This window comes from Sciurus carolinensis, chromosome 18 (assembly GCF_902686445.1).
Source record: "Sciurus carolinensis chromosome 18, mSciCar1.2, whole genome shotgun sequence".
Taxonomy (NCBI): domain Eukaryota; kingdom Metazoa; phylum Chordata; class Mammalia; order Rodentia; family Sciuridae; genus Sciurus; species Sciurus carolinensis.
In genome coordinates this window covers 32,790,612-32,859,124 of record NC_062230.1, presented here as the reverse complement: position 1 = coordinate 32,859,124, position 68,513 = coordinate 32,790,612, and the positions used below count along the sequence as shown (strand labels likewise).

General features: G+C 59.1%; 2 protein-coding genes and 1 long non-coding RNA gene across 6 annotated transcripts in view; 1 reads left to right on the top strand and 2 right to left on the bottom strand.

Moving 5' to 3' along the window:
- Positions 1–130, top strand: part of Rmi2 (RecQ mediated genome instability 2) — a 5,625-nt gene extending 5,495 nt beyond the window's left edge. The window contains exon 2 of the mRNA XM_047533773.1: positions 1–130. This exon is cut by the window's left edge and continues 994 nt beyond it. The gene's annotated coding sequence lies outside the window, so the exon portion shown is untranslated.
- A 23,037-nt stretch (positions 131–23,167) lies between these two features.
- Positions 23,168–28,765, bottom strand: LOC124970481 (uncharacterized). The gene is made up of 3 exons (XR_007106131.1): positions 27,198–28,765; positions 26,492–27,034; positions 23,168–23,680 (listed from the first exon to the last, which is right to left on the bottom strand). It is a non-coding gene; the product is annotated as an uncharacterized LOC124970481 (long non-coding RNA).
- Positions 28,766–28,869: 104 nt separating this feature from the next.
- On the bottom strand, positions 28,870–35,668 carry LOC124970420 (uncharacterized). 4 transcript variants are annotated; one of them, XR_007106117.1, is made up of 7 exons: positions 35,409–35,668; positions 34,971–35,060; positions 32,963–33,866; positions 32,048–32,188; positions 29,524–31,741; positions 29,257–29,399; positions 28,870–29,117 (listed from the first exon to the last, which is right to left on the bottom strand). XR_007106117.1 is itself a non-coding variant. In XM_047533758.1 (5 exons), the coding sequence occupies exons 1-4, from the start codon at positions 32,775–32,777 to the stop codon at positions 29,791–29,793; spliced, it is 837 nt and encodes a 278-aa protein (XP_047389714.1). In that variant the 5' UTR covers positions 32,778–33,592; the 3' UTR covers positions 28,870–29,117; positions 29,257–29,790. The 4 variants fall into 4 exon arrangements, 1 of the variants encoding a protein (XP_047389714.1); XR_007106116.1 differs by having other exon boundaries at positions 29,257–31,741; positions 34,971–35,091; XR_007106115.1 differs by having other exon boundaries at positions 29,257–31,741.
- Between the last annotated feature and the right edge of the window lie 32,845 nt (positions 35,669–68,513).

Sequence of the window (68,513 nt, the reverse complement as noted above, 5' to 3'; positions counted from 1 at the left end):
TGCTCAGGGCCCATGCTGGCTTCATCTTTAGAGTGTAAATATCGAGGGAGTCACATTGTGTTCCAATATCACTGTAGGATTTCGTCTGGATTATTGATTTTCTACCACTAATAAATTTTTATGTGCTATATATATATATTTAAAAAATTGTTTTTAGTCATCAATGGACCTTTATTTAATTTATTTATATGTGGTGCTGAGGCTCCAACCCAGTGCCTCACACATACTAGGCAAGTGTTCTTCCACTACACTACAACCCCAACCCTGATTTTTAAATAACTATTTTCTAAAGCAGTTTTTGGGGTGGCAGAACAATTGAGTGGAGAGTACAGAATTTGTGTGCCCCCATCTCACCCCTCTGGGTTTTGCTGTGATCAGCGCCTGTCATTAGTCTGGTAAGTTGCTCTGACTGCTGAGTCTCTGGTTGCATTGAGTTCCCCCGGTACATCTTTGGGCTTCACCAGATGTCTCATGACATGAGGCCGCCCATACAGATGGCTCCACTGCCCTGAGCTCTGGGCCCCTGTGTCACTTCCCTCTCCAGCTGCCCACAACACTCATCTCTTCGTGTCTGTATAGCTTCGCCTTTTCCAGACTGTCAGCTGGTAGGATTTACAGCCCGTGGTCTTTACAGGCTTCTTTCACTTAATGTGCAGTTGTTTCCTCCAGGTCTCTTGCAGCGTGACAGCTCATTCCCTGTTGTCACAGAGTGAGGAGGCCGCACCATCTGCGGGTACCTGTGTGAGTGTCCGGTCTGGCTGGTGGAGGGACGTTGCGTTGGATTCCATCCTGGACAGCCATGAACAGAGCTGCCGCGCATTTTATGTGGACTCGTTCTCTGCTCGTGGAGGTAGATGCCCAGGAGTGTGATCCTGGGTCGAACGGAGTTTGTGGTTAGCCACTCTCCAGTGGTGGTGTGGTTCTGCATTCCCACCAGCAACCAGCAAGAGTTCCTCTTGCTTCACATCCTCAGCAGCATCTGTTAGTGTTTTGGATTTGCTATGTTTTTAAACTATATAACGTTTTCTTTTTTAGATGGATACAATACCTTTATTTTATTTGTTTATTTTTTGTATGGTGCTGAGGATCAAACCCAGTGCCTCACACCACTGAGCCACAACCCCAGCCCCACATTTTCTTTTAAAGATGGGTAGGTTGTGTGTTGTTTCTATTACTGATCTGGGTTTGTTCACTGCTTGAAGCTTCTTTTCAGCTGGTTTATGTTCACAATGCGGCCTTTTTCAGGCAATATTGCTATACTTTAATGGGAGCTTTGCCCCCCTGTAGATCTAAATTTGAGCCCTTCATCTGTTGCTAAACTTGCTGTGGGTATCAGCAAGTTGCCTACCTTCTCATTCAGTTTCCTCCATAAAACACAAATCATTGCCAGCTTGAGGCACTGTTGTAAGGAATAAAGATGTGTGTAAATTTACATAGTACCCAGTATATAGTGGGCACCAAATTATTGTTGCCAGAAGCAATAAGTGCTTGCTTACATCTATTAGTTACCTTTAAGTGTGTGTATGCATTTTTGAAAAGAAGCTTTTAGATTTACAGAAAAATTGCAAAGACCACACAGAGTTTCCGTATTTCCTGCATCTAGCTTTGCTCTCATTAACATTCTAAGAAGTATGGCACATTTGTTACTATTAATGAACCAATGTTGACATGCTGTTAATCTTAAGCCTATTGTTTATTCAGATTTCTTTATTTTTTTCCTAACATCTTTTTAATTTTATTTGTGGTACTGGGGATTGAACCCAAGGGCACTTAACCACTCAGCCACACCCCAGTCCTCACTCTCTGTATATATATTTACATATGTATTTGAGGTACAGGGTCTCACTGAATTGCTAGGGCCTCACTAAGTTTCTGAAACTGTCTTCAGGCTCATGGTCCTCCTGCCTCTGCCTCTCGAGTCACTGAGATGACAGACGTGCTGCACTGTGCCCGGCCCTAACCTCTTTTTCTGTTCCAGAGTCCCATCCAGGACACCACATTTCATTTGGGCTTCATGACTCCTAGGGCTTGCCCTGCTGAGAATTGGGACATTCGCTTTGGATTACATTGAAATTTTATTGTTATTATGTGCAGTGCTGTTATTTTGTCCAGGGCCTCACACTTACTAGGCAGGTAAGGGCTCTACCATGATACTAGACCCCCGCAGCCAGAAATAAATAAATTTATGTGTGTATTTGTTATTTGGTACTGAGGATTGAACCCAGGGCACTGCACCACTGAACCACAACCCCAGTTCTTTTTATTTCTTACTTTGACACAGGATCTCACTAAGTTACTGAGACTTCAAACTTGCGATCCTCCTGCCTCGGCCTCCCAACTTGCTGGGATGGCAGGGGACTCAGCGCCACTGTACTGGGCCAGAGGTGCTATTGATGCAGATCACGGATCTGTTCCAGGATCTTAGGTTAAAACTTGGGCACAGAACTCTTTGTTTTACCCGGTAGTGGCCCTGAACTGGGCGTGCGGTGCGTGCTAGGACCCTCCCCTGCAGCCTGCCCACTGTGGTTCCTCCTTATCTGAAACCTGCTCTTGTGCTGCAAAAGTGACCACGCTGCCGAGAACCCCCGGAACCATATCCTGCCCAGCTGACCCACCCGACTTCTGGTGAAAACACCCGATTAGAACATGCTGTCTGGCTTGGCACCGTTGCCTGGGCATAGCATCTGAGGGTGCTGGGTGGGGAAAGGTGGGTACCGTCTTTTCCAACTGTCCCCCACACGGGCAGTGGCCAGGCCTGGAGCTGGGCCTCTGGGCGCGCCAGGCGAGCTGCGTGGTTTCTCTGAACACGACGAACTGCCCGGCCAGCGTTTCCTCCTTGGTATCACCAGATGAAAATGCATCCGGAGGCTTCAGTTTTTGGTGCCAAATCAAAGTCGGCTCATGAGCCCGCAGTGCGCGGGGCCAGCACAGCTTCCCTTTTGAAATTAGCTCTTTTCTAAGAACTGAAAATAAGCCACCACGGCTGTGACTTCACTTTTCTTGGAACTGCTTTACATTACAAAACGATATGAAACCCTCATTTAGCTGGTTTTGGATTCCCTGAGTTCCCTAATTCTTTCTGTTGCATGTTCTTGTAAAGCTGAAGACTTACTGCAAAACTCTCCTGCATCGGGTGAAGCAGGAGGGGAGGGAACGGCCACGTGAAATAACCGAGCCTCTGTCTCCTGGTGGATTTGTATCTGATCCAGTGATCAGGAGAAAAGGAACCGAGAAGAGTCTGTGTGCCGAGTCAGCCTCAGATTCCAAGGGTCACAGCCAGGAGGCCTGTCGGGCCACCCATGGGTGGTATTGCTAAAGCTCAGGTTGCAGGGAGGAGGGGGTGTGTTTCTGCTGATGTGCGTTTGGCAGCTACCCTGGAGCCCAGAAAGAAGGGCTTCGCCAAGGGCTCCAGCCTGCCTGGGCCAAGGAAGGCAGCGAGCGGTCCAGCCCTGGTCCTGCCCTCTCCTGTCTGGCCTCGGGCCTGGAGGTCAGGCTGTGAAGTGCAGATCAGTCTTCCTGCACAGGATGGCTGCTGATAGGTTCTTGGGGACTGGATGAGACACCCCTTCTGAGTAGGGATCTCTATAGCTTGGGACACACTTGTGCTAAAGTCATAGGTTCCTGTCTGGGCTCTCTGTTGGAGGGGCCTCCAGTGACATTGCTGTGTTTTATTCCTCCCTGCCCAGCATGGGTCCTTGCATAACATTCCTGGGCAGTCAGTAAGTAAGACTGGCCAGTTTTTAGGTTGGAAGACGAAATTTTCTAATGAAAAGAACCCCTTCATAGGCCTTTTGAATCAAGCACCCCGTGCGGTTTATGAGGGGCCGGCAGGGGCCAGCTAGAATGTTCAGAATGGCTTTGAAGCACCAAGAGGGAAGACAGCTGAGCCCCAGAGAGGATCTGTGTGTTTGGGCAGAATCGGAAATGAGAGCCCTCTGAGAAACCGGTTCTGGGGGCTGATTGTCTTGAACTGGGCTCTAGCACCCCCTGCTGGTGGGCCCCAGCACCCGCCCCCTCTGGCCGGCCTGAGCCCTTGGAAATGGGACTGCAGCCACTGATAAGAATAAAAGGCCACAGGACAAAGCCGAGGATCAAAAGGGAGCCGTGAGAAGTTCCGCAGCTGTGCACCCTGGGAGTTTCACCCACTGTGGGAAAACCAGGATGGGGTGACTGGTACCAGATTGGGTAACAAGGTGGGTGTCAATGGGCCTCACACTGGGCCCCATCTGTTTTTTGACTAGTGGCCTCCAGTGAGTTACTTCACCTCTCTGAGCTTTATTTCTGGTGTCTAGAGTAGGGATGATGGGGTATGAGAGGTTGAGTCACTTGTCCCCAAAGCTGTTAACCAGAGTCCAGGCAGTCTGAACAGGTGCCAGAAAACACGTTCACTCTGTTGGCCTTTGGGTCACCAAGCACTTCCTGAGCACCTGCCGGGTCCTAGGCTGGGGACACACCCAGTGAACAGATGAATGGCTGCATTCTGCGCTGTTCAGATCTTCTCTGGCCTCCCATCTGGAGGGAGGGCAGGCCCATCTTCCCCAGCTAGAGGCCCTTTATTTAGTCACATCTGCAAAGTCCTGTTTGCTGCTATAGTAACTCACAGGTTCTGGGCTGCAGGGCATTCTGCCTACCTTGCTTGCCCTCTGGTCACCAAGCCCCTTGCCCTGTGGCAACATCAGCTCCGAGTCCAAAACTGTCCCCCAGGCCTCCTTGTCTGCATCAGGCATGGGGACCGCTGAGGACCACCCATCCTGAGCTTGGCCCTGTCCACCTGAGGACCCACAGAACTCACAGAACGGGCTGTCTGCTCCCAGGACGCCTGGGCAGCAGCCCTGAGGCCTGGTTTTGTTTCTCATCAAGGGACAGAGACACGGGCAGGGAGGAAAGAAGGAACAGTGAGGCCCTGCGCATGGAGATCCAGGCTCCCGAGCTTCCCTCCCTCTGGCCACATGGGAAGAGGGAGGGGTGTCCCCGAGGGGTCTGTCGGCACCTGAGCCCTCGCGCTGCAGAGGAGGAAAAGGGGGGACCAGCGCTCCCCGTGAAGCCACTGGTGCTGTGTAGTGCATCAGGCCCGCCGCCGGCCTTCCCGAGCACACCTGGCCCCGCTGCAGGCAGAGTCCTCAGGGCCTGGTGCAGGCCGGCCCAGGCTCATCAAGGCAGCTGGGCTCTACCCGCATCCTTCCTTAGAACCATGTGGGCGCGCCTCGAGCAAAGCCAAGCAGCGAGAAGGCTCTCCAGGTGATTCTTGTGATCAGAAGCATCACACTGCAGATCTGCTGCCCCTGGGCCGGAGCGTCAGAGCTGCCCGCGGCACTGGTTCAGTGGTGATGGCGTCCTCCTCTGTGGGGACCCTGGGGTCCTAAGGACTGGGAGCCAGGAGGTCACTCACCCCCAGGCCTCAGGGGTGAAGGAGCTGTGGAGAACAGAAAGGCCCCACGTTTGGGACACCGTCTGCAGAGCGTGCTGCGACCAGCTTGCTGTTTAAAAAGTGAGTCCGTTTAAAGAAAAATATTAAATGACTAGTCCCAGAGGGGCAGGAATGGGTGGACCTTGGCTTCTACTTGCCGTCCTGGGACAGCTGTGCCAGCATGGTGGCTCCTGGCCTTGCGGGCTGTGGAGTGCCTGAGGTGGGGCTGGTTGACTGGCGGGGTGGCCAGAGTTGGTGAGCGGGCCTGCAGGGTGACTTCCACCCGGCAGCGGCCGTGCAGAGTGGCTCCCTTCCAGCGTAAAGGGGATAGAGAGAGTGACCTTATGGTGGGAGACCTGACAACCTGCCTCGTCAGGTGCCAAGAGAGCATGGACAGATGACCGGGTAGGAGGCTGAGGCCAGAGGCCGGGACTTGGACTCTTCCCATTGCAAGCTGGCCCTCTTACGCACTCACCCGGCCCCTGCCAAGAGGAGAGATAGTGCTCCCCAGGGACCTCAGGAGCCCGAGGTGGCCGCGTTAGGCCTCCTGTCGAGGCCTGTGAGGACTCTGCGTCCTCAGTAGGTGTGACGGCAGCACTGGCTCTTGAGACCAGTGGTCAGGGACCATGGTGATGCATGACAAAAGCCGCCCCCACGCTGCCCACGCCATGTCCGCCACACGCGCTTTTCACCGCAGCTTGGCAGCCTTCAGAGTCTTGCAGTTGCAGGACCAACGTCCCATTGCCCAGCTGGTTGGAAACGGGGGCTCCTCTCATCTCCCTCCATCTTCTCGTGCTGGGAACGAGTGGAATCCTCAAGCTCCTGATCTGTCTTCTGTCTGCCTCTGGGCCCAGATTTAAAGCATTCCCGTGGTGGGGGGGGGTGAGCTGGGACTTGATCTGCAAAGTCCCTGCACGGCAGTGCCTGGTGTTTGGTTGAATACAGGGGTGGGATCTCATGGGTGGAGGGGTGTCTCAGGAACCTGCCAGTTGGGGCAGTGTGCGGGTTAGAGCAGACTTTAGAGCCAGACAACAGTTTCACATCTCCACACAGAACTGGGGACCCGTGCCTCTGAGCCTGTTTTCCCATCTGCAAAGTGGGAATAAAACCCATCCTGTGTGAGCACACAGGCTGTGACATTTATTCCTGCCCTTAGTCCCCAGCTCCTGAGCTGCCCTGCCTCATCTCTGTAGGCTTGAGAATGGCGTTTCCTTGCTTCTCCACATCCCACCTTCCTGGCTGGTGGTATGGCCCTTTAAGGAGAGTGAGCCGCGGGCTCCGGGATCTTGGTCTCCTCAGTTTGGCAGGGTGGCCCAGACTTGGCATGGGAAAGAAGTGCCAGTGGGAAAGGCCTTTTTAAAAATGTGCAGGCAGTGAAGTGCACATCCAGTTCAAGCGTCCACGCCGCACGCTGGCGCGATTGGAAGGAGCCTGGGTCGGAGGGTTCGGAGGCCCCTCCCCGCCTTGTGGCCCACAGGAGATGAGACAATGGCTTTAACAGCCCAGGAGGCATTTTGCCATGAGCATCCTGTTTATTCCATGGTTATGGCCCTTTAGTACCAAATTTGCTTGAAAAACCTTGTGAAATTATTTATGGAGAAAGAAAGAATGAGGAATTCTGGGTAATGGGGAAGCAACTGGCCAGTTTTGCAGACATTCCAACATGGGTGGTTTGTAACTAATTGGAAAAACATGTCTCTTCTCAGTTGACTTAATCCTTTCTGCTGCAGCTCGGGCCTAAGTGTTCCCAGAAGGCTTAAGGGCCTAATCAACTCCCAGGGTGGTCACCATGGTGACAAGGGGGCAGAGAGCGCATGCCTGCCTCGGGGGTCTTTCGGGTGTCACCAGCCTTCCTGGCTTGGGCGCCAGGCTGGGTGTCGGTGGTGGTGGAGCATGGGGAGTTGTCCCAGCTTGAAATTTAGCCAGAAGGTTCTGGAAGCAGCTTGGGGCCCAGACAGGAAGAGGAATCTGCTGGGAGTGGAGGGCTCCTGGCCCCGGTGCTCGAAGCCGGCTCTGCCCTTCCAGTCCTTTCCAGAGGCAGAAGTGGTGGTCCCTGTCTTCTCGTTTCTTCAGGGCTCTGCGAGAGAGTGATCCCAGGGCCAGACGACCTGGCCAGCTCTGCCTGCGTCCTTGAGAGAGCGCTCTGGCCCGCGGGAAACGGCCCGTGGGCCCTGGTGCCTCCCACCGGGCCCTGCAGAAGCGGAGGGCCTAGCCCCAGGCGCCACCTTGCGTGCCACGTGTCTCCAGCTCTCTGGGCTGTAGCGCCTCCTTAGGAAGGTGGGAGAGCCACCCCAGGTCCCCAGGCTGAGGGGAGGTGCGTGTCTGGAACCCCTCCCCCACCCCGGGGCCGAGGTGACCCTGCTCTTCGAGTTCTATGGGTTGTGGTTTCCTCTCACTCTCTCCACTTCCTTCCTGAAACCCCGAAAGAGGCTTCACAGGAAAGGAAGGGCCTTTCAGATCCCTGAGTGGTGCTGGGAATGGCCAGGCCCTTAGCCAGGCTGCTTGGCACCCAGGGGGACGGGGTTGTGGGTTTGAGCCACCAGGGCCACTGAGGCACAGTTGGCCTACTGCTTGGTGCCACCAGCCGTCCTGAAATGCCACCCTTGTTCACTCCCGGGAGGTCTAAGGGTGACGAGGAGCTGCCAGGCCTTGGCCTACCCAGCACAGGCGGCCTTCTGGTGACCTGGCCACCCTAGAAGGACAGACCTATAAGGAATCTAGCACACAGCGTGTAAGCAGGGCTCCCACCTTGGCCCTGGCCTCTGTCTCCGCCACTAATTATGTGGTCGCAGGAAATGGGCCTGCTCCAGAGGAGATGGCCGCCAATCATCAAAGCAGTTGAGAGACACAGGCCACTGCGAGGTCCACTGGGAGGCAGTGGCCTTCGCTCACATGTCATTCCAGAGCCGTGGACGAGGCTCCCTGTTTAGGTGGCCGTCCAACCCTTTGTCGTATGGAAACCCTGAATTGTTCCAGCCACCTGAGGACCTGTGTGAGGAGGCTCTGAAGCCGGGTGGCTACTTAATGTACAGGGCCCAGCACAAAGCGAAACTGTCGTCCAAACATTCAGGTTCAGGGGTCGGCAGCTAAGTCGTGCGAGCTACGCAGGTGTGGGGTCCTTGCAGGCACAGGCCTGAGAGTGCAAGGTGGGCAGCCACCTGCAGCGGGCTGGCGAACTTGGCCACACTGCCCTTTGGGTGAGTTTACGCGTAGCTTTGCTATGACCTTGACCTGGGCGAGGCTCAGGGGGTGAGAGGCAAGCTCTAACCTAGGTGGCAGGGTGGCTGCCTGTGACACGCAGTGACAAAGTCAGATGCTCCAGGAAGCAGCTTCTGTCTGGAAGAGGAGACCCGCGAGCTTGGACACCCAACTTGATCCTCTGTCACGGGTTCTAAGCGAAGCCCAGGAGACCCAGTGCCTAACGCTGTCACTGCCCGAGCCAACATCCAGCTCCGTTTAAGAAAATCGGGTATTCCTGTGGCTTGGGAGTAGGTGTCTTTGTTACTTCAGTCGAAGTCCCACCAAGTCGTGAACTTCAAAGGCAGACCTGTCACCTTTGCCACCAGGGCTTGGAAGGAGAAACCCGAAACAGGGCCGAGGGATTTGCCTTGTGCTCATTGCCATTGAACTTCAGCCTGTGCATTCCTGCAAACACTCTGCCCAGGGCAAACCTCGTGAGGACCTTGACATTCTAAGTAAGGTCTCCAGAAGGAGCCGTGTCCACGGGAGAAGGACACGCCCAGAGCTGGGAGCAGTTTTTACCTGGAGAGAATGGATTAGGGGGTGCTAGGGAAAGCCTGCTGGGCCAAGTTTGGCTTATACAAATTATTGGTGAAAAAGAAAGATAGGTGCCAGTTTATTCTTATCCCAGATGTTGCTGGGTAGGGGGGCCATGGGGCACAGGAGGCTCCGGCTCAGGGACTCCTCTCCCCTCCCCACCCTCTTTTATGGTGCTGGGGATTGAACCAGGCATGCTTTACCACTGAGCTACGTTCCCCAGTCCTTCTTAATTTTTTTTTATTTTTAAATTTTGAAACAGGATCTCACTAAGTTGCTGAGGCTGACCTCCAACTTGGAATCCTCCTGCCTCAGCCTCCTGAGTGGCTAGGATTACGGGTGTGCACCCCTGTGTCTGGCTTCCTCCCTCTCTTTACTGGGGAACCCTTTTCTAATTTGCCAGCCATCAAATTCAAGAACAAGTAGAAGCTCTAAACATGTTGGAAGGAGCCAATAAAAGCCTCTCTGAATGGGAGGGTTGTGGATGGGAGGAGGAAGTCGACAGAAACTGAAAGACAAGACTTTGGGGGGAAGGCAGGCTTATTTAATGACATCCAAAATATTGTTTGTGATGTCTTCCTTCTCTGTGAGTTTTTTTAAAGATCGAGGTATGATTCACACGCCGTACGATGCAGCACTTGAAGGTGTGAAATTCACCGGCTTCCAAGGCTTCATGGGTTGTACAGATATCACCACTGACCCCAGAACACTTTGATCACTTCTCAGCCCTCGTCCCCCCCTAACTCTGCCTCTCTGAATCTGGCTTTTGGTTTACCTTTCAGCTATGTGCGTTTACTTTAGTGATTCTTCCAGGGATTACAACAGACACCCTGATTTGTCACAGAAGACGCGCTGTGCGTGTGCTGGGACTCTGGCAGTAAGTACTGACGTGGCCAGCTCCAGGAAGCCGCTCACACAGGACGCAGCTGTGCACATGGTGGGATCCGTGGTTGCGCACACGTACGTGCACACGGTGTGACGTGGCCAGAGCCATCCCCAGCGTGGCGCCTGACTCTCGTCCTCCGCTTTACTGATCTCCCTTTGACCTTCACGAGACCCCCTCCACACACGCCCCCACACCTTTCTCCTCCTCTTTTCTCTCTAACCTCCACCTTCTGAGCTCAGCTTGCTTTGCTGGCCGTAATGCTCTCAAGTCCCTCCACTTTGCTGCACGTGACATGATTCCATTCTTCATGGCTGAGGCGAACCCCACCGTGCACACACCCAGTCATCCGCTGAAAGCCCGGCCTGGGTCTGTAGTTTGGCTGTTGTGAATTGTGCTGCTGTGAACAGGGGAGTGCGTGTCACGGTAGCATGATGGCTTCCGTTCTGCCGGATAAATACGGAGCAGTGGAAGAGCTGGGTCATGGGTGCGTCCTGGTCTAGCCTCCGTACGGATTTCCATGGTGGTCCCACCAACAGGGTAAAGGTGTCCCATTTCCCCACATCTGCTCCGGCATTCTCGATGACCAACAAAGAGCACGTATTATCATAGTCCCACTTACCTGAAAGGCGCAGAACAAGCAGCCCCCGGAGATGGAGCAGGTGACTGCCCAGCCTGGCTGGAGAGGAAGGAGGGATTGGGAGAGGTGCTGACCAGGGGGCTTGAGGCCCCTTCTGAAGGGACGGGACTGTTCTAGAATCTACAGTGGTAATGGGGCACCGTTCTGTGAATATACTAAGAACCATTGTTTTTACACTTTAAACAGGTGTATTGTTTGGTATAGGAATTATGTAAAAAAAAAAAAAAAAAAAAAAAAAGAAAAGTCAACTGTTGACAGACACTGCTGTGCTCAGCAGAGGCAAGGGGCTCACCCGGTGAGTTCTCCTTCCCGCCTTCCCACGGGCTGTTGATGCTGTAGATTCTGTGTGCTGCAAACCCTACCACGATCTTCCCCTGCTGGGGATGAACCTACAGCCTCGTGTATGCGAGGCGGGCTCTACCACTGAGCCACATCCCCAGCCCTTTTGTTTATTTTTTATTTTGAGATGGGGTCTTGCTAAGTTGCTGAGACTGGTGTGTGTGTGTGTGTGTGTTGCCGGGGATTGAAACCAGGGCCTTCTGCGTGCGAGGCCGGTGCTCTATATCCCCAGGCCTGAGGCTGGTCTTGAACTTGCAATCCTCCTGCCTCTGCCTCCTCAGTTGCTGGGGTTACAGGCCTGCGTCACCATGCCTGGCTGGCCTTGGTGGCTGCTTTCATTGGATGCAAGGTTGACAGCCCCCCTCCTCATCCTTCCACTGTCTGCTGACCTCCACTGCGTCTGATGATAACTCAGCTGTCCTTATTATTGTCCTTCCCGTGTGTGTGATTTTTTGTTTGTTTTTATCCTCTGGCTGTTCTTAAGATTTTCTTTGTCTTGGATTTTCCTTAGTGTGATTATGGTGTGCCGGGGTGTGGTGTTCTCTCTATTAATCCTGTTTTGGGTTTGCTGAGCTTCTTGAACCTGTGGGTTGCTATTTCTGTGCGTTTTGGTAAGCTGCTGTTGTCTTTGAAGAGGTCTTCTGCCCATCTCTCCTCGGGGCTCTAATCGTGTCTCTATTTGTCTCTATTAGGCAATCGGATCCCGTCTTCCAGGTCCAGAGACTCTGTTCATTTGCTCATCTGTTCTTTCTTTCTCTTTTCCCGCTCCTTTTCGAGTCTTGTTTCTTCCCATGCTTCACTTTGGATAATGTCTTCAGAGTGGCGGGTTGATTCTCAGGCTGTGTTCTGTCTGGTGTTCAGTCTGTCCAGCAGGTTCTTCATTTCAGGTATCTGTAGTTTTCAATTCCAAACATTCGATTTGATTCTCTTTTAGTTTTCCATTTTCAACTTTCCATCTCCTCGCCCCCTTGTCCCTTTTTACCTCTAAATTCTTTGGCGTGTTTGAACCTCCTTGTCTGCTAACCCCAACATCTGGGCCATCTGCAGACCTGCTTTCGGTAGCCGTGCTTTCCTGGCTCACAGGCCAGCGGTGTCGGGTCCCATGACTGAACGTGGTTGACGAAGGGTCTTGGAGCTTCTGGGCTGCATTCTCTTCCTCTGAAGGATGTTGAGTTCATTCTTTTTTTTAAAGATATTTTTTAGTCGTAGATGGACACAGTATCTTTACTCGTATGCGGTGCTGAGGGTCGAACCCTGTGCCTGCACGTGCTGGGCAAGCGCTCTACCGCTGAGCCCCAGCCCCAGCCCGAGGTCTCCTGTTGAGTTACCAACTGATCACCTGAAACATAGCCAGGTCTGCTTTCCAGCCTTGTCAGGATGGCGTACTTCAGGTGGATGGACTGAGCGGGCGAGTCCCCTCGGTTGGGTGCACGGCACGGTCACTGCTCCTCGGCTCTGGTCCTCCGCTGCAGGCTTGGCCTTTCCGTGGCACAGCTGAATGCCAGGGGTCTTCGCCAGGGTCTGTCTTCCTAGGCGGCTGGACCTGTGGTCTTGTGTAACATTCCTGTCCAGTCCCATCGCCCCTCCCCGCAGCTGTGGCCCTGGGCGTCACGGAGTCCCACACTTGCGGGCACCTCTGAGGATTGTCGGGGACCTGAGGACGACCTCTGCAGGTTCTGGGGTTCCTTCTCCCCTGGCGCCCTTCCCTGAGAACTCCAGGGACTTGGGCCCCTGTCTGTCTCCTCCACCCAGCCTGCCCTTCTCTGCCTGGGCTTTGCTTCCCCGAGTGTTGAGAAGATGCTCCTGAGCAGGGAGCCCTGGGGACGTGGACCTCACAGGCCCGTCCCCTCTCGAGGCTGGCAGCAGGCACTGTGTTCCATACTTCATCTCGTCTGAGAGGTGTTCGGACAAGAGGAGGAGTGACCTCCACGGCCACGGAGACCTTCAAACGGTTCTATTAGGTCATGTGTGTTCTACTTATATGTAAATATCTTAAGTTTTATTTATATTTATACATTATTTAAAAATAACTTTCTAGAGTTTGAGTCATGCCTGAAAGAACTTTCCTTCCAAGAGATGGTTAGAGAGTTCCTTTGGGTTTTCTTCTAGTACTTTCCAGTTTTGTGGATGATGTTTAAATCCTCGAATCATCCCAATTTTATTTTCTTGTGCTGGGCCTTGACAAGCGCTCCACCACTGAGCTACATCCCCGGTCCTTTGCATGTTGCTTTGAGACTGGGTCTCGCTGGGTTGCCTGAGCTGTCCTTGAACTCGGGGCCTCCCACCTCAGCCTCCGGAGCAGCTGGGATGGCAGGCCTGCGCCACTGCACCTGAGGATCTCTTCTGTGGACTTTATAACCACGTGCTGCTCATACACAGGTGGCCTATTTGTCTGGGTGTCTCACTTTGTACCCACCCTCTCAGTGAAATCTCACGGTCTCATTTTTCAGTTGCTTCTCTTAAATTTGCTGGAGTGAATATAATCATTTCACCTTCTCCTTTCTTTTCCTCCCCCTTGTCTACTTGCATCAGCCTCCAACCTAACAGTCACGACAGACGGCATTTTTGTTCCGGGGTTTAATGGAAACTTCCATTGCTTTCATCTACTACAAATGATGCTGAGTTTCTGGTCTGATAGGTGTGCCTATCTGTAACTTCATCCTGTTAAGGAAGTTTCCCTAATTTGATAAAAGTTTTTGTAATAAATAGTAAATTTTGTCAAATGCCTTTTCAGCCTCCGATGATCACGATTTCTCTCTTTTTTTTTTTGTATGGCAAAGTCTTTACTTTTAAATGATTATCAGTACACCAAACAATAACATGTAACAAGTTCTTGAATCCTATCATCTAGTAATTTTGATTAAAATAAACTAACAGCAGCCCAAACAAGTACGTTACTATTCATTGTTCTAACCCTTAGTCAGAATGAATGATTTTAAGGCTGGCTACAGCTTCAGACAAGTTACAAATAACTATTTACTACTTTTTCATAGATAAAGCCCCTGACCTTCAAGAAAGTATAAGGGAAAAAAAAATATTTAATCCCTTTCTTTCTTCAAAGAATTTTTTTTTCTACTAGATCTAAGGAAGAAAAAGTCAGTATTAATACATCACTGCTTGATCTAGAAAGCATAGGAAAACAGATAACACATACTCATTAAATTTCTAAGAAGAATGAGGTAAAAAGATGAAACCTTTGGATAAGGACTAAGGCCGAACAAAGAAGCTAGATTTGCTACTCTCCAAAAGGGACCTACTAAATAACAGAGAAATAATTTAACGCCTTTTGTAAAAACAGAATTCAAGCTCTGCTAAGCTTCGTGTTCCGCAAGGTACTTCATGTTCTGAAGCGCCAATCAGAAAATAGGGCTTCTTTCTTCTCTTATCCATTTATGCGGTAGTTTTCATGGATTTCTGGTCGGATGTCGCAGACAAAGGCCAAGAGATTATCCAAGACTTCATCCCTGTTCTGCCGGAAGTAGGTCTGCAGGATGGTCATCTGATCACGATTTCTCTACGTAAAAGAAATGGCCTGTGGTTTCCTACTGTCGCCGCTTGCCCTGGCTTTCTCCTTCCCCAGGCCCAGAGCAGGTGAAGGCGCCCTGGCCTGGGTCCTGCCGACCCTGCCCCTCCTGCCCCGAGTCGCCGGCGGGTGGAGTCTTCCCAACGGTTTCTCTCCGCGGCTGCGGCGTGGTGTTTTCCCTTTGGTAGTTGTTGGTATGATTCTTCCCCGAGAAGATGGTCGTTTCCTCCGAGTTTGAGTTTGTTGGCTTAGACAGTCTGGACGGCACCCTTTTTGTCTCTTAGCTTAAAACCTTCCCACTAAAATCGGCCAACCTTTGGTTTAACTTCAGGCCACCATTTCGCTGTTTGTCGATTGGTTTGTGCGAACTCCAGTGCTTGGGAAACGCTCAGACACACCGCCCCCAGCCCCTGAGGCAGAGGGAGGCCGGGGCAGCGGCCTTCCCAGCTGGTCAGTGTGACCCTCCTCGCCTTCCCTGCCTCTGAAAGCTGAAGGTGACGGGGCAGAGCGCGTTGGTGGGCCAGGCCAGCTTCCTTCCCTGTGGGTGACGGTCAGTGTGAGCCCGAGGCCCTTGCTTGCTTCCACAACGGCAAGGACCAGGCCAGCGTGGCCTCTCCCAGGAAAGCGCTGCAGCGTTCTCCTTGAGGACAGACCTCCAGGCTGCCAGGGCCGGGGCGCCCTGCCGCCCTCCTCCCGCTCCCCCACTTGCCTGTCTCCAGCTCACTCACCTCCAGGGGGCCATCCCAGTGAACAGGCCCCAGGCGCCTCCTAACCACCTCAGAAAACTTCCTTTCAGCCCCCTCCCCCTCCCCCTCCCTCCTTGTCTTCCCCCCTCCCCCCATTGTTAAGAATTGTGCACACCTGTAATCCCAGTGAGGCTGGAGGCTGAGGAGGATCGAAAATTCAAGACCAACCTCAGCAACTTAGCGAGGCCCTAAGCAACCTAGCAAGACCCTGTCTCAAAATTTAAAAATTATTAAAAAAAGGGCTGGGGATGTGGCTCAATGGTAAATTGCCTCTGGGTTCAATGCTCAGTACCAAAAAAAATAAATGAATAAAAAAGAATTGTAAAATGTGCATAATGTAAATCTTGCCATCCTGGCCATCTTTAAGTATGCAGCTCCGTCTCCCAAGCCCGTTCACAAATGTCCATCACCTCCCCAGCTAAAACTCTGAACCCATCCAGTAACTTCTTTCTGGCGACCGCCATTCCACTTTCTGTCTCGGAATCTGACTGGTTGGGATGCCTCCCTCAGTAGCTCGCCCTTCTGTCGCTGGCTAACTTTGCTTAACATAATGCTCTTAAAGTTCATCCCTGTTGTAGCCGGCCACACAATTTCTTTCCTTTTTATGGCTGAATAATACTCCATTGCATGGAAATGCGGTATTCCGTTTATCCGTTCACCTGTCCATCACTCAGGTAACTTTTAAAATCTCTGGGACAAAGAACATAACACAAAGGGACTTTTAAAAGAAAAATAATCACGGTGTAATTACCCTTCACCCGTGAGCTGTTCCTCTGTACTCCCTGTCAGGTTTTGTCTGTGTGCAGTCATTCTTTTCTCATTTCGGTCCTGGGGATTTGACCCAGGGGTGCTTCACCACTGAGCTACATTCCCAGCCGGCCACAGTTCTGGAGAGCCACAGGGATGGCAGGTGTGTGCGTGGCGCCCGGCCGCCGCGATTCTTCCTGCGGGCTTCCCTGCAGTCTTGTTTTCTGCTTAATCTTTTTGTGTGGAAACATTGCCTCGTGCTGGACAGTTGACAAGTGAGTTCAAGACGGTGCATCAAATGAATACACCATAGCTTAGAAAAATCATTTCCCAGTTGGCTTTTTGTAATCTCTCATCATTTTGAATAATGAAATTATTTTGAAATTTTTTGGAATCGTTCATCTTTCCCTCCCATCCTCCCTTGCCTTAGATAAAGTCCCAGGAGTGGACTGGTTAATTAGGTCAAGGGAAGGAATGGTCTTCAGACTCAAAACACACCTCTGAGGCTGTTCTAACTTTTACGGAATTCGGTGGCACCAGTTCTACCAGTTCTAGGTGCTATTCAAATACTGATCTTGCATCGTGATAAGGTCATAATCACTTCTACTCACATTTGATCATCAGTAGGTTTCCACCTAAATGCTGCTCCCTTAGCTGTATCTCATTTCTTTTGAGTTGCCTGCTTATGTCCTTTACCAAATTATCTCATGGAAACTCAGACTTTTAAAAATTTGTATCTGTTCTTTATATGCTATAGACGTGGATATTTGTTTATTCTTTGAGGTGGGGGTCTCAACTCCTAGGCTCACGCATCTTCCTGCCCCACCCTCCCAAGTAGCTGGGCTCAAACCACCAGGCCCAGCTTTATCAATCTTTTGATGAAATCATTCCCCATTTTTCTTTAAATTAAAAAACGTTCCATGCACACACACCCATGTGCACGTACCACAATATGCGGGGTTGGTGTCGTGAAATCCGCCTTGACAACGGAGGTCTGTTTTCTGCTCGGTGTCCCCGTGATGCCCCGCCCACTGCTGTACTCCGGGGAAGCACTTGATTGACGGGGAGTGGCAGGCTTCCACGGTTTCCTTTCTTGGCGGGAAATCACTGATCCATTAGCGTGTGTAGACGCCAACAGCTCCGGTGGTTGCAAACGAGGCACCTCAAGCCAAAGCCAGGAGGGGTGAGGACTGCAGTCCAGTGATTTGCTTACCACTGTGAAGTGTCCCCCTTCTTCATCCTCCTGCACAGGGTTCCCTGCCACAAAGCCACACGCGGTGCTCGGGAAGGTCAGGGGTGCATTTCTGATGGAAGGTGACGTGGCTTGTGAGGCTTCTAACTGCACACGATGGCCTGGGACGGGGCTGAAGTTAACTAGACTCTCCTTAAAGTCGTCAGCAGGATCCGTGGCACAAGATCGCTGGAGAAGCACGTGGATGACTGAGCTTGGGTAGCCCTTGGGGGCAGACAGGCCTGGATCAGTGCCATTCTGGCCATTTGCCAGTGATTTGGGGCGGGTCTCCCGACTACTCAGCCTTTGCCTCTTTCCTCAGACGGGGAACGTGGGAAGGACTGAGGAAGATCAGGCGTCTTTCAGGGCCCTCAACGTTCCGGGCTCAGGGTCTTTGGTGGGAATTGGACGGGAATTGCCAGAGCAGCCCACCCGCCCCCTTCCCTCCAGGGTGTGACGGTGCAGGACCTGCTTCCTCCTCTCCATTCATCTGGAGTTGAGCTGCTGCCTCGCACCAGGGACTTACAGGGGGAAGACCAGGGGCACCGAGTCTGGCATCTGCCCTTCCGTCGCCCCACTCCTCCTGGTGGACACGTGGCCCTGTGCTCTGGAATCTGGACCCCAGCAGCGCTGGGCGAAAGCTCAGTGTAGGGCTGGGGTGTGGTCACTGATGGCGTGGGGAGCTAGCCCAGTATGTCCAAGGCCCTGGCTTCCCTCCTCAGCACCAGGATGGAGAGGGCTCACGGGCGCCCCTGCTGGTGGGAGATCCCACAACCACCCAGGCCCCCCGCCCTCCCGAGTGGGAGATCGGCCCCAGCAATCCAACAGACGCACTCTTGGATTCTGCCAGCTTTATTTTTCAGTTGAAAACTCAAGAAAAAAAGACGTAAAAGAAAGTAAAAAACTTTGAATGCTGTACCCTGGTGTTCTGGGTTCCCAGGTGCCCTGTACCACCTGTCCTTTGAAAGTGGGGTGCTCCCCAGTGTTCCCCGAAGCATTCTCTTAGTGTTACCTACCCCAAAGAGGGATGCTCCCGTTCAGGCTGCTGGTTGGGAAGCTGAGACCACCCGCTCCCCTCGGGGATCCTCGTGTCTGAGACCCTGGGTGGGCAGGGGACGCCCGCACCCAGCAGCTCAGAGACCCTGCTTGGCCTCCACCCTCGGCGGGCTGTGCAGCGGGGCACCGGAGGGGGCCTTCCAGGCTGCTTCCCGGGAAGGTACAGAGTTGCCCGGGCTGGTCAGGGAGCTGGTGGTCCCCAGAGCATCCTGAAAGCTCTTTCCCGCATCTGGGGCAGGCGTGGCTCTTGGGGTCTCTGGGCGTCCTGTGCTGTTGGTTCTATCCCAGCGAGAACCTCGAGCTCGCGGAGGAGCTGGGGCTGGGCTGGAGGAGGAAGCGGCCTGAACTCTCTGACTGTCTGGGGTGGTCTCAGGCTGGATTCCAAACTGCGAGGAGAAGAGAGGGAAGGCGGAGGGGAGCGCACCCCTTCCCTGGGATGGTGTTGGGGTGTGGCCAGCCCCCGTCCGTCCCCTCTGCCCGTTGGGTGAGTGCAGCGGGCAGGGGTCCATGGTGCCCTGCCCTGTGGGACGTTGTGCAGGCAGCAGGCGCTAGGCTGGCCACTGAGGCCTGCAGCACGGAACGTCTGTTCACGCGGTGTCCGGCCCTGCCAGGGGCAGCAGGGCCCCGGGAGGACAAGACACAGTCCCCACCTGAAGAGGACAGCTGAGCCGGAGGGCACACCCAGGCCACAGCAAGGGATCCACAGGGCAGACTCCGAAGCAGAGATAGGGTCTTGGGCCGCGAGAGCAGCACAGATGTTTCCAGAACATCCAGCAACCTCCAAATGGCTTCTCCCCGCTTTCAGAAAGAGCCAATCCTGCCCCTTGGGGCTCAGGTGCCCGCTGAAGCGGCCCAGGGGTCACTGATCCCCAGGGGCCCTCTCTAGACAGCCGCGGTCATTCTCTCCTTCCTCTCTGGCCTTGCTGGTTGGACATGCAGGGAGCAGGACACGGGGCATCTGTGTCTTGTTCCTGACCTTAAAGGGGCAGCGGTTCGAGGCCCGCAGCAGACACCCTGGCTGACCAGCACAAGGACCTGCCGCCCCACCCCTCATTTGTAAAGAATGGTTCAAAGACAAACCTGGAGCTCTGGAGGCTGTTGTGGTCACCTCCCTGCCATCTCCGTCACTGCGTCTTTATCACCTGGAGGCCTCCCGAGCTCCCTACCAGACACACGGCCTGTCTGCCGACGAGCTGGTTCTTGCACTTGGAATTCTGCCTCCCCCAGAGGCTGACTTTTACAAGGGCAGCGCTGCCGCGTCACCGTGCCCATGGAGCAGGCATTGGTAAATACTTTACATTAAAGATGTGCCTGCCGTACTGGGGATGGAGCCAGGAGCATCTGCCCCTGAGTTACATCCCCAGTCCTTTTTATTTTGCTAAAATGCCCAGGCTGGCCTCAAACTTGCGATCCTCCTGCCTCAGCCTCCAGAGCTGCTGGGATTACAGGCATGCGCCACCACGCCCGGCTTTGACTGATCTTTGTGTGTTGACTCTTTTTTTTTTTTTTTTGTCTCCTGCAACTTTGAAAATTCATTTATTCTAACAGATATTTGGTGGAGTCCTAGGGTTTTCTACATGTAAGATGTTGTCATCTGCATGTAGAGATAAATTTACTTCTTTCTTTTCAATTAAATGCCTTCTTGTTTTCTTGATTGACTTCCAGTATTAAGTTAAAGGGAAATGGCAGGAACAAGCCGCTTCTTCCTGAACCTGGGGAAAACCACCTTTCACCTTGAGGGCTTTGCCGATGCAACCTCCAGTATGTTGAGGTAGTCTCCTCCTGGTGTGGTTTTGATCAGGAAAGGGTGCTGAATTTCATGAAGGGCCTTGTCTACAGTCCAGCTGGTCCCGGGAGGATAAATCCACCCCACCCCATCACGGGCGGGATCCTGTTGTGCCCTTGAATTCCTTGCTAGTCTTTAGTGGAGGACTTCTCTGTCTCGCTGTCAATTATATTGGTCTGTAGTTGTCTTATGTCTGTCTGGCTTTGGTGTCCGGGCAATTCAAGGGCTCATAGGATGAGTTTGGAGATCTTCTTAGCTCTTCAATTTGGGGGGAAGAGTTTGAAGAGGGTTGGAGCCAATTCTTGAAACGTGTGTGAAATTCACCAGTGAAGACATCGGACCCTGGGTTTTTCCTCTTGCTGGGTTTTTGAGGCCCAAATCAATCTCCTTGGTGTCGTGCGTCTGTTTAGATTTTCTGTTTCTTTGTAATTCAGTCTTAGTAAATTGGGTCTTTCTAGGAATTTATCTACTTACCCGGCTTGTTAGTGTACAATTAAATTAATGTTCCTTTTTTTCATTTCTGATCTTAGTTGAGTCCTTTTCTTCTTTTAGCCAATCTATCTGAGGGTTGATTTTGTTGGACTTTTTCTGCTCTCATGTTATTTCCTTCTGCTAGCTTTGTTGGTTTTTCTCCTAATAAGGTATAAAGCTAGGTTTTGGGTTTGAGGTCTTGTGTTTTATTTTTGGTACTGGAAATGAACCCAGGGGTGCTTAACCACAAAGCCACATCCCCAGCCCTTTTTATTTTTTATTGAGACAGGGTCTCAGTAAGTTGCTGAGGCTGGCCTTGAACTTGCCATCCTCCTGCCTCAGCCTCCCGAGCCGCTGGGATTATAGCTGTGCACCACCACGCTGGCCGAGGTCTTATTTTTAATGTGAGTATTTACAACTGCAAATTTCCTTGAGATCACTGCTTTTGCTGCATCTCATGGGTTTGGGTACATTGTGTTTGGTTTTCATTTGTTTCGAGGTATTTCCTAATTTCCCTTGTGATTTTCTGATTGACCTAATGGTTGTTTTGGAGTGTGCTGCTGAATTTCCACATATTTGTGGATTTTCCATTTTCCCTTCTATTGTGATCTCAGTCATTTAGCACGCACCAAGTCTTGCCTCATGGCCGACCACGAAACCTTTCCTGGAGAAAGTTCCATGTGCTCTTCCTGCTGCTGCTGGGTGGGGTGTCCTTCTGCTGACACTGGTCCCCGGTGTTGTTCAAGCCCCCACTTCCTGCCTGACCTGGTGGTCTGTCCTCTTCTGAAAGGTACTGGAGTCCCTTGCCATTGCTGGGGAGCCTGTCCACGTTTGCTTCATTTGCTGAGGAGCACGCGTGCCCAGTAACAGGGTCAGGTCACCGAGATGTGACGGTGATCATTCTGTGATGTTCTTTGTCTCTTAGTTTTTTGTTTGTTGGTACCAAGGACTGAATCCAGGATGCTCTGCCACTGAGCCACATCCTCAGCCCTTTTATTCCTGGAGACAGGGTCTCACCAAGTGGCTTCTGGCCTAAGTTGCTGAGGCTGGCTTTGAACTTGCCTTGGCCTCCCGTGTGGCCGGGATTACAGGCGTGCATCACCATGTCAGGCGTCAGTTTTTGACCTAAGTCCGCCTCATCTGCTGTCCTGGGGTCACTATTTGTGTGGAATAAGTTCCTTCTAGGCAGCATCTGTTTGGATCCTTGGTCTTTATTTTTATTTATTTATTTTTGGATTGAACACAGGAGATTTTAACCACTGACCCACATTCCCAGCCCTTGTTTTTTTTTTAATTTTATTTTTTTTATTTTGAGATAGGGTCTGACTGAGTCGCTCAGGGCCTCACTAAATTGCTGAGGCTGGCTTTGTGATCCTCCTGCCTCAGCCTCTCAAGTGGCTGGGATTACAGGCGGGCACCACTGCCCCCGGCCTGGGTTTTTATTTCTTGATCCTTTCTGATCAGCCTTTTGAGTGAGGAATTGAACACATACTTCCAGGGCGGGGCTTGCTCTGGCCACTCTCTTGAGGCTGGCGGGGCTCAGCTTCCTGCACCTGCTGCAGCTCTCCAGTAGGCGGCGCTGTTTCCAGACAACGCAGTTGCCCCAGGCGTCTCCTGCCACCTCTCCAGGGCTGAGACCCTGCCTGGTGTGTGGCTCTGCCCAGACCCTCCCACAGCCCTCAACTCCCCAGATACCCGCAGCAGCGCCCGCCGCCTCCAGAAACGCCCTGATGTGGTGGGACAGAACCAGCCCTCTCTGCAGCCCCCAGAGGAGCAGCGCCTCCCTTTCCCTCCCGGCCCCAGGCAGGCGCTGGGAGTGATGCAGGGGCCAGCACGGGCCTGACGGATCAGGCTCCGCTCCTGCTGCGCACGCTGCTGTGCCCCCTCTCTAGGGTGACCGCAAAGCTCCTCTGCGGTGCTTGGATGTTCTTTCTGTGGTGCTGTGAGAGCCCAGAGCACCCTCGCCCTCCGTCCTGCTGAGGGGCTCTGTCTTCCTTTGCGTTGCGACCAAGATGTTGTCAGTGTGCCCTTTTCTGTGTCTGGCCCAGGATCCTTAGCTGTCCCACCAGAGAGGTGTCCAGTTGCCCTGCAGGAATGGCCAACCAGTGCGCTGGTGCTGAGTCCCGCCCTTGGATTCCAGAGGGTAATCCCAGTGACACCTGTGTGCACTGTCTATGTGGAGCATCTGTGGCCAGGGAGTTGGCTCTAAGTTTCCTCTCTTGCACTGCCCTTGGGGGTTTTGGTAGAATAATACTAACTTGATTAAACTGAGTTAGGAAGGTTTGCTATTCTGGAACAGTTGTGGTAAGTTATTACAAAATGCCTATAAAAGTATCTGGGCCTGGTGTTTTAATTTTTTTTTTTTTTTGTACCAGGGATTGAACTCGGGGTACTTCACCACTGAGCCACATCCCCAGTCCCTTTTATTTTGAGACAGTCTTGTTAAGTTGCTTAGGGACTCACTAAATTGCTGAGGCTGGCTTTGAACTTTTTGATCCTCCTACCTCAGCCTCCTGAGCCACTGGGATTACAGGACAGCAACGCCCACCTTAATTCTTAAACTTTTTATTTGGAAATAGAGATTCACAAGAATTTGCTCAGCTAATTCAGAGGTCATGTGCATCTTTCATCCAGTCCATAACTATAGTACATTATCAAAATGGTCCTGGACATTTGTTACGTTTAGATGAATGTAAGGGTCACTCTGGGGACAGTTCTTCCTTGACTGCAGGGTCCTCCCTCCTCACCGTCCCCGACCTCTGCAACAAACATCATTTTGAGGGTTTTATATAATTGGATGGCATGTGACCTTTGGAGATCGGCTGGTTTCCCTCCATACACTGCCCTGCGGTCCCTGCAAGCCACTGCTTGTGTGAATACTTTGCAGTTTTTATTGCCAAGTACTAATCCCAGGCAGGGGCGCCCCGGGGGCTGTCGAGACCAGGCTCGGGCGACTACAGCTCATGCTGCTGTGCACGATCACGTGCAGGGTTGGGGCGAACACACGCTTCAGCTTCTGGGGAGTCACGTTCATGAGTCGTGTTCGTCAGCTCTCTGTCACTGGGACCAAATACCTGAGAAGAACACCGTGGGAGGAAGGCTGACTTTGGTTCACGGCCATGGTCGCCTGATCCAAGGCAGCAACGTCAGAGCAGAGAGCTTGTCAGCCCAAGGCAGCCACAGAGCCAACCGAGGCGTCAGGGACAGATACGCCATCAGATCGAGGCCATCCACAGACGCAACCACCAGTGAGGGCAGAGCCCTGGCGAGCCTTGGAGACCCCCAAGAGCCCCAGCTCTGGACACGGCTGTCCTGGGGACTGAGCCTTCAAGACATGAGCCTCCGAGGGGCCTTCCTGATCCAGACCATAACTGTAGCGTATTTCTGCATCAAGAATAGTACATTCAGAAACTGCTACACTAGCTGGGCACGGTGGGGTACACTAGTACTCCGAGGTGCTCTGAGGAGGCTGAGGCAGGAGGATCGCAAGTTTGAGGCCAGCTTTGGCAACTTGGCGAGACTTTGTCTTTGGGAAGTAGCTCAGTGGTAGAAGTGGTGGAGCACCCCTGGGGTCAATCCCCAACATCGGGAAAATTTAGTGTTTTTTTTTTGTTGTTGTTGTTGTTGTTGTTGTTGTTTTTTGTGGTGCTGGGGATTGAACCCAGGGCCTTGTGCACGCAAGGCAGGCACTCTACCAACTGAGCTATATCCCCAGCCCAGGAAAATTTTTTAAAATTTCAAAACTGCCGAACTCTTTCCCAGAGTGACTGAAACACTTTACACCCCCGGCAACGTCCTCCTGGCCAGCCTCCGGGGCTGTGACCGTCTGCGAACACCACGGTTCTAATAGGTGCGCAGCGCTCGGTCGCTTCCCCGAGGCAGACGAGCGCTGTTCAGGCACGCACTCTCCAGCCGTGGACAGTCTCCAGGGAGGCTCCGCACGGGTTTTGCCGGTTTTCTGGGAGCTGAGTCCCTGGCTGCTGCGTGCGCAGAGCCTCCCCCTCACGTGGTCCTTCCCGGAGCACAAGTTTCTCAGACGAAGTCCAACTCACTTTTTTTCTTTTATGAATCATGCCTTTGGTGACATGTCCAGTAACCCTTCACCAAGCTGGCCCTATTGGGTTTTTTTCAACTACAATTTTGCAACTTTTTTGGTGATTTTTTTTTTTTCCTTGTGGTGCTGGGAATCAAACCCAGGGCCTGCACCGGGAGGCGAGGGCTTCCCCCAGTCCAAACATACCCGGTGCTGAGGAGCTGCAGGTTCCTTGGGCTTACTGTTCTCAACCAGCTTGGACAAGTTCAGTTCCCTAGGAAATAACTGAATCTGTTCTAAAAAGTACCAGCTAAACCCTAAGGAGCCTCCGCGTCCTGCGCTGGGTCTGGGGTGTCCGTCTTTGCTCCCCTCCTCATTTCTTTCCTGTTCCAGCCTTTTCTCTTGTCTGGATTTCCTCCTGCTTTCTTTGGATTACACCCGGGATGGGCCGGCTTTTCCCGTAGAAGTCAGGCGGGCGCGGGGCCAGACCTGCCCACAGCGCCAGGGATGTTTTCAGAGCCACCAGCACCGGGTCTCAGCTTCAGTCCTAAACTGGGCATAAACTCTCAGGCCTTCAGGGCTTACCAACGCTGTGTGGGATCTCTTGTCCACTCGCTCTGCCTGGAAAGCTCTCTCCCATCCCCGGTTTACTCTCAGGGCCTGGGTCTTTCTGCAGTTCTTCTGTTCCGATGGATCTCGGGGCACCCTGACCGTGAGGGCTCCTGTCTGGGTACCTTGTGCCATCATCTGGCACCCGTGCGACACCTTGGGTCCTCTCCCATCCTCCTCACTCTGTCCTGTTTTCCAGTTCCTTCCTTTTCTCCTCTGTCGCTGAAAAACTTGCATTTGGCATTATGCTCATTTTCCATTTGGGGGGTGGTTTACCGGGGACTGAGCCCAGGGGTGCTGGGGGTGGCTTACCGGGGACTGAGCCCAGGGGTGCTCTACCACGGAGCTGAATCCCAGCCCTTTTCACTTTTAAAAATTGTGAGACAGGGTCTCACTAAGTTGCTGAGGTTAGCCTTGAACTTTTAATCCTCCTGCCTCGGCCTCTTGAATTGCTAGGAATCCAGGGGTGCGCCAGCTCAATTTCCCCTCGTTTGTCTTCAATAACCTCAGGCGGCTCCTAGTTCTCGCATCTGGAGGTCTTGGGCTGCTCTCTAGTGCGCGCGCTGGCTTCCGAGCCCACTTCCTGGGCTCAGCTGTGGGAATCGTGCACCACGTGGGCTGGCGGAGCCCAGGGCTCAGGGCAGTGCAGACGGTGGGCACAGATGCCAGGAGAGCAGGCTCTGCCACAGGCCTGCAGGAGGCGCCTCCATAGCGCTCCAGACCCTGGGCTGGGTGGGGAGGAGAGTCTTTGGACTCGGTCTCGTGTGCGCTTTGCACATGACTTCGATTTGGACTCCTGGCAGGTCCTGTGACCTGTGCTCACCATCCCGGGCAGGAGCAAGGACAAGGCACCCGTTTTCCCTGGGGGTGGAAGGCGGCCAGCTCGCCACTCTGTGGAGGAGGGTCCAGGGGCACCGAGGCCCGGGCACACAGGTGGACGGAGGCGGCTGCCAGGTTGCAGGCAGTTTGGAGCTCGGTGGGGTCCCAGGTGTCCTGGACACACGGGCTGAAGAATGGCGCAGGGTCCACCTGCAGTCAGCACCCCCGGTCGCCGTCCTTGCCCGCTGCACCCTGGGAGGCGCTCAGCGGAGGGCTCAGGCTGGTCGGGCAAGGGCCTCTCTCCCGTGTGGCCTCCCGCTCACCCCAGGCTGGAGCGGGGGTCCTGGTAGAAGGCCGGGCAGACAGGCCTCTGTCCAGGGCGTGTCCGCTGCGTCCCCTCCGCATCCCCTTAGCTGCCACCCACCTAGTGGGACAGACGTGTGACTGAGGCCCCTGCTGCACCAACTGCTCTTGAGGCAACTCCTCAGGGTCGTCGGCTTCGCAGGAGAGGCCACCGTCCCAGTGTGGAGCAGTGGTCACCCGTGAGAACCTGCCAGAGGGGCCACGTGGGCGCAGGACGGGCCAGTGCCCGCACCTGCAGGGCAGGGCAGCTCCTCGCCTGCCTCGTTGTCACGGTGCCCAGAAGGCCAGCAGGCACACCTGGGGGCAGGAGGGAGGCCAGGCCGACAGGGAGGCTGCTCCCAGGGGACTGTGGGAGGGGTCCAGGGCCTGACTGTCCTTCCTGGCCTCCCAGGACTCCAGAGAGAAGTCCGGGGACGGCCCAGTGCACAGGGTCAGCCCATAGCGCTCTGCAGGCGTCCTCGGCCGCCCCCAGATAAAGTCGCCCCGGGAGGGTAGCCTCGCGCAGGGGCAGCCTGGCCGGGGGTCAGAAAGTCCTGCGTCCAGATCCCGCCCCTGCGGCTAGCGGCCGTGGCAGCGGGACAAGTCATTAACTTTGCCGGGCCATCTGTAAACAGGACGAGGACCAAGGATCGGAACGTGCAGGACCGTCCGCTTTACGCTGGGAGGAGCTGGGCCCCCGCTGCTCCTCGCTGCCACCCCCGGGGGGAGAGGGCCTCCCAGCCACGTGGGCTGTGTGCCCCCAGGAGCCTGGGCCTGGGAGGTGTCACCTGGGCTGGCTGCAGTCAGGCCTGGAGGGCCAGCGTCCAGCTGCAGAGGCCAGCTTGCACAGCACGGAGACCGAGCCGCCGTCCTCGCTGGTCAGGTCGATCCTGGGCGTGGCCCTCTGCATCCTGGCGGGGGCAGGTGGAGGCCGGGACAGCTGTGCCTGGCCCCAGAGGAGTCGTGCAGGGGCCAGAGGCGACTGAGCACGAGGCCCAGGCAACGTGCCGCGTGGACGTGGGGCTGGGGAGTCTCCGCCCGGGGAGCACTGGCCTTCAGGCTGGGGCGGAGGAGGGTCGGGGGGCTGAGCTCCAGCTCAGCGTCAGCCAGAGCGTGCTGCGAGCAAAGGTCTCGGCCAGCGGGAGGCCCCACACCTGCCCGTCAAAAGTCACCACGGGCTGGGCGGAGGTGGACATGGTCTGGAGGGCAGGCGGAGCAGGCCGGCTCTGTTCCGGTGGCAACGTGCTGCCTGGTCAACACACCCCGGGGGGAGGAGGGACGGCTCCCTGCCAGGCCTGCTTCAGCAGCAGGTCCTGTTACCCACAAGGGCAGCCACGGCGAGCAAAGAAAAGCTCCGGCGAGCAGGCTCCATGGTCACACAGGGCGCCGGACACAACTCCCCCGGGCTCCCAGACCCACATCCAGTCCCTGGAGAGCCCTTAGCCAAGGCCTCCTGACCAGCAAGTCTGGACTCAATTAGTGGCCTCCAGCTGCGACCAGAACTCGGCTTCCTGCTTCTGCAACAGGGGCCTGGGGGCGGGCTGGCCTGCAGCCCTTGGCCACTCTGCCTGCCCCACTGCCAGGCCCTGGACACGGATCGGGATCTGTATCCCCACATGACCTCGGGAAGGCCAGTGACCACTGGGCCAGCACTGCGATGACTCCGGGGAGGTCAGCTGTAGGTGGCCAGCGCGTCAGCCTGGGACAGCACCCGGAGAGGTCGCAGCAGCTGGCCCCCAGGTAGCGGGTCACCCAGGCCCCGTCCAGGGGCTCCTCCCCATCAGGCAGGAGTGGCATCGTCACCACCCTGAGCAGATCCTGGAGGGAACACGGCGGAGCCGAGGCCCCTGCCCTGCACTGCAGGATGGGGAGGGGTCAGCAGGGAGGGCGGCCCCTCGGGAGCGTCTCCAGGGAAACCCTACGGTGGGGGCAAGGTGGGGAGAAGGAGCCACCTGTCCTGGAGGGCAGCGGGCACGTCCACCCCGAGCCGGGTCAAGGGCACTGGGGCACGGTCGACCGCGGGGCTGCAGGCCTCCCCTGCCTCAGCCTCTCACCCCTGGACAGTGCCGCACCACGGGGACAGGACCCGCTGCCACAGAGCAGGGCGCCACTCGGCACCGCGTACCTAGGCGGGGGCATGGCCCCCGTCTTCCAGGGCTGGTCCAGGGGAGCCGAGTTAGGCAGCGCGGCCTGGACCATAAGGGGGACCTGCAGGCTGCTGTCCCTGAGGGAAGAGGGCGGCCCCTCCCACTGGGCTGAGGCTGCTCCTTCAGTGCCCCCACCAGCTGGCCCGACGTCCTGACCTCCTGTGTGGCAGCCCAGAGGGTGACCCCGAAGCGTCCACCTCTAAATCCCCAGGGCCCTGCAGGAGGAGTAGGATCTCGACAGGGGAGCCACCTCGGCTTCAGCCCGGGAGCCCTCCAGGAGAGCAAGACCACGCTGGCTCCAGCAGCGCCAGCCGGCCATGGTGCCCGGGTCTCCATAGTGGCCCCTCCATCACTCCGGCCGTCAGGGTCAAAGTCCTCCGCGTCCTCCCTGCCTCCTCTGCCACCCGCGTCTGGTCTGTCCAAGTCCCGCCGCCTGACCCTCGCCACGTCTGGAACCGGACCTCCCCACTGCCTCTGCTCCAGGGAGCCCCCTGGTGTCCCGCCTGGACAGTCACCCAGGCCGTCTCGTGTCCCAGCGCAGGGGCCAAAGGATCTTTAAAACTAGAAGGTAGATCATGTCCTGCCTCAGCCCCAAGCCCTCAGGCTCCATCCCAGGACGAGCTCAAGATCTGAGCCCCACCAATCCCAGCCTCCCCCACGGGCTCCCTTCCCACCCAGGGTCTCTGCCCTGACCGCTCACCAAGCTCCTGCCTTGAGCCCTTCAAGGCCGTGCGCAGCGCCCCCGCCTGCTGCACTGCTCGCCGCTGTAGCATTCGTACCCGAGGCGTTCAGGGTCGGTGAACTGGGGGTCGCATCCAGCCGCGGCCTGTTCTGCATGGCTAACTGCTTATTAAAAACAAAGGAGAAGGGGTGAAGCCAGCCCGGGGGGATAGCACCTTCCGTCTGGCCCTCGGTAACCGGGAGCCTGTCAGGAGGGAGCCCCTTCAGCCTCACTGCTGTATCTCACCGTCTCCACCAAGCCGGCCAGTGGCGCACGAGTGTAATGCCCGTGACCGAGGAGGCTCAGGCAGGAGGCTCCCAAGTCCCAGGCCAGCCTCAGTAAGACCCGTTCACAAAATAAGTAATAAAAAAGGGCAGGGATGGAACTGGGTGGCAGAGCAGCTGGCGCGAGGCTGGGCCTTCGCTCTCCAGTACCAGAGCTGCCTGCGCAGAGCGCGGCTCAAGTACCTGGGGGAAGGTGGGCCTCGGTTTTCTCACCTGTAAAACGGGGGTTTCAAACGTCTCCATGGCAGGGCTGCTCTGAGGAGTAAGGGGGTGCTGTGGAGGCCCTGGCGCAGGGCCTGCCATGGAGCAGACGTGGGGAAGTCGGCCTAACCTGCACCCTGGCCAAGCAGCTGTACGGGCGCAGCAGGGGTCTGCAGAGCCGCCTCAGCACCCAGGAGACGGTGGCTTCAGCCCAGTGCAGAGTCTGGTGAGCACTGCAGGGGGCGGGGAGAGCCGTCAGGGTCTCCTCACCCAGGTGCCCTGCACAGCCCCCAGGGCTGCCCGGTAGGCCTTGGCCCCCAGCTGCCTGGCAGCCTGGGCAACCAGCTCTGCAGAGGCCGCATGGCCGCCTCAGCCTGCTCCAGCCACACCTTGTCCAGGGGCCGCAGTGTCACCTCCAAGTAGGTGTCCTTCAGCGAGACCAGAGGCCCTGCAGGAAGCAGCCAGTGCCCACCGTGAGGCCTGGGGCGCCTGCCTGCAGGCAGCTGCCCACCCACAGCATGCCCAGCCTCCAGGAGGCAGGCCGGGCCTCTGGAGTAAGGTGGGGAGGAGGCAAGGGACCCTGCGGACAGCTTGACCCTGTGGGTGCTGGGGACCCAGGAGTGGAAGGTCCCCTACCCCTCCCGGGGGCTCACTGTGCCTCTGTTGGTTCGGTCGGCGTGGGCTGAGCTCGGCACCTGCCTCCCTCCAGAGGTGGGCCTTGTGCTCAGGTGACCAGCCCCTGCTGGAGAACGCCGGAGCCAGGTCCCCACAGGGCTTCCCTGGGGACCCCATTTCACAGCTGCCCTGAGTCCATGTGGGGAGAACTGAGCGTCTGGGCAGTGCCCGTGGGGGCGGCCTCGGGAGCCAGAGCAGGACCGGCCTGTCCCCTTGCTGACCCTGCTCTGCCTCTCATCAGCCCCAGTGCAGGCTATGACTGTGCCCGTCACTGCCCTGCGGGTGGCTGAGGCCCAGCACAGCCGAGAGGGGAACAGGGTGAGACATCACTTAAGAACCGGTCCAGCCCTGGGGCCCCTGAACCTCGGGGGCCCTCACTGGCGGGCCTGGCGCAGGGACTTTGACAGAAGCACACAGCCACGCCGCCGTCCATCCGGGGACAGAAAGAGGCCCTGGAATCCTGCGGCATAAGCCAGGCGAAGGAGGGAGGAAACCTTGGCAGCGAGCCCCAAAGAAATAAGGCAGCGGGATAAGGGTTGCCAGCCTGGCGGCCTGCAGGACAGAGGCAGTGACGCAAGGGGTCAAAGGCCACAGGTCCACAAGGCTCGGGTCTAAGCAAAGCTGGGCTGCAGGCACCAAGGAAGGAGGCCCCTTTCTGACGGAGATAGTGCGCCTGCGGCAGGAGGGCCCGGCTGGGGCAGGTCTGGGCTCTCCCGCGCTCACCGTCCAGGTCACTCCACAGCCCCTCCAGGTAGGGTGGCAGGTGGCGGGTCAGTGCCTGGCTCTGTCCCCATAGGGTGGCCACTGCCTGGCCACTCACGTGCACGGCCCCCAGCCCTGCCTGGGACAAGTGCCGGAGGAGGCCAACTGTGCTGTCCAGGGTGCCCGCCAGCCACACTGAGGCAGGGAGACCCTCCTGCCTGGGTGGGAAGCCTGAGGGCCCCCACAGCTCTCCACGGGGTCTCCTATCCTCCAGCTGCTGGAACCTCCCCTGGTCATCCAAGGCTCAGCTTGCCTCCAGCTGGGACCGATGGGGGCCATCCTGGACTGCAGGGAGAGGGGCGCTTGGGGCTCCCGGGAGGCCCCTCGGAGTGAGGGAGGGCAGGGTCTTGGGCCAGCAGCAGGGGCCTGCGGGCGACTGCACTCCAGCCTCTGCCTGGGAGAGCGCCACGAGCCCCCGTCCCTCGGCCTGGGCCCTCGCACCTCCACCAAGGCCCCCGGGGCTGCTCGCCGTCCTGCAGCAGGGACTGGGCCCCTGCTCCCGCCTGTGCGCACGCCCACAGCACCACGCTCGGCTCCACTCCCTGGCCAGGAAGGGACCCGCGTTGTACCAGGGCGCGCCCGCCGCCTCTGCAGCCTCCCAGAACCCCAGGCAGAGCCGTGGGCCTAGGAGCGGGGTCCCTGGAGCTGCTGCCTAATCGGCCTCCTGGCCCACCCAAAGCCCCACTCCACACCCAGCTCTGGACCCTCCCGCGGCACCTGGCCTGGCGCAACTGGCAGCGCAGCGCCACCCCCAGCTGGGGTTCCATCAAGTCTTCACAGGGTGCCCTCCGCACCCGCCCTGTCCTCATTCAGACCAACTGGTGGGGACCCGGCCCCCCTTCACCTACCTGGAGACAGCGGGGGGCCTGGGACAAGGAAGCCCCACTTTCTCCCTCGGGGCCAGGCTCCCTCCAGCCAGGCCAGGCTTTGAGAAGCCCCGTGGAGACCCGGCCCTGGAGGCCGAGCCGCTGAGCCCTGAGGCCTTGGAGCTGCGAGGGGAGGGCGGAGGCCTGAGTGGGGCCTGAGCACCCCACAAGCACCTACTAAGTGCAGCACTGACAACCCTGAAAAGGAAGCACCACAGTTCCCATCGGACAGAGGGGAAGACCGAGGCCCAGGGAAAGTCACAAGGCCGACGTCACCCAGCCAGGGGGACAGAGTGGCGGGTGGCAGCACTGACGGACACGCCTGCTCTGCATCTGTGCTATGGGGGCGAAGGGCTGCCCAGAACCCCTTGATCTCCTCGCACAGAAAACGGAGGCTCAGAGAGGACCCTGCCCCCGATTCCGTCGGCCAGGTGGGGTCTGTCAGGCCTCCGCCAGAGGCTGGCCTGTGATTCCACTGATGGCCACCAGATGGCGGGGCCGCCAAAGCTGGATCTGCTGGGGTCATCAGGCTGAGGGGCAGGTCATCACCAGGGCCCAGGGCCAGGCCAGCTGGCAGCGAGAACACGACAGCAGCCCACCCTGGCCCAGGCTGTGCTCCCCTGAGAACAGGAGGGCCTGGGGGGAAGCAGAGGGCCTGGCCCTCAGGGGGCAGCGGAGGTGGCTCAGCCCGCGGCCTGGGCCTGGCTGCCATCCCGCCCACCAGGACGGCTGCAGCAGCCCCCGGAGCCCCGCTGCCCCTCCTGGCTTTGGCAGCAGGACTGCCGCCTGAGAATGCAGATCGGACCTTTCCCTCTGCGCTTAAGGGAAGCCAGGTGCCCGGGCTGCAGCCCACTGCCCGGCCCGTCCTGGGGTGGCCCCTCCCCAGGCCAGACTCACCCTGGGCAGGTGGAGGGCGTGGCGCGGCCAGAGCGTGGTCAGTCTCTACTGCCCCCGGAAGCTCTGGCACGGGGCTGTGGGGACCTGCTCCAGCGTGGCCTCCACTTGGGCCTCGTCTGGCCGAGGTGCCCGATGCCCCTGGACTGAGGGGCACACGAGAGGACGTCCATGTTGGCTGCAGAGGGGAGAACCCCTCGGGCAGAGCAGGAGCCGGACGTCCCAGCGTCAGGGTCTGGCCAGCTGCAGCCTGCTGAGCATGTCCTGAGTGCCAGGTGGGCGCCTGGGGGGCTGTGGAACAGCCGACCCCCTTCCCCCACGGCCTGGTTCCTGCCCCACGCTCTGCGAACAGCACTTGTCTCCCTCGGGAGGAGAACTGGCCCCTGATGCCTCTGGGAACCGAGCTCCCAACCTGCAGGGGCTCGGCTCCCAGCACCCCCACCGCGCATGTGGCTTTACCTCCCAGAGTCCCCACTACAGCCTCCTCCAGGGAAGACACTGTTGCACCCACTTTACAGATGAGCAAACCAAGGCTGCAGCAGAGATGAGGGCAGGGACCCCACAGCACAGCCAGCACTGGAGCCCAGGGCCAGTGGCCCGAGCTGGGCGCTTGCTGCAGTGGACGGGCCCCTGGGGATCACGGGCCGGCCCCACCTCCTACGTCAGGGTCTGCTGCACCCGGCGCTGGTCCCAGGACAGATGGAGCCATTCCCTGCACACAGCTGGCGCCTGGGTTAGGGCCCCACAGGCCTGGAGGGAGCCCAGGCCCCAGGTTTGCTGGAGCTGCAGAGAGAACGGAGCAAGGGGGGGGCGGGAGAGGGGCCCCAGCGAGGCGGCAGGTAGCGTCCCAGGACCCGTCCACCCAGGAGGGCCGCGGGGTCACCGGCTGGTTCCAGGTGAGCTGCACCTGCATGGAGGGTGAGAGGGGAGGAGGCTGAAGCCCCCCAGGAGCCAGTGCAGGGGACACACCCCCTACAGGGGCTGGGACTCCAGGGGCGTCTGGGGAAACCTCCTCCTGACGCCAGACTCAGCGTGTCCCCCAACAGAACGCAGTGAGGTCCCCGCTGGAGCCCCGGGACCCTGCATGGCCCCTGCCGCAGTCACATGGCCTCTCCCCGTCACCCGACCCCACCTGTCCGACTGCACTCGCTGCCCCTCCCCCCACAGGGCTGCTGGTCCCGCAGCACCTTCGGCCCCTGGGTCCCGGGCTGGCGAGCCACACCCCCCGAGGCCCCCAGGTGGCCCCTCTGAAGAGCACCCTCCCCACCCGCTCCCTAGATCCTGCCTCTCAAGCGTCCTCTTCACGGTGCACGGGGCAAGTTCTGACTTTTTTACTCTTTCATGGGCTAGAATTTTGCCTGCTTCGACTTGCTGACTAGTCTCTGTTCCACAGATGAGAAAATGGAGGCTCAGAGAGGCAACGTAACATGCCCAAGGACACCTGGCTAAGCAATGTGTGTGAAGGGTGCGGGGAGAGGCTTGCGACCTGTCTGCCTCCCTCGTCAAAAGTGAGTGCACGCCAGGCACAGTGGGCTCACACCTGTAATCCTAGCCACTCAGGAGGCTGAGGGAGAAGGATCTCAAATCTGAGGCCAGCCTCAGCAAGACCCTGTCTCAAAATAAAATAAAAGGGCTGGATGATGTGGCTCAGTGGCTAACTACCCCTAAGTTCAATTCCTGGTACCAAAAAATAATAAATGAAAAATAAACTCAGACCTGGGAATGCAGCTCAGGGGCAGGGCCCCCGGGCTCACTCTCAGCACTGCAGAAAAACAAAACCCTGAGCTCTGCTGCTGTGGAGCCCATGCCTGTGACTCTAGCCTGCCTGGCATACAGTAGGTGCTGCATAAAGCGCTGATGAAGGACAGTCCCTCAAAGTCCCCAGTCTCGGTAAGCTGGGATTCTGGAGAGTCCTGGTCACTGACGAGCAGGGTCTCCCTCCCCTGCCCGAGGGCCCCAAACTAAGGGTTCAGCTGCACGGTCGCCCCAGGTGCCCGATATTCCTGCTCACCTGCCCACTCTCAGCAAGGCCACTGGCCTCAGCTTGCCGCCAGGAACGGTTGAAGGGGTGGTCCAGGGCCAGGCAGGTGACCAGTTGGCCCTGCTCCAGTCAGAGAGGAGGAGACCCCCACCTGGGGAGGATGGCTGAGGCTGCACCCCAGCCCCCCCACCTCCCTGAAGGCCCAGGATGGGGGAGCCGGTGGCTCTGAGCAGGGCCCATTAACAGAAGAGGAGACTGAGGCTCAGAGGAGCAGCAGAGCAAGCACAGGAGGAGACGGGGCTGCGGGGTCAGGACAGGCCCTGTGGCCACATCAAGAGGTGGGGGCGAGGCCTGGCCTGACCGGAGCTCCTGCCCCGCATGCCTTTCCCGCAGGCCCTGGGGACCTGGCACAGCGGGGTCGCCGAGGTCCGCTCGGGCTGCAGGCCTCCTTCCAGCCCAGCCGCCTACCTGGTCCCAGTGGCTCCAGCCACTGGCCAGGTGATCCCGGTGGCTGCCTCCAGAGGGCTGTGAGGACAGTCGGGGCCACAGAGCTGGGCAGGGAGGGCGACCGCTGGTGGGCGAGCTCCCCTGGGGAGGGGCGCGGTGGGCGCGTGAGCCTGGGACGCGGGCAGCACAGTGGAGGTGGCGCAGAACGCAGAGGCCGCTCCGTGCTCCTCCTGTCCCAGGGAGCTGGGTCTCCGGTCCTCCCAGGGAGATTCAGTAGCAAAATACTGGGGGGCAACAAGGTGGGGGTGGAAGGAGAACATTCTAGATCAGGAGTCAGCCTTCAGGTCGGTTGGGCTGGCGAGCTGGCTCTGTAAGTCATGTGACCTGACGGACCTGCTGCTTCTGCCCGACCCCCACACGTGACGGTGGCCTGGCCGCCTGCAGAGCCCCACGCAAGCCTCCGTGCCGGGCTGGAGGCTGGAGAGACAGTGAGACCCGTGCTGCGCCCGCGTTCCAACCCCGGGCGGAACGTCGAGCAAACATTCCTGGACGGCTGGGTGTCGAGACCACGGCCGGCCCCAGGTGGCACATCGCCTCAGCGCTAGATTCCCAAGTTTTCCAACGGCGCTGTTCAAGGAAAGCTGGAGACACCTGCCGACGCTTTCAGGGGTCAAGTGATGTGACGTCTCCAGAGACGTCTCTGCGTCAGTGCCGCGGAGAGACCTGCAGGCTGGACTCTGCCCGGGAGGGGCGGCCAGGCCCCGAGGGTGGGCGAAGGGCCCGTGCTGCGGCAGCTTCCACAGGGGCTCGAGAAGCTCAAGATAAGCGAAGTGGTTCCAAATAACACGCTTCCCGCGTGACCGAGCAGTCACGGCACGGTCCATGTGCCGGCGTGGGAGAGGCTGGTATACAGCAGGCACTCTGTGAATGCTCTGTGCCTGGGCCAGGAGTGGGCACACCCTCCAGGAGCTCCCGGCTTGCAGGAGAGGGGCAGACGGGGACACAGACGACGACATCACCGGCAGAGAGGAGCCTGTCCACCCAGGACCCCCAGGGCTGCACCAGGCAGGGTGGCCATGGAGGCTGCCGTGGGGACCGTGCCATCTGGGGTGGCGCCAGGCGCCAGGCTCGGGGAGGACAGGCCTCTGCCTGCTGCTGAGGGCCTCGCGGCCCAGGAATGTAAACCTGGGCGTGTGGGGAGACCGGAGCCAGGGGTTCCCAGGGCAGCCCGCGGGCCCGGCCAGGCCCAGGAGCAGAGGCCCCCTCCCGCCCGGGCAGGGCACCTGGAACCCGTTAGGCGCTCGGGCAGCCAGGCAGTTACCGTGACTGTGGCCGCGGCTATGCTGGGACAGCGGCCCAGGCGGGAGGGCAGGCGACACTGGCCCCAGAACTGCAGCTCCTTGCTGGAAAGAGGAGAGGTGTGTGGGCACCTGGCCAGCACCCTGGGGCAGGTGGGGCCAAGCCACGCTCCCCAGGAGGGTCGGAGGGCCGCAGAGGGGCTGCCCGACGAGGCTGCTATGGGCACAGTGGTCAGGGCTGGACACAGTGGTCAGGGCTGGACATAGTGGTCAGGGCTGGGCTCAGGCCACCTGTGTTGGAGCCTCAGCCTCCCCGGGTGCAAAGGTCCAAGAGAACGCGACTCCATGAGCCGGCGGCTGTCAGAGGGGCTGGACGGCAGGACTGCAGCCCTGGCTCCCAGGGGCCCTCCCTCCCCTCCTCAGGCCACGTGCCCTGCGCCCCGTTCAGCAGCCTCCTGGCCACACCCACCAGAGCCCAGTGCACCCTGCCTCCCAGCTGCAACCGCCAGAAACTGCCAAAGTTCCCTGGGGACAAAAGCCCAGGTGACGGTCACTGGTCTACAGCTTTAACACGTGGCTTATTCCCTTCCTCCATGGCAGGGCCAGAGTCCTGGCTGAGTAGGTAGCACCGAGCAGCCCCTCCAGCCTGAAGAGCCACCACGGATGAGCACGAGGGCCTGGGAGGACCCAGCTGCTCTGAGGTCAGAGGTTTCCCAGCTGTGTGACCTTGGGAAAGCAGCTTTGCCTCTCTGAGCCTCCCATTTGTAGCACTGTGTCCAGTTGGTGCGCGACGGGTGCCTGGCCAATAGCGACACCCCCCAGGTTTTCTCCCCAGTGGCCCCCAGAGCTACTGAGAGCCCTCACCTGGCCCCCTGGTTCTGACCACGGAACAGGAGGACCAAGCTGTCTTGAGAGTCACAGGTGAGTCACAGGAGGCGCTCATCTCTGCTTCCACCCAGAGCTCCTGGAACCTGGGCTGAGGAAGGAGGGCTGAGGAAGGAGGACTAAGCAGGGAGGCCAGCAGGGGAGGCCAGTGGGGGGCTCCAGCCAGGCTCACAGCCCCACCACCTCCTGCCCGCAGGCCTCTCGCTGGGTGGCGGAGGGCGGAATGAAGCACTCACCCCCGAGCAGCCCCTGGTGCAGAGCGGGCGCTGGGCTGACGGGTGGCTGGGCGGGCGGGTCTGCGGGGGGAGCAGGACAGGAACCGGGCTGCTCGGTGGACGCGGGTGGCAACTGCACCGTTAAGGGAGCCTTGCACGCCCTGCAGGGCCCCGCCGTCAGGCAGAGGCCCAGCACGTGCGGGGCCCGCGCCTCAGCTGGCGCTGAAGGGCAGGCGCGGCCCCTGGAGACCAGCACGGAGCGGCTGGGGTTCGCGGTCAGCTCCAGCTCCAGCACCGCCCAGCGGCCAAGGCACCAGGGCTGTCGCGTCCACGCTGGCCCCGCCGTCCCCACCACGGAGGGCCACGGGGCCCGGGTCTGGGTCTCTACAGGGAGAGACCAATGCAGGCCCCTGGGGACTGGGGCTCACGCCCTCCCAGGCTGGGGACAGAACGCAGGGGACAGGCGGCCGGGTGCGCTACCTGGGGCCCAGGCCACCCGGGAGCCTCTCTCCCCCGGCGCCTCCCCACACCCCCTGCCACGGGTCCTTGGATCCTGTCTCTGCTGGCTCCTCCTTGCAGGGGCCTCTCGGCTGGGCCGGGCCAGGCTCCCTCCATCCCACCTGGAAGGAGCCTGCTCACGCCCGCAGGCGCCAGGAGCCTGCACAGAGCAGCAGCCCCAGGGAGCAGGGGCCTGGCCTCCAGCACCTGGCCAGCTCCTGCCACCGGCAGGGGTCCAGTACATATTTGCTGAATGAGCTGAGCCAATGAGTCAAGAGCCCAGGCTCCGCGCTCTACCTGGGAGTGAGAGGCAGCTCTGGAGTCGGACTGCCCAGGTTCCAGTCCGGGCTGCATTATATACCAGCTGTGTGGCCTGGACCAAGTGACTCGCCCTCTCTGAGCATCCATGCCTCGTCGTCTGCAGGAGCAGGTGGCATTACTATGCTGTCTCATAAGCCTGCTCGTGCCTTTGCTCAACAGTGAGCACCTACTGTGTGCTACTCAGCCCCACAGAGAGCATCCTCCTGGGGGTGAGGTGCCAGACACCGTGAGCAAGTTGCAGAGCATGCTGGGACAGGAGGGCCAGAGAGGGACGGAGGGAACTGGGCGCCAAATGAATCAGGTGGACAGGCGTACACCTGTCATCCCTGCGACTCGGAAGGCCGAGGCAGGAGGATCACTAGTTTGAGGCCAGTCTCAGCAACTTAGTGAGACCCTGTGTCAAAAGGGTTAGGGTGTAGCTCCGTGGTGGCCCCCACAGACTCGCTCCCCACCAGGTGGGCAGGAGAGGCCTGGTGGAGGGAACCTGGGAGAGGTGGGGAGTGAGCCCAGCGCCCACGTGAAGAGCATTCCAGGCCAAAGGGACAGCCTGGGGACAGCCCGGGGACAGCCCGGGGAGGACCCCGAGGCAGCAGCAAGCCTGGTGTGTGAAGAACCAGGAGTGGAAAGAGGAGGGTGGGCAGTGGCAGCCAGGGCAGGGACAAGGCAGGGACAAGGGCAGGGCCGTCTGGGGGCTCTGAGCCCACTCCGTGTGAGTGGGTTGGGCAGGTCCCCGGAGTTCTCACGTGTTGACCGCTTGCCTGGCAGGTATGGAGTAAGCGCTCCATTAACGCTGGCTCTTCTTTCATCTCACCCTCGAGGGACGGGCTAAACTCTATCTCCTAAGAAGGACTACTGGACTCCTGTCCCCTGGACCTCAGAATGGGACCTTATTTGAAACAGGGTCTTGAGAGCTACGATCGAGTCTCGAGATCACATGGGCATCTGATGGACCACCAGCCCAACGATGCCAAGAGAAGGACAGACGGACCAGAGGGAAGACAGTCACGAAGCCAGACAAGGAGGAGGCCACGTGGGGGAGGCTCCCCAGAGCTGGGGAAGGACAGTGGCCCTGCCGACACCTTGAGCTGGGACGTTCCTGTTTCTTCAGTCGCCACTTTGGGGCACCCTGGAGCCCAGGCCCTACGGGGCCAGGTGGTCCTGGTTGGCCCTGGAGCCCAGGCCAGCTGGGACCTGAGCAGGGTCCTGCAACCGCATGGGTCAAGGACAGAGGCTGTGGGGGCGTCCAGGGGTGGGGAAGCCCGAGGCCCAGCCCCAGGCACCTCACCTGCATCTGTACCTGAGCGTCCATGCGGGCCTCTCTGGGGACCCCAGCCTGCAGCAGGGCCTCGCTGTCGCGCTGGCTCTGGCTGGACAGCTCCAGAGGTCCTCCACAGTGCCAGCAGCGCAGAGTAGTTGGGAGACACGGGGCATCGAGACACGTCCAGAGTGCTCGGAGCCACAGTCGCCCTGTGAACGTCCAGGGAGACCTGGTGCAGCCCAAGCAGCCGCTGGGCCCTCCATGCAGAGCCAGCCCGGCCGGCCAGCAGCGCCCCTGGCTGTGGGAGGAACCACCCGTGCGGGAGCAGGACCGAGGGCCAGCAGGGCGACTCTGGCAGATTCCACGTGCCGAGGGACCCACAGAGACACTGGCGGAACACCAGGAAGCGGGGAGGACAGGAGGGCAGGCCTGAGGACGGCCGAGAAAGACCAGGAAGACCAAGAGGCCCCGACGGTCTGGACGCATCAGCGAACCCCCGCCCCCAGCTGGCCAGCTGCTCGGGTTGTAAATAAAGCTTTATTGGAACGCGGCCTGTTCATCCACTTGCCGAGGTGGACGGCTGCTGCCCAATAGAGTGGAGCCTGTCACCAGAGCGCCCACAGCGCCACGAAGCCTCGGCTGCCCACCGCTGACCCTCCCCACTGCTGGTCTCTGGTGTGAAGCACGACTCCTCCCGGGGCACCCAGCCTCCTGCAGAGTCGCCAAGGCCCACCTCCCTGAAGGAGTGACGGGGACCAGGCCGGGCGTCCAGCTGCTGCTGCCCGCAGGATGGGCGCGGCCAGCACCCCGGGCGTCACCTGGGCTCCTGCTAGAATGCAGGGTCTCAGGCCCCAGCCAGACCCACTGCGGAGCCTGCGTTTCGCCCCGATCCTGGGCCGTGCTTGGGTACGAGGGGGCACAGGAGCCCTGCAGGGACATCGGCACCCGGGCACACGGGAAGTCCCGCTCTGCCGGGCTCTGACACCACCACGTGGGGCCTGGGGCTGGACCTGCCTGGGCTCCATGCCGCGGCCTGCTCTGCTGAACTGTCCCCATGCAGGCCAGCTGCAGGCCTCTGCAGGGTCCTCCTGCGGACCTGGTGGTCACCTATGGCTTGTCTCAGGAATGCAGACACCTCATTCCTCAGGCAGCCCAGCCAGGGGGCGGCACTGGCCAGGTCAGCAGACAGCCCCCGAGGTGGCCCCGTGGGCAGCTCACCGCCAGCCGGGAACCAGGGCCCAGGCTGCAGATGGCCCTGCTCAGGCCTCCCCGCGGCTGGACCTGCCAGGGAGAAGCTCCACTCCCCACCTGCACCCTGGTCAGGGAGCTGCCCACCGGCCAAGCTGTGCCGGCCCTGAGCCTCGAGGTGCCTGGACATGCCTGCCACCAGCCCGGTCACCTGTGGAGAGGCAGCTGGGACACCCGGGTTCTGGGCTGATGTCCAGCGGCACTTGCTCGGGTCAGCCTGGGGCTCCTTGGAGCTGGGAGCCCAGGGGCACATCCCGGAGGAAGTAGGGGGCACAGGGAGGGGGACCCTGAGGTCAGCCTAGGGATGGCCTCTGCCCGGGTGGCCAGGCTGCGCCAGCTCTGGGGGTGACCACCACCTACCACCCCCGACAGCACAGAGAGCCCTGCACCTCGAGGGGCCACCCAGCGACGTCTCCCCAGCACAGTCCCGACAGCGGGTGGGCAGGGCCCTGCAGCTGACCTGTGGAGACCAGCGGGGTGGGCGGGGCCCTGGCCGCCACCCCAGAGTCAACCACATGAGCCCTTCGGAGAAGCCACCGTGGGAAAATTGCCCCCAGGGACGGGCCTGCAGAGAGACCCGAGCCAAGCCCATGTCCTCGCAGAGACCAGCGCAGCTGCCCCTCGGGCTCTGGCGCCAGGGCTGTCCTAGGGCCCCTCGTCCCGGCCTCAGTCACTGGGGGTCCAACAGCCCCATTTGGCAGGTGAGGAAACCGAGGCAGAGTGAATCACTGACCTGGGTCACACAGCCCACGGACGGGAGCTGGCCTCAGCGCGTCTGGTCACGCGCCTCCCCCCACCCACCCCAGGGAAGGTCTCGAGAACGGCAAGCGGCTGGGCAACTCCCGCTCCGGGAAGCAGCCCTACAGGGACAGCCAGGGGGCGGCTGCCAGGGCCCACGTGGCCCCCAGGACCCTCACGCTTCCTGTCCAGTGGGGGACAGAACGGAGGAAAGAGGACGAGGAAGAGAGGACGAGGAAGGGAGGACGAGGAAGAGAGGCTGAGGAAGGGAGGAGGAGGAAGGGAGGACGAGGAAGGCTGGGTGGGGACAGGGGTGGAGAGCGGCCGGGCAGGAGGACCTGGCACACCCGGCTGACTCCCCTGGAGCCCCGAGTGGCCGTGGTGCAGCCCCTGGACCAGCCCGAGTGGCCGTCCACCGGCCTCTCCAGGGCTCGCTGGCGGCCCAGCCACCAGGCTGTGTCCTGCGACCTGGGAGATGCAAAGCTCTGGTGTCCCCGGGACCAACCTGCTCCCTCCCGGGCAGGGCCAGTGCCAGTTCCCTCCTCGCCCACCTGGAAGTGCCCAGGGCCGTCCACAGAGAAGGGGAGGCCCCGGTGGCTGAGGACCAGTACGGCGTGGCCGCGGCTGGTGTGAAGCTGGTGGCCTGGGGAACGGGGTGGGACCCGCCAGGCCGAGGGCGGCATCCGGCCGACTCCCCAGCCCACAGTGCCAGGCGCACGGAGCCGCCCAACTCCACCCGGGCCAGTGGCAGGAGCGTCGCTGCCTCCAAGGGGAGTCCTGGGGCCAGAGGCCAGGCAGCGGGAGCCACGGAAGAGGCCGCCCTCCCATCACCCTGCTGGACGCCGTGTGGGGACCCCATCGGCCCGTCTGCTCTCCAGAGGGTCCCTTAGCCCCAGGCAGCCCCGGACCCCCAAACTCCCTGATGCCCAGGTGGGACCACAGGAAACGGTTCACGTCCCACGGAAACGGCCATTTTGTCTGGTTCAACCTGACCCCACTGGCCAGGGGCAGCCAGGGGTGCCCTCATCTCCTCTGGGTTCCCTGCCCCTGGGGACAAGGGCTCACCCCAGGGAGCACGAGGGGAGGAGGGTTGACAGCGTGTCCCCTCCCCAGCCCTGCACCTCCGGGCGCCTCCGGGGACGACGCTAAGAAGCCGGGTGGGTGTTGGAGCCACTCCACAGCCAGTCCCAGGCACCAGGGAGACCGCGGGGGGCTCGGGGCTCCGCCCTGGGCCTGGGAGTTGGGGGAAGAGCCCCTCACAGGACCTGCCTCCTACCTGCGTGGCTCAGGCGGCCTACGAGCTGGCCACGCCCAGGGCCCCAGGTGCAGGCCACGCCCAGGGCCAGGCTGGCCCTTGCGGCTCCCCCTCTGGGCCTGTAACCGTCCCCTCAGCAGGAGCTCTTCCGGCAAGGCCCGGTTGCTGTTCTGGGCGAGGACGCAGGTGACGCTGCGCACACGGGTGCTGTTCCCTGCCTGCTGATGCTTGTCCCGCAGGAGGAAGCTCGGCACAGCCGAGTCAGCGGCAGCCTTGATGGCACCTGGGGAGGACGGGAGAGAAGAGCAGGTGACGGTGGCTTCGGGGAGGAGGGAGGTGCTAGCCCTGCGGGCACATCAGGGACTGTGACTGAAACAGACTGAGGAACACAAGTCCCCAAGAGAGCGGGGCTGGGCCGGGGCAGGAAGCCACGGGGACCGGCTGATGCTGGACTCCGGGGAGCCGCGGGTCAGCTGTGACTCGTGCCCCTTCCACAGGCAACGCCGAGACCCGGGAGGCCCCAGGCGCCGACCAGGAACCCCAGGGGCAGAAAAGCGGCCGAGGCCTCTTCCCGGCAGGACTGGCTCGCTGGCCTCACGGGCGAGGGATTCCTGCTGCCGCGGGGCTCCTGGCGCCTCCGTGGGGCCCACGTGCCCTTTCGCCCCCTCCTGCCCTTCGAGATGGGACCTGGGGCCACCCCCACTGGCCGGCACCCCGCTGGGCACACACCCCGCCCCGTGCTTCCCGGCACAGGGGACGTCTACCTCGGGTGGCCAGCACGTCCCAGCAGCCAGAAGCTGCCCTCCTGCTCTGCAGACCCCTGACGGCCGAGGGGACCGGGCTGCGGTGTCCTGCTGGGCACGGACAAAACCCGGGAGGCTGTCGCCAAGCTGGAACGAAGCCGCGTCTGCAGCACAGGCTGGAGGCCGGGGGACAGCCACACCCGTCGGGTGGTTTTCAACCACGGTTCACAGGGGGTCGGTGGGCAGAGGGTGGTCTCCCAGCCGAAGGTGCCGGAGACGTCGAGGACGCCAGGCGAGACGAAACGGATCGGCTCACAGGCCGCAGATCTAAACGTAGGCCCACGACGTCTCCAGGAGAGAGGAAGCGGGAGGACGACCTCGTGACCTTGAATTCGGCAAAGGTTTCTTACACGTAACCTCCAAAGCACGATTCGAGGACGAAGAACGATGGACGGGTGGAGAGCGGTGGACGCAGGGAGGCAGAGCGCAGAGGGCTGAGTGGCCAGCCGTGGCGGTGGCCGTGTGTGACCATTACATGACTCCACTTTCCTGGGGGACACAGGAGCTCTCGAAAGGACTCCCTCTCACCAACCCTGGGGAAGTTGAGGGTGGAAAGATGTGATAGTTTCCTAAATAAAGTGAGAATAAAGCAACAGCCCACGAGTCCACGTTTAGCAAAGAAAGGAAACGAAGAAGAGGGAAAGCTCTCTATCGCAATATATTTTAAAAGTAATTAGAGAACCGCCACTCAGCACCATCATCTGGACAATAGAGCAGCTCAGGAGGCTGAGGCAGGAGGATCGCAAACTGGAGGTCAGCCTCAGCAACTTAGCAAGACACTGTTTGAAAATAAAAAAGGGCTAGGATGTCATCCTTCGGAGAGTAAGAGGCGTGCCACGCCCCTGGGATGCCCTGGTTCCGGGACGGAGCCCAGGTGAGGGAGGAGGAGAGTGGCGGGCAGGACGCCTGACCGAACTCTGTCCTGCAGGTGGCCGCCTCTGCTCACAAGCGCTGAGTGTGGGGACGAGCCCTGTTGCCCACTCGGTGAAGCTGCCTGGGTGCCGGAGCAGCTGGTCCTGGAGCGCTGGCCACGCAGGGGACGAGGCAAGCCAGGCCAGCTAAGGGTGTCGCTGCTCCTGGAACTGGTGTGGGGGTCGGGGCACAGTGGAGTGGACACAGGCCACTCATCCAGCCAGCCACCCTGGACAAAGCACCCTGAGGGACAGAGGCTCTTTCCTGGGGCAGGCGGTGAGGGACGGGGCAAACCTTCCTTCCACCGGGAATCGCGCATCTCACACGCGGGTCCTGGGAATTCTTAGGCCTTTCGGCCACAGACACGGCACTGGCGCGATGATCCCCGACCCCGACAGGGGACGTTGCCCAGTGGTAGACGCGCCAGGCTCAATCCCTGCCCTGGCCCAACGCCAGCGCAGCGGGGCATCCCCGATCCGAAAACCCAAGACACTCCAACATCCGGAGCTTCTGAACTTTGACCGGAGACAAAGAGCTCCCCGCTTCAGGCACCTGAGATTCGGGAATCAGGAGCCCTCAACTGGCAAGATCCTCGTCGACATCCCACCTTCCAGACCCTCCGAAATCCAAATGCCTCCCGGACATTTAAGATGAGGGTCGCTCAACCTGTATTAGAAAGAAATACACTCGGGCCGGGCACAGTGTGCACGCCTGAATCCCAGTGGCTCGGGAGGCTGAGGCAGGAGGATCTCGAGTTCAAAGCCAGCCTCAGCAACTTAGCGAGGCCCTGGGCAACTTAACCAGGTCCTGTCTGCAAAACGAAGCAGGGCTGGGGAGGCGGCTCGGCGGGTAAGTCGCTGGCTTCCACCCTTGGCTCCGAACATCTCCACGTGTGTGCGCTCGGGAAGGATTTCAGCGTGGGCGAGGTGCCCAGGGCTCCCCCGGAGACAAACGCTGTCCCTTAGCACGTTAAAGGCTCTGACAGATCCTGCACAAGATAACCTGTTGCATTTTGATGGATAGGCGGTCCTCTTTGGCGGGACCCACACTAACTTCTCACCAAGGGGTGTCATGCCCTGTGTCGACGCCACCTGGACTCCAGTCTGGGACTCGGGAACCGGCATCAACGTCAGAATTTAATCTACCCCGAGATCCCCCGGGAAGTGCTTGCCCAAGGCGCCCCTGTGCTGCCCGGGCTCTGCCCGGCCCTCACCTTCTCGGAGTGTCTCCTGCGTCAGCGCAGCCCCGAGGGTCAGGAGGTGGGGCACCACCACCCAGCCGGCCACCGACCACCAGGCTTGGCTCCGCAGGCTCAGGACCGGCTGCCCCTCCGCTCCTCAGACACCCAGAGAAGCTGGGCTGTGTCCTTGTCCAGCAGCACCTTGGAAAACAGCTGGACCCAGGAGGGAGGTGACGGGGAGGCAGAGGGCAGCGCCCCCCCATGATCCCCACAACACAGGGGAAGCCGAGGAACCGGGTCAGTAACTCGCCCAAAGCTCACGCGAGCAGTTAGCAGCAGCTACGAGGCAGCGGCGTTGCCTGCAGACTCAGAGGGACTCGGAGCACCAAGGGCTTCCTCCCCGGGCACTGTGATAGGGGTGAGGAAAGTCACGGCCCGAGGGCCTGCTTGACCTGCCCTGCTGGGACGAGGGACGAGGGTCTTTTATGTGACACCATGGGAGATATTTCCCTCGAGTCCCAGCACGAGGAACGGGATCAGTGCGCGGGCACACAGCCATGTGGGTTGTGGGCTTCCTTACAGCCACTACAGATGACGCCTCTGCTGGTTTCTCTTTTTGCATTGGCTGCTAGGAAACTCAACACCAGCTCTTCAGCTCAGCTCTAGAAAACACGGATGCCCTTCTGACTGGGGCCACCTTGAACCCTTCCTCGTTCTGTTCTATCGTTCTTTTCCCTTTCCCCTAGTTTCCTCATACAGTTTTTAAAAAATCTAAAACAAGGCAAGGCCAGAACAACAGAGTGTGGCCCATTTTAATAACTAAAGGTTTCCCGGAACAGTCACACCCACTCGTTTACGATGGCGTCACGCTACGATGGCAGAGTCGAGTCGCTGGGACAGAAACCATATGGCCCGTGGAGCTGGAAATCTGTGCCATCTGGCCCTCTGTGGCAAGCGTGCCAACTCCCGGCCAGAACCACGCAGGCCTCTGCGATCAGCCTCGGGTCCGCGGGAGTGAGAGGGTGGGACGGGTGCGCGCAGGCGGGTGGGCGGCAACTCTGGGAACCGGGCCTCCCAGACCCCAGCCGAGCCTGGGAGCAGAGCTGGAGCAGTGGAGGGGACACTTCCAGCCCAGACCCGACCAGGCCAGCGGGCAGCCCTCGGAGGGCGGCGGGGCGAGAAGGGCCCGCGTGCCTCTGCCCGACCCGCTCTTGCGGCGATGAGGCTGCCTCGCCATCCCGGGCGGGGGCGGCACCAGGGAGACAGAGCCACGTTGGCAGCTGGGAGCTTCGGCCCCACCCCGTGCTCAGGAGGACGTCCAGCCCATCCAGACGCCTGGGCCGCAGAAACCCCCACCACAGGCCACGGAGCTGCCGGGCTCAGGACGCTCGAGGGCAGTGCCCAGGGAGACGCCCTGTGGGGAAGGGCCGCACGCCAGCTCGCAGGTGGACAGCGCAGGAGGAGCCGCCACCGCGCACCCTCGCTGGCCCTGGCTGGGACCCGCGGGCAGCACTGTTAACCCCAAGGACAACCCCAGAAGCAGGTCGGGAAATTGAGGTCCCGAGGGCAGGGTGGCCCCAGGGGAGCAGCGGCAGAGCCAGGGCGTGGACCCAGACCCCAGGTTCCTGACCCGACGTCGAGCGGGGCGTGTTGGGAAGTGACCTCGCAGACGAGACCAGAGGGAAGTGCGCCCCCCTGTGGCCATTTCCAGCGAAGCGAGGGCTGCTTCACCACTAGCTGCACCTCCAGCCGCTTCCTTTTTTTTTTTTTTTTTTTCCTTCTTTTGAGACAGGGTCTAAGTTGCTGAGGCTGGCCTCAAACTTGCGATCCTCCTGCCTCAGCCTCCCAAGCTGAGAACACAGGCGTGAGCCACCGCACTCAGCTCTGTATATTCTCTGAACTTTAACATGTCATTTCAAGTCACCTGTGACGTGAGCTCTTATAACCTAAATGAATAACAGCGGGAAGTGACCGCTGCCCCCTCCATCCCCCCGGCCTTTCAAGCAAGAACAGCCACTGGAGGGAGTTTGGTGGGTCTGCCCGACATGCCGGGCCTCGGGCGGTACTTCCCACCTCCAGGACACAGGTCCCTGCCCCTCGCGGGCAGCTGGGCTGGTCTTGCTGGACGGCTGCAGCTGCACAGCGCCGGGGCTCTGAGGGTCGCCTGGTGCAGAAGCAACGTGCGTCCCGGCTGTGGCCGCCTCTTCCAGTCCTGGCTGGCGTCCACCTCCAGCAGAACCAGCCCGGCCCGAGGTGCGCAGACAGGGAGCCACGGAGGCCGCGCCCCGTGTAGCGCCGGGCGGCCACCTGCACCTGCGGGGACAAGAGGCGGGCTCAGGAGCAGAGAGGAACGGGGGCCGGTGGGCCGCCTCCTCCAGGAAGCCTGCCTGTCACGCCAGCGCTGAGCACTCGGCAAACGGGAAGAGAAACTGGGCGGAGAGGGAAGGGGACAGCCGCCCGGACCCCAGGAACACTGTCCTCTCACGGGTGGGTCCCCCGTGCTGGGCCTGCCTGGCCCTGGCAGCTGGGTCAGCGCCTGGGGGGGCGGGTGGGGGAGCAGGAAGGTCCCCTGTACAACAAAGGCCACAGCAAAGGACACTGCTGGCCCCAGCACCCTGGACCCAGAGGGCCCCAGCCCGTGGGGCTCACGGGGCAATGGTCTCAGCCCAGGGGGGCCAGGCTGGGTGGGCACCGGCCAGGACACCGTGGGGAGCACAGGGCAGGAGGCCCGGGCCTCGGTCTCCCCAGCTGCGAGGTGCCCTGCGCAGCCCCGCGGCACTCGAGCTCAGGATCACGGGGCGCTGCCGCCTGGTCCCCCGGCCGACTGACACGTGGGCCGCGGGAGGGCCGCACCCAGACCGTAGTTCAGCACCATCCAGCCGCGGGCAGCCGAGGAGGGACCTCCAGTCATGGCTACGTGAAAGCCGCCAGCCTGAAAGGGCCGGGAGCTTCGCCATCCAGACCACAGAACATTCCGGAAAGAGGAAACTGCAGAGGCAGGAAAGAGATCAGAGGTGCCGGTGGGGAGGGCATGAGCAGGGCCCAAGAGGGCCTGCAGGGCACCTCAGCGGCCGGTGCCACCACGCACGGGGTGGGAGACGAGTGCGAACCCCAAGGCAAACGGCGCTCCCGTCAAGAAGCGTCGGGGCGACCGTGCAGCCTGCCAACCGCGTCCCCGACAAGCAGGGGTCAGCGGCTGGGGAGGAGGTGCGTGGACTCTACTCTGCTGGACTTTTCTTCACTTATAACTGTTTCCGATGGACACAGGATATTATGTAAGCGTACGGGCGGCCCCAGGCGGTTCACTGTGTGTACACGACGTGCAACGATGGGCTCAGGGCGTGAGACTTTCCTCCTCCTCAGACACCAACCGTTTCTGTGTGTTTTTCTACAAACCTTTAACTATCCTCAAAGATGGAAGCCTGCTAGCCGAGTGGGGTAGCCTGTGATCACTACTCGGGAGGCTGAGGCAGGAGGATCCTACGTTTAGGCCAACCTGGGCAACTCGGCGAGACCTGTCTTCATACGGAAAGGCCTGGAGGTAGCATCTCCCTGGCTTCAACCCCAGCATATACAAATTACGTTGCCAACAACAACAAAATAGGCCAACAAAATAGACGCCCTCTACCCTTGACCCTGCCCAAGTGAGCCGCGGTGCAGCTGGGGCAGAGGCTCGGGGCTGCGGGCTGTTCCGCCCGGCTGAACTCAAGGCGAGAATCTCCCTCTTTGCTCGTGGACCTCGTAGGTGAGCACACAGCACGTCGGCAGAGCCCGGGCGCTCCGATGGAGTTAAAAGGCCTTGGTGCAAGAAAACTAGGAAAGAAGCATCCACCGTGCTCCCTCGGGGTCCGTGACAGGAAGGAGGATGGAAACGCTGGGTAGACAGGCCCGGGCGCAGGACAGGCAGGGCCTGAGGGGAGCCTTCTGCTCAGCCGCGGTCGCCTCAGCACATCCTGCTTGGCCCATGAAGCCGCGTATCCCCATTCTCCAGCCGGCAAAACTGAGGCCCGCGGGGCGATGTAACAACCCACGCTCGCATCGCTGGCTAACAGTGGCGCGGGAACTGAGCTTGAAGTTACCTGTTCATAAATGCCCCTAGGGTCTGGGCCTGGGGTGCAGGGTGTGCCTTCCCAGCGGGGCTTCTCCCTTGGCCCCTTTATTTTCTTGCAAAGGGAAAACGTGTGGGGTTTCTCCCCACACTGGGCAAAGCGTCCCTGCTCAAAACGCATTTCTAAAGGGTCACGTGGCTTCTCCCAAACCCAAACACGGGTCAGAGCTTGCACGAACATACTGCTTCTCTCCATTTTCAAAGGCGAAACGTGATACATGCTTTTCACCCCAGGGGAGATAAACACTGGGTTAGCTGAACAATCCCTCCCAAACGAGGGATTTGGAAACCCCCGCCATCTGTTCTTGATTCAGCAGAGCCTCCAGTGGCCTCCCTCCCAAGCCGCCTCCCTCCCTCCCTTCCGCCCCATCCCAGGAGCAGCTGCTGGGAGCGCTTGGCAGGCGGTTCCAGATCAGCCCAGAGGGAGCTGCGTCCTCACCTGTAAGTCTGGGGAGGCTGGGCTGCCGGGAGGTCAGAGATGGAAGAAACTCGCCCATGGGAACCAGATCCATTCAGCTGAAGGGAGACCTGTGAGGGGGCGGGAAAGGGGGTCAAAGGGGGCGGAGGAGGGAGCTCCAGAGGCCTGGGAGGGGGCTGGCCAGGCACCAAGAGGGACAAGCCATTCCAGGGTTGCTCAAAGCTCGGGCCCCACAGACACCGAAGCTCCCATCCTCCCTGAAGTGCCTTAGCGCCGACTCTTCCTCAGGCTGCTTCATCTGGCAGAATGCTCTAGAACTGAGGCCCCTGACATGGGGCTGAGGAGAAGGCCCCGGGACCCCTACTTTCCCTGCCATGGACCTGCCTCACCTCTGACCCTGACCGTGAATCAGGCACTGTGCTCCTGACTTTGCAGTTATCACCTCTGCTCTGCTGGGCTGGGGTTACCCTCCCAGTCTTTTCCTTCAAGACACACAGCTTAAACTACCTTTTCCAGCCTCCCTTATATCGAGGTGGAACCCTCTGATGAGTTCTGGTCAGGAGAACTTGGACCAAGTGGCATGTATTAGTGACCAGCCTGGTCCATAGAAACATCTGCTGAATTCTCCACCCGCTTCCCCCACATCTGCCTGGATCCCCTGAGTGCCGTGGTGGAGCAGAGCCTGAGTCACTGAGTGCCCTGGTGGAGCAGAGCCTGGAACCCCTGTGTGCCCTGGTGGAGCAGAGCCTAGATCCCTGAGTGCCCTGGTGGAGCAGAGCCTAGATCCCTGAGTGCCCTGGTGGAGCAGAGCCTAGATCCCTGAGTGCCCTGGAGGAGCAGAGCCTAGATCCCTGAGTACCCTGGTGGAGCAGAGCCTGGATCCCCTGAGTGCCCTGGGGGAGCAGAGCCTAGATCCCCTGAGTGCCCTGGTGGAGCAGAGCCTGGATCCCTGAGTGCCCTGGTGGAGCAGAGCCTGGATCCCCTGAGTGCCCTGGTGGAGCAGAGCCTAGATCCCCTGAGTGCCCTGGTGGAGCAGAGCCTGGATCCCCTGAGTGCCCTGGTGGAGCAGAGCCTGGATCCCTGAGTACCCTGATGGAGCAGAGCCTGGATCCCTGAGTGCCCTGGTGGAGCAGAGCTACTCTGAAGCAGGACATGACCAGGAAGGAAGCTTCCATGAAAAAGCAAACATTTGTGCACGACAACACTCAGGGAATACTGATGGTCACTAGCACACCACCAAAATAAGGGTTGTGCTATTGGCTTTCCAGGGCCACCTCACCACCCATACAACAGGGCACCTTCACTGTAAGACTAAGACCCTTCCTCCCTCAGCAAGGAAGAGTTCAGCTCCTGACCTGGGACACGATGTTGTGGTCAATGGCAGCTCGTGCCTAAGTTCATCGCTCCTTGGGGACTCCATCTGAAAACAGTCTAGGACTGATGGGTCCACACTCCTCACTCCCAGGCAGGAAGTGGCTTCAGGCGCATGCAGGGCCAACGGGAGGGTTCACGGGGTGGGCTGGAGGGACAAACGTGAGTCTGTCTCCTCCAAAGGGTCCTGGTGCCTGTCTGTCTTCCTAACTGCTTTAGCCCTAACACTCAGGTCCCAACACATAGTAGGTGCACAATAAACATTGGACAAATGCAGAATCCCTCATTACACCTGCAACCATGAGGTCAAAGTCATGGTGGCGTGGAAGGGAGTTTGATTACCAAGGTAGCAGGTGGAATCACATCCAGCCCCTAGAAGCCGGCATACTTATCTCTGGAACCCGGAAATGTCACCTTCCATGACAAAAGGGACTGAGCGGATGTGACGTGATGGGCTTAAGAATTTGAGAGGTGGAGATGAGCCTGGATTGCCCAGTGGGATCACAAGGTCCTTAAGAGGGAGAGGGGGCCAAAGCCAGAGTGAGGTTTGGAGATGCACCTCTGTTGGTTTTGATGTTCATGCATCAAGCAATGCGAGAAGCTCCTAGAAGCTGGAGAAGGTCTCCCTGGAGCCTCCGGAAGAACCTAACCCTGCCAACACCTTCTTTTTAGCCAAGTGAGACCCATGTTGGAATTCTGACCTTAAGAACTATTAAGATACCTTTCTGATGTTTTAAGCCACTAAGTTTCTAGCAATTTGTAACAGCGGCAACAGGAAGCGAGTACATTCAGTTACACAGTCGCCATTCGCTACTGAGCGAGGGCCACTTGCCACATACACAGCAGCACATTCTGCCTCTTCTCCCACCTGGATAGACCGAGAAGCTAAGGGTGCCCGGCCCCAGTGCTTTATCATTGCTGAGCAACTGGACACAAAGGAAGAGATGGCTTGTTTTAGAATCGAGACGTGGGGAGAAACATAAGCAATCACGAGAGAACACTGTCATTAAATTAACAGACGGATTTAAGAAGAGCAGACAGTCAAGCTGTGTTAAATTAAAGGGTCCCCGTCCTCAGCCTGAGCCTACGGTTGTCTTCTGGGATTCGAAACCAGGTGTGGTCAGAGGTGATTTGTTTTCCTCTTACAAACAGCAGAAATCTGGGCTTTGCCCCAAATCTGATTTTCAATGTTGGCAATTAATTCAAACAAAATCTAAATGCTAAGCAGGCTAAACAAAGTACAGCTGCAGGTCAGGCTGGGTCCAGGCGCCAGGCTGCAATCTCTGGTCCGGGAACCGGCACCCCATGGGGAGCCATTTCTGCAGTGTCTGGGGTCGTCCTTTGCTCCCCAACTTCTGGGGAGCCGTGTGCAGCCTCCTCCCACAGCCTGGAAGTGAAGCTGGGAGGGCAGGCCCCACGCCCACAGCTGGCCCACCGCACACCCTCCAACAGGCGGTGCGGACTGTTGACTCCCACAGGGAGAGACGGCCTCAGTCTCCTGTGGGCGCCTGGAACACTGGAGGGACTCAAGAAGTGCAAGCTGGGGAGCATGGTCATCCCTGGTCCCCCCTCTAGAGGGGTCAGGAGGATCAGGACAAGCCCGGTAGCCATGCCCTACGCCCTCCAGAGGGACTATTCTCATCACTGCCTGAGATAAGCACTGTGGTCCCATCTCCTGGATGGGAAACTGAGGCCCAGAGGTGTGAGATCATTTACCAACGACGCTTGAAGTGCATCCAAGCCTCGCCCCGGGAAGCTTAGTGCCAGCCAAGGTCTGCAAGCCAGCCCACGGGCCAAATCCAGACCAATCCTGCCAATAAAGCTTTATCGGACACAGTCACGCACACGCATCAACTGTGCTTCCGAACATGCTTCCGAACCAGGCAGCAGAGCCGAGTGGCTGCGGCAGAGAAGACGAAGCTTGGCGCAGCCGCCCCCTGATTCCTTACAGGTGTCCGGGGCCTCTGCTCCGGGTCAGGCACAGCCTGGACCTCGCGGAACACCTGCTCCGCACCTGGCCGGGGGCTACCGGGGTGAGGAGGCAGGTGTGGAATCATCACGAATCCGACGGCCGGCGGAGGGAACGGCGACTGGCCGAACCCAGACCCAGGACGGTGGCGGGGCCAAAGGTCTAGGAGTCGCAGGACAGTAAGGGAAGGGGCAGGGGGACCCAGGGTCAGGGAACGTTCCCAGAGGACAGGACAGTCTAGGCCCACAGGTGAGTGGGAGGCAGGCAGGTGAAGCTGGAGACACAAAGGTCCTGAGGTGGCAAAGAAAGGAGCGAGGAAACGGGAAGGAGCCGCGCCCCTCATCCCAAGAGAAGCAGGGGCCGTCGGCAGGGGCCACAGGACTGACTCCTGCTCTTGGGCATGTGGGGCCCCAGCAGGAGGGGGAACCGGGCAGGGAACATCGTCCAGTGGGGACGCGAGGGCCGCGTGGACTGGAGCCGCTGGGGTCTTCCCATAACGCCATGCTGGTTCCAGGCCACCGGGCATGCGTCCGAGCCCCAGGGACAGCCTTGCCCTCATAGGGTGGGCCAGGCCTGTGGACCTGGGACACACGCACACGAGGACGGGTCAGCGGCCGCGGGGCCCCCGCCCCTTCCCCAGAGCCCACGCACACAGGGGCGCCTGGCCTGGCAGCCCAGGACCAGGGTCTGCAGGTCTCCTCTCGGCCGCTCAGGACGACCCTGGTCTCCGGGGAGGGACGCTGGTGCTGTGTGCTGGCCGTGAAGGTCACCCGCAGGCGGAGGGTCTGCAGGATGGACGGGTGCCGGGGGGCCCGACGTGGGCAGGGAGACAGGCAGGGTCAGCTGGCCACGGGGCCCCAGGGGCCACCCAGGGCCTGCAGAGCTGACTTCGTCACAGAGACAAGAACATCAGGAACCTGGCAGCCCTGCTGTACCTCGCCGTGACGGTGAGGTGGGCGCATTGGGGGCACCATCACCTTCAGCCCCAGAGACCCGAGGGACACGTGGGGGAGGCCCCCACGCCAGAGCTGGGGTCCAGGCTTGGACTTTCACCAGCTGTGTGATCTTGGGTAAGTGTCTTGACCTCTCTGTGCCTCAGTTTCCCCACTGGCACAGCAGGGCGTGATCCCAGGGACACTTCTCACACAGCAGTGGGATTACTGGGGGTGATGTGTGTGGTCAACACGAGCCCTCGCAGGACAAGGGACCCGTCCTTTTTGTTCTGTTTTCCCTGTGCCCAGAAGACTGCTTGGCACACAGTAGGTGTTCCATAAATGCAAACGGAATCGACTAAGCAAACGGGATTCCCGCAAACACAGGTGCGGTCACTTTCTCACCACTGCTGCTGTCCCGGAGGTAAGTGACTCGTCGACGGTCACAGAGCTGGTGACCACAGAGCCTGGGTTCCAAGTGGGCCTGCTGGTTCCAACCTCATGCTGTTCCCTGCGCTTGGGGAACAACCTCTTAAACAGGCTGTGCCGTGGGGCATGCAGACCACCCTGAGTCTTCCAGGCTGGGCGAGGGGCCGCTACCTGAGGAGCAGGGTTCCCTGCTTTTGGAACGACATCCAGCTGCAGGCCACGGGGCCGGCCCCCAGCATCCACCCCCAGGGCAGCCAGCTCCACGTGGGTCTTCCGGGGCTGCAGTGAGACCAGGCTGAGGGGAGGGCCAGGCGGTGGACCTTGTGCTGACTGACCTGCCTTGGGAGGGACAAGGGCAGCCCTCCACTGCCCGTCGGCCCGAGGACAGCGGCCCGGCTGGGCTGCACTTCCACCCACAGCCCATGGTCCGCCATGCTGGCCCTTCTGAGCAGCAGCGAGGGATGGAGAGAAACGGGCTTCTGGGCCCAAGGTCGAGTTTTGCTCTGGGGTCTCCACTACTGCGGCTGGATCCACTTCACAGATGAAGAAACTGAGACTCGGGCTGGGGCACGGCCCAACGGTAGAGCACTCGCCTACATGTTCAAGGCCCCGGGCTCAGTCCCCAAACCAGGAAGAAAGGATACATGAGAAGCAAAGAAAAAGAAACTGAGGTTCAAGGAGGCCCAACGTCACAGGTCCAGCTGGCGGCCCCAAGCTCTCCCCCATCTCAAGCCGGGAGGCAATGTGGGGGAGCCGGGTGAGGGACTGAGGACCCTGGACACCTGCCCACCGGGTGTGCTGTAGGCTGGGGTCAGGTTCAGCTCCCGCTGGGGGCCCTTCAGCCAGCAGCGGAGGAGCCTGCGGTCCTGGTGGCTCTCTGCGTGGCCCCCACTCTGTGGTGCTGAGCTCCAGCCGCTGAAGAGGCCGGGTACACGGCCGCCGCCATGGACACCGGCCAGGAGGCAGAGGGCGCCCAAGCCTCCAAACGTCCATCTCCCCTCGGAGACGCCCTCCCTGTCCTGCTGGGCCAGCTCCCAGCCGCCTTCAAAACCTCGCCCTCCAACGCCCCCCTCGAGGCCCATCCTGACGGGCCGGCCGCTCCCTCCCGTCCTCCTCCGAGCAGAGGCGCGTGGCCTCTCTGGGCCACGGTCACCAGCAGGTGGGGTCTACGCTGGCGGGAGGCCTCCTGCATCACCCCGTGGTCCTCGGAGTCCTAGGAACAGCCGAGAGCGATCCTGGCTGGGGTCAGGGCTGGGGTCAAGGCTGGGGTCAAGGCTGGGGTCAGGGCTGGGGTCAAGGCTGGGGAGGAGGAGCCCTGGGGGCAGCCACCCTGCGGCCACCGCCCCAAGGTCACACGGCCCTTTCAGGGGCTCACTGGGCAGCGTGGCAGAACCACAGGGTTGTGGGGCATCGTGAGTCCCCAGCCTCATGCTGGAACCCAGGACACCTTGCTCCGCGTGTCCCTGACCCTCGGGACGCCCCGGGAACCTATGGGTCCCCTACCCCGGCGACCCCATTTCAGCAATGGCACTCGCTGCACCCAGTGGCTGGGGACAACCCTGGATCAGCTGTCCCCTGTCCTCCACTCCTGCCTGGCCACCTGCCCATCACCAAGTTCCACGGCTCCGGAATCTGCACACTTGCTGGCTACCCCTCGCGGGCTGGGATGGCCATCCCGGCTCCACCTGCCACCCCTCCGCCCCCGGGTGGTCCCCAGGTCAGCCAGGAAGGCCCGCACCGCTGCTCCACCCAGCCCCTGCCTCAGAAGGGACCCTGTAGCCCCAACGGGTGAGGCAGACTGGCCTCCGTGTCCACGTGTGGCCCAGGGCGGGGGAGGGCTGTGGCCAGGCGCCCCTCCCCCGCAGCGTGGTGCCGGTCCCCGAGGGCTCACCCCGTCCATGAGGTCCACGGCCCAGCTTCGGGCAGGAGCCTCACCTCCCGAGGGACTCTGTGACCCTCGTCCAGATTCTACTTCATTCCCGTGAGGTGCTAAGAACAAGGGGACTCCAGGTTTGGGGCGTCCCCTCTCCCGATGCTCCTGCAGGCTGTCCTCGGCCCTGGGACCCCCGGCTGCCCCCGCAGAGGAAGGAGGTCTCCGCAGGGTCGGGCTCCCGGGCTGGGTGGTCGGCGGGGCGAGGGGACGGGCCCCCGCTCACCCGGAGGTAGGTGGTGGGCGGGTGTAGACCTGGGATCTTGCCCTCGCTGCCGCGCCCTGGCTCCTGTGGGCCACACTGACCGCCAGGTCCTTGAGGGCCCAGGCCTTGCCCAGCGTCAGCTCCAGGACAGCCCGGAAGGTGGCTGGGTGTGGCCAGCGCAGCCTGTGAGCAGCAGAGACCGTCACCCACGGGCTGCCGGCTCAGGCCTCCGGCGAGGGGCAGAGAGGGAGGACGGGGCAGGTGGGGAGGAAGGGAGCCTTCAGAGGCCACCCGGTCCGGTCACGGCCACAGTGGCCAGATCTCCACACCGGGCATGAGTGGGAAGGGCGCCAGGGAACTTTCCAGAATGGCAGTGGTGTTGTGAACCTCGACAGGGACGTGGATCACGTAGGCTACGCACCCGTCAAAACTCCCTCTGCGGAACCCGGAGACCCTGCCTTTCCTTCTAGTTCATTAAACACGCGCTGCAGCGTTTGGGGCGACAGGTTCCCACGTCTAGACCTGCCGCACCAGAACCCCAGGAGGACGGCCGGGCGGACAGACACGCGGTCAGGCAGGGAAGGAAACGGCAGGGCAGGGGCCGGGTCCCAGGGTGCTGGTGTTCACTGCACGGCTCTGTCGGCTTTTCTGTTTGAGACTTTTTCATGGTGAAATGTGGGGGAAAGGGGCTGGGGACACGGGGCCGGCCTCTGAGCCTCCGGGAAGCCTCGGGAAGTGGCAGTGCCGCTGTGGCCACCGTCGTCAGCACACCGGCTTTGGACAGCATCTCAGCGCCTCCAGGGTGGGCTGAACTCCATGGAGCCCGGCTCCGATCCTGTCCCCAGTGCTCCAACTCACTAGGAACTAACCCGCTAAATACAGCTCAGAATTTGGCAGTGAAGCCGGAGGCCCAGTTGCTGCCTTTGTGGGATTTGTGGTCTGGGGACCCGGAGGGCAAGATCTTGAATCAAATATGGAGGCGGGACCCTAAGTAGAGACAGAAGGATTTCCCCGGAAGATGGTCAAGCAGAGCCCAGGACCACTCCAGGAGGCTCCAGGAACGGGTCTCCACGGAAAATATCAGCGTAATTCAAGCTGATAAACTATCTGTCCTGTTTAGCTGGGTGCAGTGGCACATGCCTGGAACCTCAGAGCCCTGGGACTGAGGCAGGAGATGCAAGTGTGAGGCCAATCTTAGCATCTTAGCAACTTAATGAGGCCCTGCCTCAAAATCTAAAAGATTAAAAAAAAGGGGGGGGGGCTGGGGATGCAGCTTAGTAGTAAAGCACTCCTGGGTTCAATCCCCAGTACAAAAAAAAAAAAAAAACAAAGAAAAAATGGACATTGGATCATTTGAAAAGAAAAAAGAGTTTTGCAATGTTGCTAAAAATTCTGGGAATAATTAATAGGAAGAAAATAGAAGACCAATTCAATAAAGGGAAAAGGCAAATTATAACTCCAGGAAAACCAAAAAGCAATATCCATACTACATATGTTTCAGGAAAGAAGGACATTTATAAAGTGCCATTTATATAAACATTGAATGTTAACAAAATATTGCTTTAAGAGGATGAAGAGAAACCCATATTTGAAAAGAGCTAGTGTAGGGGTTAAATTTGCATCCTTTCTAGTAAGAAATCCACAGAGAATGCCCAAAAGAGAAAAATCAAGAACTAACAGTTTCTTATAACAGTTTATAAGAAACAGTTAAAAGAATGTACAGTGGCTGCTGTTTGAACAAGACTTGGGGAAGGAAACATGAGGAAGGGGACGGCTTTGCCTCACAGCCTCAATTTTTTCTTAAACTCTATTTCAAACACACACGAGCAGAGCATGATCCAAGGAGCCCTCAGGCACCGTTAACCCAGTTTTGAAGCTGACCGCCTGGGGTCTCGCTCACTTTTTTTTTTTTTTTAATATTGAAAAATTGTTATTTATTTGACAGAAAACTTCTGAATTAATATAAAGAAATGACCATAACTTGTATACACACTAATTCAAAACATTTTCACTAAGCACCAAGGAGAACAGTTCCCTATCTTTTCACCAAAAACACCTTTATCATTGAAAGACTGCTTCAAACTTAGTTTATTTAGGATTTTAATCAAGAAACCTGAAGCTGCCAATCAGAGCTTCTAATTAGCATAAGATGGCCAGGTTATACCCTTATAGGTAAAAAATAACTTTTAAGTTTCGATCTATACATTCCAACCAAGGGGATATGCTAGTCTCAGGCTGATCAACACAGGTCACAGGTCCACAAAACAAATACCTTCAAAGCGCACAAAATGAGCAATATATATATATACACACACACAAAGTGAGAACAAAGTATTATGTAAAATACACGTTGTGTATTTTCAGTGCCTAACAGGAATAACGCCTGTCTCCCATGAGCATACAACGCAGCAAGGGGCACAGAGACAAGTACCATACCCTAACCCACGAGGCAGTGGACGGAATCAAAGTCCTGTGCCTTGGAATGGAGCGGAGGCTTCTCGACCAGGTGGCATCCAGGCCAGACCAGGAACAAGAGTGGATATCAAAGCACGTGGGGAAGGCTCTTCCTCGTTGGAGAGGACAAAAGAGCCACAGACCTACTGACTACTCGGAAGACAGAGGAGTGTCCACACTGGCTGAAGGGATGTGATCCAAGAAGAGATACAACAGAGAACAGAAAACCTCCTCCAACAGGGGCAGATACCCTCCCCGGGGGAGCCGCGAGCTCTCTATGGAGGTGAAGGAGCCGAGGATCTCTGCAGGTCACCTCCGCCCCAAGACCCTAGTCCCTGGCAATCAAATTCATGAGCAAGACTCTTCCTTCATGTAAACTGCCTTTTCTTCAAAAAGTAAAACAAAAACACAAGCAAACAACACAAAATTCAAAAGAAAAAGCATCAGGCCCAGCTTTGACCCGGGTACTTCACCTGTAGCTGCCGTGCTGGAGCCTGGGTCTGCTTGTTACTCGCACTGGTTCATCACTCAGGCTTCCAGCCCTTCACGCTCCTAGTGCAGCTCCCCTCCAGCAGGCAACGCCACACGACTCGAACTCACCCGAACAAAAGGCAGCGACAAGTTAAGGGTCTACTGTGGTATCACTACACTAACAGCATATTTAAACCCTTTTTCTGACCCATTTACAAAAAAATTTACAAAATACCTGCGTTACTATGGAAGCAGGACAAACATGACGTTAGATTCCTCTTCTTGAGGTAGTGCAAGTCTTGAGATGGCAAATTTACATATTTTTCTCTACTATCATGAATGGGTAGTAAATGTGAAGGACTAAAACCAAACTCCTTCTCCCCTGATTCTGGAGTATTGAAATTTTCCCCCTCAGATAATAACAAACTAATGACTGGAAAAAAACTATATAAAAGTCATATAAAAAATTCTTAAAAACAAGCAAAAAAAAAAAACACAAGAAAGAATCTATGCCATCAAACTCAGTCTAAACTGTGCTACAAACCAACCTCACTTGGTTCACCAAGTCATAAGCATTTTATAAACTAATCAAGTAATTAACAGTTCACAAAAATCAGGGAAAATTTTAGGTGGAAACAAAATTAACACCAACTCATTCCCTGGCAAAGAATTCTTCTAAATGTCACGTCCACACAGAGAGGTTTGGTGAAACGGTCTTGAAGAGGTGACCTTGCAGGCCAGACCCCTCTCGGGTCTGCTTCGGAGGTGCAGGGATATTGGCAGGAGCCTGCTCCAGGAAGGCCAAGGAGCCCCGAGGGCTTGGTTGGCTCTTTGTGCTGCACACCCATGTCCTCCAGCACCTGCTGCCCGCGCCTCAGCTTTGTCAAACGCTTCTGCACTGGCGCATCTTTCCACCGCAATTCATTCCTTAGTTCTGAGACGTCCTCTTTGACAACTTGCTCCGGTTTCTGGACAGACAACTGCAATCTTTTCTGTAGAAAGAAGCCTTCTGTCTTGCAATGTCTAGAAACTTCTGGATACACCATCAACACCAGTTCCAATTTCTTCCTGATCAGTGCCATTGACATAAACCTGACTCACGAGAGAAGCAAAGCAAGCCTCGAATGACGACTCCAACTCGTCCACCGAGGTGCTGCTAGAAGTTCTCGGCGCGCCAGGCGCGGTGTGGAGAAGGAAGCCTGGCCCGGGAGTCCCCGCAGGGGTGGTGGCGGCGGCCCCAGAGGCTGCCCGGAGAACCTACCGCCCAGCGGAGCCGCCGTGTTTGGGATGGCGGGCCGCGGCCCACTCTCTCATTCACTTTTTTAAACTTTGTGTTACTTAAATAAAAAGAAAATTTTTGATAACAAATCCAAGAGTAAACTATAGTAAATCGATTCTTTTTGAGAAAAAGTCCGTGTTCTAGAGAGCAGGAAGAGCAAGGGCAAAGGCCCTGTGGTATGTTTAGGGAGCAGAAAAGTCGTCCCAGAGCGTAGAGTGACGCTGCGGTGAGACGAAGCTGGGGAAGAGGAGGTGCTGATACCGGCGAGCCTGACGGGTGAGGGAAAGAAATCAGGAAGTGGTCACAAGGGCTGTAGGACACCCGGAAGGCCCGAGTCTCCAGCTGGCCCAGTGCATAAAGAGAAAAGCTGTTCCAGTGGTGGGCGCAGCTCCCGCCGAGGCCTGGATGGCAGAACGCAAGCCGCCATCCGGGACAGGGCCCCACACCGAGGCTCACCTCCCACTTCCACAGGCCGGCCCGGGCCGTGTCCTTCCCACCAAGGGCCGCTGCCCGTCGAGCTGCACCTTCAGGCGTGTGCCAGGTCCCACGTGGGGCTGGCGGGGGCTGGAGTGGCACAGCTGCCCATGGCAGGCCACCTGCCCCTCGGGCGCCTGCAGGACCAGCCAGGGAGGCCCCAAGGTGCCCCTCAGGTGCCTCCGTGGGTTCTGGAGGTTCCGAGCTGCCACCCCAGCCCACCGCCTGCCGCCTGCCGCTCCGCCCTCCCCTTCGCCCTCGACGTAAAGTCAGCCCGGGCCTCTGCGCTGCCGCCAGGGCCCCTCCGCCCACGGGGCTCCGTCTGGTTCCAGCTGCAGGGTCGTCTGGGCTCGGGCGGCTGGCTGGGCAAGGCCTCTCCCCGGCCGGTCCCTCCGCGCGCGCAGCACAGGCCGGCCCAGTCAGAGCGCCACGCCCGTCCCCGCCACCCCACTTCTCACCTGTACCAGGGGACACAGAAGGCTGGCCTCGCGGCGCCCAGGGAAGGACGGTGACGCAAGCCGTGCCTCCTGCTCACGGCAGCCCTTCCGACTTCACTCCTCTCTCCTCCCACGGGGCTGGTGCCAGCCAGGGCCTCGGCTGGCCGGGCAGGAGGCCCCTCTGAGCCGCACGCAGCCCCCGGGGACAAGGAGCTGCTTCCTCAGGCGGGGGCTGTGGCGCGGGCTGGCAGCCTGCAGAGGCCCTGGCTTTGGTCCCCAGCGTGGCAAACAGAACGTCCCTGACAGCCGACAGCCAGCAGCCAGCACTCTGCCCGCCACCATGAGGCAGCGCGTGCACCCGAGACTCGGGCCAGTCTCTGCCAGCACACCGAGGCCGAGGCCGGGCGCCTTCCAGAAACAAGAGACTTTCACCACTGAGGACGCCCGCGGGCCGCACGCCCGGCAGCTAAGGGCTGCCCATCACCAAGAAGCCACGTCGTTTTCTTCAAATGCTAAATCAAAAAAATAGGAGGATACGGGTGGGCTACAGCCACTCCACGGTGCGTTGAAGTGGCTACAATGTGATTTCATGCTATGTGTATTTGGCAATGGAAATTTTAAATAACAAATTTTAAAAACGATTAAAAAATAAACATGCCCAAGACACTTCACAGAAGAAGATATACAGGTGATCAACGAATTTATGAAAAAGTGCTCATCATCCCTAGTAATTAGAGAAATGCTAGTCAAAACCACCCTAAGATTTCATCTAACTCCAATTAGAATGGCTGTTATCAAGAACACAAGCAATAATAAGTGTTGGCGAGGATGTGGGGAAAAAGGCACACTCATACATTGCTGGTGGAGTTGCAAATGGGTGCAGCCACTCTGGAAAGCAGTGTGGAGATTCCTCAGAAGACTTGGAATGGACCCACCATTTGACCCAGCTATCCCACTCCTTGGTTTATACCCAAAGGACTTTAAATCAGCATAGCAAGTGACGCAGCCACATCAATGTTTATAGCAGTTCAATTCACAATAGCTAAGTATGGAACCAACCTAGATGCCCTTCAATGGATGAAGGGTTAAAAAACTGTGGTATATATACACAATGGAATATTACTCAGCCATAAAGAAGAATAAAATTATGGCATTTGCTGGTAAATGGATAAAGTTGGAAAACATCATGCTAAGTGAAATAGGCCAAGCCCAAAAAACCAAAGGCCAAATGTTTTCTCTGATAAGTGGATGACAATACATAACGAAGGGGTGTGGGGCGGGGAGAGAATAATAAAGGAAATTTGGATGGTGTAGAGGAAAAAGGGGTAGGAGAGGGTGGGGGAAGGAAAGAGTAGAATGAGACAGTATTACCCTGTGTATGTGTATGATTACTCGAATGATGTGAATCTACATCGTGCACAATGATAGGAATGAAAAGTCGCACCCCATTTGTGTAGTGAATCAAAATGCAGTCTGTAAAAATAAAAAAGATTTTGATTAAAAAAAAGAATCAAAGTAAATAAATAAACAAACATGCCCAGAGCAAGGGGACCGGAGAGAGAGGAGCCGAGTGGGGAGGGGCTGGGGATGGACTTGACCATGCGGCGTCACCTGCAGTACAGACGTGTGGCAGGCGTCCCACGGTGTGTGACCAGGGTGCACCGCTAAGAATTCCTTTAGAAGAGCCCCACACCAAGCTGAGTGTCTGAGGAGGGCATGTCACCTACTCAGCTTCGGAGCGCTCGGTCCTTCCCGACTCACCAAAAAGAACCTTCCAGAAAAACCTAACACTGAACCTACTACCAAACCACATGCACAGGAGGCGATCTGTGCCCCCCAGCCCTCTGGAGGTCCCCGGTGCAGCAAGCGTGCCCGCCCAGGGAAGGTGACCTGAGCGCCAGCTGCCCAGCTCTGCAGCCAGCGCGGGCAGGGACGCACCGGCAGGGACGCACAGGGGTCCCCAGCTCACCTGGGTGCAGTAGCTGCTCAGCGCCGGGCGAGTCCTTCCTGAGGGCCTGGCGGAGGGGCAGGCGCCGCTTGCTGCTGCTCGGTCCCACCGCCTCCCGCAGCTCACCCCCAGCTGAGCGCGCAGCCGCGGCTGGACCTGGGGACAGGCAGCAGTGAGGCCTGGGGAGGCCCACCCTGCGGCCTCCCAGAGGACGACAGCCTGCCCGCTGGAGGCAGCTCCGGAGAGCTCAGCGATGTCTGAGGGCTTTTATTTATTTATTTTTTCAACAATTTTTATTTTCTAAAACATTGCCTTAGAAACAGACTCATGTGGCCGAGTTCTAGCGTCCCTCTACCTTGGGGAGCAGGGATGCCTCACTTGCCTCCCGGTGGCCGGTGCCCGGTAAGGACCTGAAGGGCAGGGGACGGAGGCAGGGGACGGAGCCAGGGGACGTCCCGCTCAGCGTGGCACCAAGCCCGCACCGCCTCCCTCATGGCGGCCCGAGACCCCAGGCTCCCTGCCTTCCTGGGCTCCCGCCTTCTCCACCGGCTCATTTGTTCACAGACATATTTTTTCCAAATTCCAAGTAGGAGCCAGGTGTCCCCGGTCCCTGCTTCCCACAAACAAGTCCCCCTGGGTGGGAGCCCCGCGCAGGCAGAGGCAGCCAGGGACGGGGAAATCCTCGGCCCGCGGCTGCTGGTCGGCTGCTCCCCTCCTGCCCCAGGGCCCTGCACGTGCCGCGGCCGCTGCTGGGCGCCCTTCCCCGATGCCACGTCAGCCTTGCGCCTTCGCCACCCAGGGCACTCGTGCCCCGTGGGATCCCCTCTGCCTGGGCCCCACAACGGGAAGGCGAGGAGCAGGGCCCCTCGGCCGGGCGGACAGGAGGTGTTCAAGGCAGGCCGCTGCCCGAACAGGGGAGACGGTGCCCAAGTCCTAGGGACAGTTCCTCTTCATCCTCACCCCACAGCGTCCCCCTCAGGACAAGCCGTGCCCAACTCCCACACCCTGGGTGACCCACCCCGCTCCTCGCTCTCCCCTCTGGCCGCACGCGCTCCACACCTCCTGTCCAGGGTCCCTGCACGCACTGGCCCCACCTGGGAGGCCTGGCTCCTTGTCCCTTGGGTCTCAGCCCCAGCGTCCCCTCCCCGAGTGCCCTGCGCAAAGCGGCCCCAGCTCGGCACAAATCATCCACCTCCCTCTCTGGGTCCGAGACCCGGGAGGGCAGGGGCCACGTCTCTGGCTCATCGTGGCGTTTCCAGAGCCCAGCACAGAGCCGGTCCACCAGCCGGGACAGCGGGGACATGGCACAGGACGGGGAGGGTGGGGGAGGGTGGGGGAGGGTGGGGGAGGGTGGGGGAGGGTGGGGGAGGCGGCCTTGCTGGGTGCGTGGGGCCCGCGGGGGGTGGGGGCTGGGGGGGAGTGAGTGGGGGAGGACAGGTGGACAGTGGGGGGGACAGGTGGACAGTGAGGGGGGACAGGTGGACAGTGAGGGGAGGACAGGTGGACAGTGAGGGTGGACAGTGGGGGGAGAACAGGTGGACAGTGAGGGGGGGGACAGGTGGACAGTGAGGGTGGACAGTGGGGGAGAACAGGTTGACAGTGAGGGGGGACAGGTGGACAGTGGGGGGGGACAGGTGGACAGTGGGGGAGGACAGGTGGACAGTGGGGGGGACAGGTGGACAGTGGGGGAGGACAGGTGGACTGAGGGAGGACAGGTGGACAGTGAGAGGGCTGAAGACAGATGGTGGGTGGGAGCCAGGTGGAGAGATGGGCAGGAGGGTGCATGGGTGGATGGACGGTCAGACGGACGGACAGATGGACAGACAGGAAGGTGGGAGTGTGAAGGGATGAGCGGCTGCCAGACAGTGGACGGTGGCTGCCTGGAGGGATGAGGCAGATGGACAGACCTTGGGACATGTCTGTGGGTAGGCAGATGGATGGATGGATGGATGGACGGACGGACGGATGGAGGGGCTGACCTAAGGCTCCAAGTCCGGGACAGCCCCTGGGGACACTGCAGCCAGGCCCCCTCCTGCCTCCAGGAGGTTGGAGGCGCGGCCTCCGCGTGCAGAGTGAAGCCAACCATGGCGGAACAGGGAGGGGGAGGCAGGAGGGGAGAGCGGGTCCCTCCAGGTGGCCCCAGGCTGCCAGACACTAGGGAAGAGGGTCACAGAGGGGCCACAGCCTGAGACTGAGCAGTCACCAATGTGTCCCTCTGGCCAGGACAGGAACAAGCCCTGTGGAGGACAGAGGGACCAGGGGTCACATCACGTCTGCTCGCTCACACGGAAAGTGGCCCCCACCCCACGCTTCCCGGAGTGGCCGAGGTGGCCAAGGAGCCTCAGCGTCCAAGAGTCCCCTTTCAATTCTCCGTTTAACTGCAATGAAGGGAGCCGGGCACAGTGGCCCACGCCTGTGATCTCAGCCAATCAGGGAGGCTGAGGCAGGAGGATTGAAAGTTCGAGGTTAGCCTCCGCCACTTAGTGAAGACACTGTCTCAAAACTTAGGATGGAAAGGGGCTGGGGAGGCAGCTTGGGGGCAGAGCGCCCCCAGGTTCAACCCAGTACTGGGGAAAATGACCAGGAGGGGGTCCCATGTCAGCCTCCCCCTCCACACGGGATCGGGGTCCCACGGGCGACGGGCCTGGGGAGTTCACCCCGGGGTTCAGTGGGGCTGGCTTCACTCTCGGGACCATCTCCTCCTTACAGGGTGTGAACCTGACTCTTCTATTAACGGGGCGGCGGCAAGTTTCCTTTTTAAATAAGGGTGAGTTTAAAAGAGCCGATCGAGGAAAGACGGGGTGTCCGCTGGCAGACCACCGAGGGCCACTCTGGTCTCCGACAGCCTCCTGCAGAGCACAGGGGCCCCAGGGCCACAGCCAGGTCCAACAGCAGGGACCCTGTCGACGTGGACGCTGGGGAAGCCGCCTCCTCGGTCCCCGGGGCAGCCGTACCTGAGCGGAAGGTGACATCAGAATCGGGGGAGTGCTTCCAGGTCTCCGGGCGAGCTCCTGGCTGCAGGTGTCCTCGGAGGGCCTGCTGCCGGGGGTCCGGCAGCTGCAGGAGGCGACTCCACACAAAGGAGCCCACTGCGGGGCGGCGGCCAGCAGGCAAGGGACGCCTGCCGCTCCCTGCAGGGGCTCCCCAGAGTCCAGTGACCGACGCCAGCGGCTGGCGGGAGCACGTCTTCCCGCCACCTGGGAACGCAGCCTGCGCAGGGAGCTCTCGGGAGCCTCCCAGACGGAGAAGGAGGCATCGCGGGGGAGCCCTGGCTTGAACGTCAGACCCGAGTCTCAATCCCGATTCCAACACAAGCTGTGTGACCCCAGAGGGCCACCCCACCTCTCTGAGCCTCAGTTTCCTCATCTGTGAAATGCATCTCAGGCTGTCTGTGAAGGTCAGAGCAGAGCCTGGACCTACAAGTCTAAGTGTCTTTCAGGTGGACAAAGGGGTGACATGCAATCCAGGATGGGGACCCTCCCGGGGAGGAACACGGATGGGAGCACTCGTGGGAACAGGTCCACTGGGGGACACTAGAGTCCAGCGGGAGCCCCAGCCTCAGGAGTCCAGCTTCAGGAACAGTGGGCCAGCGCTGGCTTTGGAGGACAGGTCCCACCCTCCCTTTGGCCACACCCAGCTGGTGCCCAGGTCCCTGCAGAGGGAGCCCATTGAGGGGCCTCTGCCTACCCGCTGCGGCTCCTCAGAAGCAGCCTCCAACCCGCCAGGTCACCGCGGGCCCCAGACGGGCTGCCTCCCAACAGTCCACCTTCCCGAAGGCCTTGGGCTCCGTCACGCTGGGTGGCGCTACCCCCCCCCCCGGACACCCATGGAGCCCAGGGCCTCAGCAGACTCCCGCGAGGGCCCTCGGGGAGACCAGTCAGGTCACCCAGGGCCCTGCGGGCAGGCAGGGGGCTGATGCTGGTCATAGCTTCAGACGGCCCAGGCCAGGGGCAGCCCGACTGGCCCCCAGGGGACTGGTGAGTCGGACGAGGGCAAAGCCCCCAGCACAGCGCCAGCAGCTCAGATGGGAGCCCGCAGCCTCCTGCAGAAGAACCCGAGGGCACGGGCCACAGCAGAACCCCAAGGGGAG

Coding starts and splice junctions, on each gene's coding strand:
- LOC124970420 (XM_047533758.1), bottom strand. CDS start 32,777: ATGGCAGCCAGGCCCAGGCCGCGGGCTGAGCCACCTCCGCTGCCCCCT. Junction 31,742..32,047: donor AGGCCCCCCGCTGTCTCCAG/GTAGGTGAAGGG, acceptor CTTCCTGGCCAG/GGAGTGGAGCCGAGCGTGGT. Junction 29,996..31,640: donor CCCCGGGGGCCTTGGTGGAG/GTGCGAGGGCCC, acceptor CGCCCCCTGCAG/TGCTCACCAGACTCTGCACT.